This window comes from Trachypithecus francoisi, unplaced genomic scaffold, assembly GCF_009764315.1.
Source record: "Trachypithecus francoisi isolate TF-2019V2 unplaced genomic scaffold, Tfra_2.0 Lachesis_group12, whole genome shotgun sequence".
Taxonomy (NCBI): Eukaryota; Metazoa; Chordata; class Mammalia; order Primates; family Cercopithecidae; genus Trachypithecus; species Trachypithecus francoisi.
Window position 1 is genome coordinate 88,212,811 of NW_022681457.1, and position 60,948 is coordinate 88,273,758.

General features: G+C 47.8%; 3 protein-coding genes, 1 long non-coding RNA gene and 1 other non-coding gene across 8 annotated transcripts in view; 4 read left to right on the forward strand and 1 right to left on the reverse strand.

Moving 5' to 3' along the window:
• CSF3R (colony stimulating factor 3 receptor) overlaps nucleotides 1–8,024 on the forward strand; it is a 17,508-nt gene extending 9,484 nt beyond the window's left edge. Inside the window, exons 5-17 of the mRNA XM_033227093.1 lie at nucleotides 186–309; nucleotides 451–638; nucleotides 1,385–1,554; nucleotides 1,679–1,832; nucleotides 1,931–2,011; nucleotides 2,447–2,653; nucleotides 4,232–4,420; nucleotides 4,813–4,914; nucleotides 5,852–5,998; nucleotides 6,110–6,250; nucleotides 6,421–6,514; nucleotides 6,761–6,842; nucleotides 7,241–8,024. Of these exons, the coding sequence (XP_033082984.1) occupies nucleotides 186–309; nucleotides 451–638; nucleotides 1,385–1,554; nucleotides 1,679–1,832; nucleotides 1,931–2,011; nucleotides 2,447–2,653; nucleotides 4,232–4,420; nucleotides 4,813–4,914; nucleotides 5,852–5,998; nucleotides 6,110–6,250; nucleotides 6,421–6,514; nucleotides 6,761–6,842; nucleotides 7,241–7,711 (2,150 nt within the window). The 3' untranslated portion in view covers nucleotides 7,712–8,024. The remainder of the gene's footprint in view (nucleotides 1–185; nucleotides 310–450; nucleotides 639–1,384; nucleotides 1,555–1,678; nucleotides 1,833–1,930; nucleotides 2,012–2,446; nucleotides 2,654–4,231; nucleotides 4,421–4,812; nucleotides 4,915–5,851; nucleotides 5,999–6,109; nucleotides 6,251–6,420; nucleotides 6,515–6,760; nucleotides 6,843–7,240) is intronic.
• Nucleotides 8,025–9,780: 1,756 nt separating this feature from the next.
• MRPS15 (mitochondrial ribosomal protein S15) lies at nucleotides 9,781–19,098 on the forward strand. 2 transcript variants are annotated; one of them, XM_033227091.1, is made up of 8 exons: nucleotides 9,781–10,056; nucleotides 10,337–10,381; nucleotides 12,027–12,102; nucleotides 12,874–12,922; nucleotides 13,407–13,491; nucleotides 16,538–16,596; nucleotides 18,490–18,681; nucleotides 18,943–19,098. In XM_033227091.1, the coding sequence occupies exons 1-8, from the start codon at nucleotides 9,939–9,941 to the stop codon at nucleotides 19,078–19,080; spliced, it is 762 nt and encodes a 253-aa protein (XP_033082982.1). In that variant the 5' UTR covers nucleotides 9,781–9,938; the 3' UTR covers nucleotides 19,081–19,098. The 2 variants fall into 2 exon arrangements, with proteins under 2 accessions (XP_033082982.1, XP_033082983.1); XM_033227092.1 differs by lacking the exon at nucleotides 10,337–10,381 and having other exon boundaries at nucleotides 9,909–10,056.
• On the reverse strand, nucleotides 14,414–24,569 carry LOC117092869. The gene is made up of 3 exons (XR_004440943.1): nucleotides 24,175–24,569; nucleotides 19,276–19,391; nucleotides 14,414–14,811 (listed from the first exon to the last, which is right to left on the reverse strand). It is a non-coding gene; the product is annotated as an uncharacterized LOC117092869 (long non-coding RNA).
• Nucleotides 24,570–24,587: 18 nt separating this feature from the next.
• On the forward strand, nucleotides 24,588–57,134 carry OSCP1 (organic solute carrier partner 1). 3 transcript variants are annotated; one of them, XM_033227089.1, is made up of 11 exons: nucleotides 24,608–24,881; nucleotides 27,521–27,594; nucleotides 36,139–36,293; nucleotides 41,985–42,152; nucleotides 42,695–42,775; nucleotides 50,260–50,363; nucleotides 51,145–51,273; nucleotides 51,810–51,879; nucleotides 53,732–53,871; nucleotides 55,331–55,394; nucleotides 56,785–57,134. In XM_033227089.1, the coding sequence occupies exons 2-11, from the start codon at nucleotides 27,558–27,560 to the stop codon at nucleotides 56,899–56,901; spliced, it is 1,065 nt and encodes a 354-aa protein (XP_033082980.1). In that variant the 5' UTR covers nucleotides 24,608–24,881; nucleotides 27,521–27,557; the 3' UTR covers nucleotides 56,902–57,134. The 3 variants fall into 3 exon arrangements, with proteins under 3 accessions (XP_033082979.1, XP_033082981.1, XP_033082980.1); XM_033227088.1 differs by lacking the exon at nucleotides 27,521–27,594 and having other exon boundaries at nucleotides 24,588–24,881; XM_033227090.1 differs by lacking the exons at nucleotides 27,521–27,594; nucleotides 50,260–50,363; nucleotides 51,145–51,273; ... (2 more) ...; nucleotides 55,331–55,394; nucleotides 56,785–57,134 and adding an exon at nucleotides 46,452–46,606 and having other exon boundaries at nucleotides 24,588–24,881.
• LOC117094036 lies at nucleotides 56,118–56,246 on the forward strand. Its single transcript, XR_004441368.1, has one exon. It is a non-coding gene; the product is annotated as a small nucleolar RNA SNORA63 (small nucleolar RNA).
• Nucleotides 57,135–60,948: the final 3,814 nt, after the last annotated feature.

The window sequence follows — 60,948 nt, forward strand, 5'->3', positions numbered from 1 at the left end:
ACATGCCTGCGACTTAGCTTCCCCCAGGGCTGCCCTTCCAGAGCCACTCTGCCTGGAGACAGGGGACAGAAAAGGTGACAACAGAGGAACCAAGCCAGGGCAAGGCAACACGGCCAGCTAGTCCCAGAGGGTGCTTTCTGAGTGGTCCCACCCAAAGCCCTCACACTCTTCCCACCCACATGCAGACCCTCCAGCCATACCCCGCAACCTCTCCTGCCTCATGAACCTCACAACCAGCAGCCTCATCTGCCAGTGGGAGCCAGGACCTGAGACCCACCTACCCACCAGCTTCACTCTGAAGAGCTTCAAGTGAGGAGGGGCCCCCACCCTGGTCACCTCCCTTTGGATTCTGGGATGGGGCATGGGTAGGATGTTGGGCACACCTCTGGGAGGGAGAAGGGAGCCTCGCTTTCTTCCTCTGCTTGGCACCCAAGCCTGGACTATTGGCAGGAGCCGGGGCAACTGTCAGACCCAAGGGGACTCCATCCTGGACTGCGTGCCCGAGGACGGGCAGAGCCACTGCTCCATCCCACGCAGACACCTGCTGTTGTACCAGAATATGGGCATCTGGGTGCAGGCGGAGAATGCGCTGGGGACCAGCATGTCCCCACAACTGTGCCTTCAGCCCATGGACGTTGGTGGGTGATGCAGGGGAGGGAGGGGGTCCCCAAAATGGGCAGACACTGAGAGAAAGGGAGAGGGAAACACAGAACCAGCAACAGACAAGACGACACTGGAAGACCTAGAGACAGAGGCAGAGGAGAGGGACGGAGACAAAGAGAGGTGCAGCTGGAGACAGAGAAATGGTGACACAGACCCAGAGACAGGAAGACACAGAGGCAAGGAGGCACATTCAGTCATGCTTTCAGCGCGTTTCCTGAAGCACCCACTACGTGTTAGGCACTGCCCTAGGTACTGGGGATACAAAGCATCAAAAATCCTGCCCTCAGAATGTTAGAGTCCAGTGGGGGAAAAAATAAGATAGAATTTCAGATGGCAATAAGCAGAAAGGAGAAATTAAAGGAGGGGAAGGGCATCGAGAGAGAGGGGAAGGGGAGCACTGGCTATTTCAATAGGCTTGTCAATAAAGGCCTCACTAAGAGGGTGACAATTGAGCAGATTCTTGAAGGAAACGAGGGAGCAAGCTGCTGGATATCTGGAGGGAAAACATTTCAAGCAGAAGTAACAATCAGTGCAAAAGCCCTGGGGCAAGAGCAGAAACAGACACCTAGAGAGAAACAAACACACAGAAAGAGGAACCACAGAAACCGGCCATTAGCAACGTGGACAGATGGTGAACTGCAGACAGGGAGACAAGAGGGAGCTAAAACAGAGCCCTCTAGGGTGGGGCAGGGAGACTTTCTGACAGTCCCACTCCTTGCAGTGAAACTGGAGCCCCCCATGCTGCGGACCATGGACCCCAGCCCTGAAGCGGCCCCTCCCCAGGCAGGCTGCCTACAGTTGTGCTGGGAGCCATGGCAGCCAGCCCTGCACATAAATCAGAAGTGTGAGCTGCGCCATAAGCCGCAGAGTGGAGAAGCCAGCTGGACACTGGTGAGGCAGAGGGCAACCTGGAGAGCCTGAGGTGGGGGGGCAGGGGGTAGGGTAAGTTGGGCTTCAGCTGGCCCTAGAATGACCCAGCCATCCAAGGCTCATAGTCATGTCCGCCCCCAACCAGGTGGGCCCCCTGCCGTTGGAGGCCCTTCGGTATGAGCTCTGTGGGCTCCTCCCAGCCACGGCTTACACCCTGCAGATACGCTGCATCCGCTGGCCCCTGCCTGGCCACTGGAGCGACTGGAGTCCCAGCCTGGAGCTGAGAACTACTGAACGGGGTAAGGAGGTGATGAGAGGCTGGCAGCAGCCATCAGTATCCAGTCCAGGCTTCAGGGCCTTCCCCAACTGGCACCCCCTCTTCTTGTTCCATCCACAGCCCCCACTGTCAGACTGAACACATGGTGGCGGCAGAGGCAGCTGGACCCCAGGACAGTGCAGCTGTTCTGGAAGGTGACTCCCTCTGAAGGCCATCCCTCCACCTCGACACCTCCTCCAATCCAAACAGGCCCCTGCAAACCGAGGCTTAGGACTGCAACAGGTCTGGGAGGCGTGGATGCATTTATATGTGATTTGCATGCAATTTGCATGTGCCTAGGGAGCTGAGTTAGCTTTTGGAGAGACCACAACGCAGGTCACAGGGTACTTCAGTGAATAGTTAAGAGCCTGCTGTGTGCACCGACTTGTTTCTTCCTGTCCTCTGGTTTCTTCCTGCCCTCCTTCCTAGAACCTAGCACAAGGGAACAGAGGGAAAAGGGGAGGGGGATGAGAAGCCTGGCCCCAGCCTGGGGAGGCTCCGTTCGGATGATCCATCCACCCCACCTAGAGGCTCTCCTTGACTCAAGATGAGCTGCACATCCCCTTCTCTTTTTCCTCCTGTGCCCCGCAGCCAGTGCCCTGGAGGAAGACAGCGGACAGATCCAAGGTTATGTGGTTTCTTGGAGACCCTCAAGCCAGGCTGGGGCCATCCTGCCCCTCTGCAACACCACAGAGCTCAGCTGCACCTTCCCCCTGCCTTCAGAAGCCCAGGAGGTGGCCCTTGTGGCCTATAACTCAGCCGGGACCTCCCGTCCCACCCCGGTGGTCTTCTCAGAGAGCAGAGGTAAAGGGGGCTGGCGGCCAGAAGAACACAGAGGTCAAGCACACCAATTCGAAGGCTAGACTGCCTGGGTTCAAATCTAGTCCCCTTAGCCGGGGGCGGTGGCTCACACCTATAATCCCAGCACTTTGGAAGGCTGAGGTAGGCAGATCATCTGAGGTCAGGAGTTCAAGACCAGCCTGGCCAACATGGTGAAACCCCATCTCTACTAAAAATACAAAAATTAGCCAGGCATGGTGGCGGGCACCTGTCATCCCAGCTACTCGGGAGGCTGAGGCAGGAGAATTGCTTGAACCTGGGAGGCGGAAGTTACAACAAGCTGAGATTGCACCATTGCACTCTAGCCTGGGCAACAGAAGGAGACTCCATCTCAAAAAAAAAAAAAAAAAATCTAGTCCTATCACTGCTAACAGTGTGACCTGAGCAAGTTACATCCCGTCCCCAGCCTCTGTTTACACATCTAGCAGATGGCGATGATAACAGCACCTACTGAGGGGTGCCGTGGGTGTACATGAGTTAAGACAAGTACCTGGCACAAAGTAACTGCTCTGCATGTGTTTGCTGTTGTTATTCTCATTAGCCAGAACCAGGTTAAGCTCTCTCTCTCACACACACACACACAGCCCCTTCTGCCAAGAATGCCAAGAGAGAAAGCCCCAGGCTTTTCCACCTGGAACATGGTCTATGAGTTCATTGCTCATTCTCAGGAGATCAGCTGCCACCACCCACTGCTTTCCCTAAACATGGGTCCTCGCCAGGTGGGACGAATAATCACAATAACAATAATCATAGCTAATATTCCCACTTACTAGCTGTGCGATCTTAGATAAGTTTCTTAACTTCTCTGTGTCTCTCAGTTTTCTCATTAATAAAATGGGAACAAGAGTAGTACTTCCTGGGTATGACTATTAGAGGACTCAGTGAATTAAAATATATCAAGGAGTCCAGTACAGTGGCTCATGCCTGTAATCCCAGCACTTTGGGAGGCTGAGGTGGGCAGATCACCTGAGGTCAGGAGGTCAAGACCAGCCTGGCCAACATAGTGAAACCCCATCTCTACTAAAAATACAAAAATTAGCCAGGCATGGTGGCGGTTGCCTATAATCTCAGCTACTTGGGAGGCTGAGGCAGGAGAATCACTTGAACCAGGGAGGCAGACGTTGCAATGAGCCAAGATGGCGCCACTGCACTTTAGCTTGGGTGACAGAGCAAGTCTCCACATAAAGATAAAATAAGGTAAAGTAAAAAGTAAACTAAAATAAAATATATCAAGGACTACGCCTGACACATACCAAGAACCAGAGAGTGTTAGCTATTATCACTAACAAGAACTACTCTGTGCCAGGCACTGTGCCGGGCTTGTTTTGTGCATCAAGTCATTTAATCTGCACTGAGACCCTATGAGGTAGGAACTTTTATCATCATTTCCACTTTACAGATGAGGAAACTGAGGCTCAGATGTTGACCTACCAAAGGTCACCCGGCCTGTAAGTAGCAAAGCCAAGATTTGAACCCAGGCTTCTGGCTCCAGGGCCTGCATTCTTTTCACCTTCATTCCACCATTTCCCACCCTGTCTCCAGGCCCAGCCCTGACCAGACTCTATGCCATGGCCCGAGACCCTCACAGCCTCTGGGTGGGCTGGGAGCCCCCCAGTCCATGGCCTCGGGGCTATGTGATTGAGTGGGGCCTGAGCACCCCCAGCACGAGCAATAGCAACAAGACCTGGAGGATGGAACAGAATGGGAGCGCCACAGGGTTTCTGCTGCAGGGTAAGCCTGGCCTGGAAAGTCGTGCAGGGCCAGGACAAAGGGAGGCAGTGCTTGTCTGACAATAGGCATGGGGCAACCTGAACTGCCCAAGAGACATGGATTCTCCAGCCTTTCTTGATCCTTCACTGTTCTCATTTCATATCCTCATAATCAGGAAGTTCTTCCTTAGTCTAACCTGATCCTTTTTCTATAGCCCTGACCCTGCCACCCTTCTAGCTCTCTCTTCTACTTTTCTTCCCTAATTCTCATCAAATGATCTAAAGAAGATATTGCAGAGGTTAACCCTGAATCATGAGACCAGGTTAGCCCTGACTAGAGGTCTGAGGCTAGCTCCTGATCATTAGCACAAGTTAGCCCCTAACAGGAATGCCTACCTCATTTTCTCTCTACAGAGAACATCAGGCCCTTTCAGCTCTATGAGATCACTGTGACTCCCTTGTACCAGGACGCCATGGGACCCTCCCAGCATGTCTATGCCTACTCCCAAGAAATGGGTTCGTCAACCACCAGGCCCCTTTCCAGAATCCTCTCCTCTCTCTCCCAAGGCTCTGCCTGGTCCCCAGCAATCAGCAGTATAGGGAACATTGCCTTCTTACCATACTTTCGGCCCTGGAGAGGATCTCTCCCAATCCCCTGGCTTAACTAACACTGGATCCCTACAGCTGGACAGAAATCAGGTGCTGTGATAAAAATTGAGTAGAGAGTTGGCACAATTCAAGGAGCAAACCTGGCAAAAATCAATCCATTTCCCAGACAAAAATAAAGTGTTATATGTAACAGAAATTGGACAGAGGGGCCGGATGCAGTGGCTCACACCTGTAATCCTAACACTCTGAGAGGCCAGGGCAGGCAGATCCCCTGAGCTCAAGAGTTTGAGACCAGCCTAGGCAACCTTGTCTCTACAGAAAAATAAATAAATAAATCAACCAACCAGCCAATCAACCAAAAATTAGCTGGGTGCAGTGGTGTGTGCCTGTAACCCCAGCTACTTGAGAGGCTGAGGTGGGAGGATTGGATTGCCCAGGAGGTCGAGGCTGTAGTGAGCCAAGATGGCACCACTGTACTCCAGCCTGGGTGACAGAGCGAGCCCCTGTCTCAAAAACAAAAGCAAAAGAAATTGGACAGAGGACCTGGCATAAATTTGGAGAGTGAGTGGCAGAAATCAGAGAGTAAATCAGATGAAATCAGGCCTGGTAGAAATCAGAAAAGTGAGGCTCCAGAGTCAAGCAGAGCCAGGTTCAAATCCTGGCTCAGATACTTAATAGCAGTAGGTGGAATCTGGATTAAATCCCTGGAAAAATGAGGCTTGGCATGAGTTCCCTTGGACTCTTTTCTCACCCACCCCACAGTGCCTGGGAAGCTACAAGAAGTCCAATCGGGCTCTTGCTCTGCCCCACTCCCTTCAGCTCCCGCACCTCTCTCTTCCCACAGCCCCCTGCCATGCCCCAGAGCTGCATCTAAAGCACATTGGCAAGACCTGGGCACAGCTGGAGTGGGTGCCTGAGCCCCCTGAGCTGGGGAAGAGCCCCCTTACCCACTACACCATCTTCTGGACCAATACTCAAAACCAGTCGTTCTGTGAGTCTATCCTCAGTTCCCCACAGCCCCAGAAGGCCCGGGAGGGGGTGCTCAGCTGCCATGGAGGCAGCTTCAGCATCCAGGCCTATGCTGACCGTACACCCCTCCCAGCCACCATCCTGAATGCCTCTTCCCGTGGCTTTGTCCTCCATGGCCTGGAGCCCGCCAGTCTGTATCACATTCACCTCATGGCTGCCAGCCAGGCCGGGGCCACCAACGGTACAGTCCTCACCCTGATGACCTTGATCCCAGGTAAGGGGAGACGAGGGCTGGGCAGAGATGGCTATTGGAAGGGTACCCCACCCAAAGGATGCTGATTTTGAGAGTAGATGGGGACTGACTTTGAATCCCCTGGTCGGAGGGAGGAGACCCAGCCTTCCCCACATGCATTCTAACTTCTTCCGGCTCTGCCCTCACTGCAGAGGGATCCGAGCTACATATCCTCCTGGGCCTGTTCGGCCTCCTGCTCTTGCTCTCCTGCCTCTGTGGAACTGCCTGGCTCTGCTGCAGCCCCAGGTGAGTCCCTTTGAGAGACCTGAGATCCTGCATCCCCCACCCACAGGGAACCTCAGGTCGAGGTGGGCCCATCTAAGTCCCTTCCAACCTTCCCAAACTTTGGGGCCCATGTCTGAGAGTCCCAGCCCCCAGCTTCTTTTCTCTGCACTAAGGGCAGCTGCATCTCTTCAGATGGGATGGGTGGGACAAAGGATGAAAAGATTGGAGGGTATGTCTGACCCAGCCTCCACCTGCCCTCCTCTCCAGCAGGAAGAATCCCCTCTGGCCAAGTGTCCCAGACCCAGCTCACAGCAGCCTGGGCTCCTGGGTGCCCACTATCATGGAAGAGGTGAGAATCCAGGAGGGAGAGGGAAATGAGGTGGGGATGTCAGCCCAGGCTCAGTGAAGGGACACCTTCTGAAGCCAATACTCAGGTCTTCCTGTGACTTCCGGCAACATCCCCTCCCTTTGGAGTGAAGCAGACCCAAGTTTGAATCCCAGCTCTGTCCTCTCAAAGCCTCGGTCACCTCCCTGTGATATGGAAAAACTGACCATGCTGAGTCCGAACGGTGCATGGCATATGTCAGGCATGTGTGAGGAACATACCAGTGCTTTGCAAGTGGAACCCTTTGTGTTCCAGCAGTAACAGCAGGAATGTCCCCACAACTGCCTGGACCCAGACAGGGATGGTGGCTGGGGCAGACATCTGAAAGGAGCCATGCCCTCACCCCACATCCTTGTGTGCAGGAGGCCTTCCAGCTGCCCGGCCTCGGCATGCCACCCATCACCAAGCTCACAGTGCTGGAGGAGGACGAGAAGAAGCCACTGCCCTGGGAGTCCCATAACAGCTCAGAGACCTGTGGCCTCCCCACTCTGGTCCAGACCTATGTGCTCCAGGGGGACCCAAGAGCAGCTTCCGCCCAGCCCCAATCCCAGTCCGGCACCAGCGATCAGGTCCTCTACGGGCAGCTGCTGGGCAGCCCCACAAGCCCAGGGCCAGGGCACTATCTCCGCTGTGACTCCACTCAGCCCCTCTTGGCGGGCCTCACCCCCAGCCCCAAGTCCTATGAGAACCTCTGGTTCCAGGCCAGCCCCCTGGGGACCCTGGTAACCCCAGCCCCAAGCCAGGAGGACGACTGTGTCTTTGGGCCACTGCTCGACTTCCCCCTCCTGCAGGGGATCCGGGTCCATGGGGTGGAGGGGCTGGAGAGCTTCTAGGGCTTCCTGGGGTTCCCTTCTTGGGCCTGCCTCTTAAAGGCCTGAGCTAGCTGGAGGAGAGGGGAGGGTCCAGAAGCCCATGACTAAAAACTACCCCAGCCCAGGTTCTCCCCATCTCCAGCCACCAGCATCCCCTCTCCCACCAGTCTCCATAGGCTGGGCCTCCCAGGCAATCTTCATACTTTAAGGACCAGATCATGCTCCATCCGGCCCCACCCAATGGCCTTTTGTACTTGTTTCCTATAACTTCAGTATTGTAAACTAGCTTTTGGTTTGGAGTTTTTGTTATTGTTTATAGACACTCTTGGGTGTACCTGAGTCTCTGCTATTTATTTTTCAGGGCCCAGCAGTCAGGGGGAAACTTCTCAGAGTTGGTCCTTCCCCCCTCCCTCCCTTCCTTCCCCCCTCCCTCCCTTCCTTCCCTTCCTTCCTTCCTCCCTTCCTTCCCCCCTCCCTCCCTTCCTTCCCCCCTCCCTCCCCCCTCCCTCCCCCCTCCCTCTCTTCCTCCCCCCTCCCTTCCTTCCTCCCTTCCTTCCTTCCTTCCTCCCTTTCCCTTCTTTCCTCCCTTCCTTCCTCCTTCCTTTCCCTTCCTTCCTTCCTCCCTTCCTTCCCTCCTTCCTTCTGCTAGCTCTCAGCATCGAGGCCCTATGCAAATGACTCAGCTCAGTTCACCCTCAGAGAGCTCCATTCTAGTGGTGGGGACTTGAAAACTGATCCTTCGTGCACAGTGGCATGGGTTACATGGGGGGAGTGACAGAGTGCGGTGGGACACGGTGAAGAGACTTTGGAAAAAACTAACCCCTGTTGGGGAAATATAATTTAAGACAAAATCCCCTGCCAATCCAGAAAACCTCTTCACAAGGATAGAAAAGCAAGAAAACGGTATTATTGAATAAGCATTAAACCAGAATGTGATACACTGGTGATCCACTAAAGAGACTGCAAAGAGAAAAATCTTACCCTTTTATGTAGCCAAGTGAATACAATTTATTGTATCCATTTTCTCAAGATGAACAATAACTGGTCCTCAAGCAAGAGGACTTGGCGGCACCCACTCTAAATTTACCTGGTAAGTGAGAAGCCACCTGTGTCTGCTAATTGCCTTTAACCAAAGGAAAAATCGACTTCCCCTATCTTTATGACAATGGGTAGGTTGCAACTAAGAGGTAGGCACCAACAGAAGTTAGGCTCCTACCCTCCCACAGGAACTGAGACAGACAGCACTATCCTCCTTAATTATTACATTTCAAAGAGTTGGCTCCCAGGTCCTTAAGAAAAACATTCCGGGGTTGTAAAACTGGCAAGAGGTTTATTTACCTTTTAAGATCTACATTCTCGCAAAGCAGTAGAAAAAGTATTCACAATTACACGTTTTCTAAAGTAAATGCTTTCAGAAAAGTGAAGAGAAGGAGTCTTTTCCCTTTTTGCTCCAGGGAAAATTAAATTCTCTTTTTCTTCTAATTTGTATTCACCCTTACACCACTGTTTCACAAATAACATCACCGTTAAGATTTACTAAATGCTCACTATATACCAGGTGCTCTGCATACAACTGCCTCAGTTAATCCTCTCAACAACCTAAAAGAGAGATATTGTTATTACTACCCCTACAGGGCCCACAAAGGTTAAGTGACTTGCCCACAAGATCACACGTTGAGTAAATGGCTGAGTTAGGATTCCAGACCAGGGCTGTACGATTCCAAACTCAACGACTTTAGTCTCCAGGCTACCAGGCTGCCAGGGACACGGCTGAAATCCAGTATTAGTTCTTACAGGGTCCCATCCTTGACTAAGGGACTGAGGGGTGGGGTGGGGTGGAGAAGGGATTGGGTTGGGGGTAGAAGGCTACCGCAGGTCCCAAGGAACTCCCAAAATAACCCCGGCCCGAGGGCCAGGAATGTACTGAGAGATTAAGAACGGAATGCATGCCCTCCAAAAAGTGGTATTTTAGAATTTATCCAGCACCCCAGCACACTGCTAAACGTGGGCACACAACCACCACGGCCCTATCACGCGCAGCGGGAACCCAGTCTCTGAGCTCCACCCCGTGCGTCGCGTCATCAGAGTCCCGCCAGCCAATCCATTCTCTCGGTCTTCGTCTGCTCCGGTATTGCAACTGCCTCCATTGATCGAGCCTGGGCCAGCATGGCGGCGTCCATATAACCCGGCCCGCGCCGCAAAGGGAACGGCGGCGGCAGCGCGGGCCCCGCGGGGGTTAGAGGTCATCATGCTCAGGGTCGCGTGGAGGGCGCTGAGTTTGATTCGGACCCAGGCCCCAGTTCTCGGGCTGCCGGGCGGTGGGAGCGCCAGGTTTCCTTTCAACCAGCGGGGCCTGCAGCCTCGAAGTGAGGAGCTGAGAAATGGGACGGCGGGCGTAGGGAAACAGGGTTCGGCGGCACAGGAGTAGGGGAGATGTACAGCGGTCAGGGTGAGGGGGAAAGGGCGGTGGTTGCGCAAGAGGTGAAACAAGGTGTGAGAGACAAGGAAGGGGTAGGAAAGAAACGGGGCAGCGGTTAGGCTCAGAAGCGCATAAACCGTGGCGGACGGACAATGCGAGGGGCCCAGAAAGGAATTGAGGGTGGACTATTTAAGGAGATGGGCCTCAGCCTTCTCTTTTCTGCGTAGGTCTCCTCCTCCAGGCCGCGCGCGGATATGTCATCCAGAAACCGGGTAGGAGTTCCTGAGGTGGGACTTGGGGCGGAAGAGAGACCTCCTGGAAGGCTGGGGTGGGTAAGGGGACCGATGTGGCGAGTTAGAGCCACTAGATGGGGTGAGCCAGAAGTCCTGAGCAAAAGACTCCACGTCCACCTTATACAGAGCCCTAGGCCTGCTGCCTGTATGGAGAGAGAGAGGTGTTAAGGGCGGGAGCAGGAGCTTTACAGGTGAATGAGTGAAAATGAGCTTGCCAGAGGGAGTGCATGGCTGGCACCACCCAGGCCTACCTAGAGTATGGCACTTTGTGTCTGCGCTTCTGAGATGCAGGATGTAGTTTCCCATTGCAACTCAGTATGTGTAGTAGTTAAGATCCTTCTTATTAGGTAAATGATACGGGAAGAGGTACTTCCTCTTTCTGATTCTTATTTCTAAAATGAGTGTGAAAGTATCCATTTGCAAGGTTTGTTAGGATTCAGCGATAATACATGAAAAGCATCCTTAACACTGTGCTCAATTAAACATATTAGTAGTGTATATATTAGAATTTATTATCTGGGGCCGGACGCGGTGGCTTACGCCTGTAATCCCAACACTTTGGGAGGCCAGGGTGCGTGGATCACTTGAGTTCAGGAGTTCGAGACCAGCCTGGCCAACATGGTGAAACCTCCTCTCTACTAAAAATACAAAAAAAAAAAAAAAATTAGCTGGGTGTGGTAGCGCGCACCTGTAATCCCAGCTACTCAGGAGGCTGAGGCAGGAGAATCGCTTGAACCTGGGAGGTGGAGGTTGCAGTGAGCCGACCATGCCACTGCACTCCACCCTGGGTGACAGAGCGAGACTCCATCTCAAAAAAGAAAAAGAAATTATTGGCTGGACATGGCCCCAACATTTTGGGAGGCCAAGGCTGGAGGATCACTTGAGGCCAGAAGTTCACGACCAGCCTGGGCAACATAGCACGACCCAGTCTCTACAAAAAATAAAATAAGTAGAATTTATTCCTATTAATATATTTGTAATATAATTTTTTTCTGCCTCCCTATCAGAACCAACTTGAGCTATTAAAGACAGAAGAGGCCCATCAATGTTATTTGCATAGCAGGGTCTGACTGGAGAGGATAAGTCCATCCACACTATGCCTCTTTCTCATCTGTAAGGGATAGCAGGGGTGCACACACCCAGACTGAGGTTCTCCTGTGATCTCTACCTGGTGCTTACATTTCAGGCATCGTACAGCTAGCTGCCTTTCCTCAACCCCCTTAATTCATTCATGCAGTCAGCCAGCAAGTGTTTGCTGAGTGCCTAGTCTAGGCTGAGCCATGGGTCAGACTATCGTGGATTCCAAAGGAGTCAAACTCTGTCCTGTCCGCAGGAGGACCCATCCTAGTGGGGGATCTGAGAACTGTAGAGCCAGTTAGGTGTATGAAAGGTACAGGCACAGTGTAGGGTCTTGGGAAAAGCCACCTACTCCCAGCATGAAATATCAAAGCAGGTGCCCACAGAGTTTGCAGAGGAGAAACTGAGCCCAGAGATATGCAGTGCTTTGCTTGAGACCCTGGATGTCCCTTCTGGAGTTGGAGAGTGGGTGAGAAGAGCCAGGTCTGGGAGGGTGGGCAGCAAGAGTTGACTCTGGGTGTTTTCTATCCCCATATTTACTTGACAGCCCAGCCTGGGCAGGATGATGACCCACCTCCTTCTACACTGCTCAAAGACTACCAGAATGTCCCTGGAATTGAGAAGTAAGCAGGAAGAAACCTAGTAGGGGAGGCAGGGGGCCCTGGGAGGATTGTCGGGGAGTGGGAAAGACAGTGGCTTTGAGACTTGGCTTGCTGTAGCTGAAGCTTGATCTAGGAGGAGGCAGGGGCCCAGGTGTGGTGAGAGTGGGTGGTCAGCAAGGCAGATGGCACTCATGAAGCTCGGCTACTTGGGGGTTTTTTTGTACTCTAGATGAACACCCTGTACTACTAGATTCCAAAGAGCTAACATGCTTCACAGGTCTTTGTAGAAATCTCTCTTCTCTTGTTCCTCACAAAAGCTGTATGTCCCCATTTTATAAATTTTCAAGCTGCCCGGTGTCATACAGTTCTAAGGGGCAGAGCCAGAGTTTGAATCCAGGGCTGACTGACACCAAAGCCAGAGGCCCTCTGCTCAGCTCCTGTCCAGTGTGGTGGGAGCTCGTCAGTCCCTCCCACTGTGCAATTTAACTTGAAATGTCTCAAAACAGATTGAACCATGTTGTAGCTAAAATGGAAATCCTCTCCTTGGCCTCCCTATGATGAGACCGAAACAGTCAAGCTGATAGCCCCAATTTCTATAGTTTTCAGCCCAGCAAGCCAGATCCACACTGACTTTTAATTCCTGGGAAATGGCTCCCCACCTCCAGGGAGATTAATTTGCTACAGAAGGAATTTTTCAATCATCTTTGCTTTTCAAACTAAAATGAAACCAGCATTGCTTTCCTCTCCCCGTCTCCCCTCTATGTCTGTCTCATTGCTGTGGTTTTTCCACAGGGTTGATGATGTCGTGAAAAGACTCTTGTCTTTGGAAATGGCCAACAAGGTGAGCAGCCTCTGCCAAGCCTCAGCCTCCCGCAGTCTTCTCTGGGACTCCATCCTACCCTGGTTAGCACCCCCCATCTCATGCTTCTCCAGTCACAGCACTTAGCCCACTGTCATTCTGTGTCCACTTGTCAATATCCCTAGACAGAGCATCTTCAGGGCAGGGACACTTTTGTTCCCCCACCATACCCCTCTCACCTGACAAATAGGTGCTCAGTGAATGAATGAATGAATGAGCATAAATGAATGAGCAAGCTTTGGGGACATTCATGCAACAAGTCATTTCCCCTGTCAGTGGCTTTGGCTTTGGGCTCACCTGGATGTAGACAGCCATGTGGTTGGTCAAGGCCACAGTGAGCAGAGTGAAATCAGGCCCTGAGCCTTATGGCCCTAGTTGCTATAACTGTAGCCAGGGTCCTTGAGGGGAAGAGGGCTAGTTCTTAGAGGGTGGGAGATTCCACAAATTTTCTCTGTCTCTTCAACAGAAGGAGATGCTAAAAATGAAGCAAGAACAGTTGATGAAGAAGATTGATGCAAACCCGGAGGACACCAGATCCCTGGAGGCTCGAAGTTGGTCGGGGACCCTTGGGGAGTGGGGGGTGTAGGGACGCCTGCTAGCTGGGACCTCATCTAGGGCTCTTGTCCACAAGCACATGCACATGGGCTTGGGAAAGGGAGAGATATGAAGGACCTAGGGCAATGAAAACTGGACCCTGTATCCCAAGCTCTGATGCTGGAGTCAATGCGCAGTTGGACCTTGTACCTCTGTGTGAGCTTGCGTAAGTCACCAACCCTCTCTTGGAGCACCTGCTTCCTCATCTGGAAATGGGGGAATAAGGGAGAGCAGAGCAGAGGGAATGTTACCCACCTCATGGCAGCACTGTGAGAGGTAGCCAGGGGATGTAAACACCTTGGAAACTAAAGCTCACGATGTGTGATAGTAATAGTAAGACTAGACTGGGCGTGGTGGCTCACGCCTTTAATCCCAGCACTTTGGGAGGCCGAGGCAGGCGGATCATGAGGTCAGGAGATAAAGACCATCCTGGCTAACATGGTGAAACCCTGTCTCTACTAAAAATACAAAAAATTGGCCGGGCGTGATGGCTCACGCCTGTAATCCCAGCACTTTGGGAGGCCGAAGCGAGTGGATCACGAGGTCAGGAGATCAATACCATCCTGGCTAATATGGTGAAACCCCGTCTCTACTAAAAATACGAAAAATTATCCAGGCACTGTGGCGGGCGCCTGTAGTCCCAGCTACTCGGGAGGCTGAGGCAAGAGAATGGCCTGAACCCAGGAGGCGGAGCTTGCAGTGAGCCAAGATCACACCACTGCACTCCAGCCTGGGCGACAGAGCAAGACTCCATCTCAAATAAATAAACAAATATATAAATAAAATTAAAAAACAAAACAAAATACAAAAAATTAGCTAGGCGAGGTGGCGGGCGCCTGTAGTCCCAGCTACCCAGGAGGCTGAAGGAGGAGAATGGCATGAATCCAGGAGGTGGAGCTTGCAGTGAGCCGAGATCTCGCCACCGCACTCCAGCTTGGGCAACAGAGCGAGACTCGGTCTCAAAAATAAAAAATAAAAAAATAATAGTAAGACTAACATTTACTGAACTCTCATGTGCCAGACAGACACCATTTTGCATTCGCAAGGGAATAATGTTCCTACTTTGGTTCAGGCTGGAACTGGTAGTAGTCCTTATTAGATGTGAGTGAAAAGCGCCACCATTTCCCTCTCTCGTTGGGTGCAGTTTCTCTTCATTGCCCACTGAGGTAGACTAGTGGACCTGCAGAGGGTCTGCCCACTTTCTTTCCTTTGCTATTGGCCTATATTACAGCCGCCGCCTCCTCTTCCACCCTCCTGCCTTCATTCTTTTCTTCTTCCTGTGCCAGGGATTAAAGTCTGGTGAGTTCATCTTGGATACTAAAACCCCACTGAGAACTGGACTCCAGGGTCCTCCATAGCCCCTTTTGAGAAGATGAGTTTCAGCCTCCCTTGCCTTGCTGAAGCCGTGGGCTAGGGACCAGCTCAGCCACAAAAGACCTGCTTATCTTTCCTCACCTGTTTCTGCATTATCACTACTGAAATCCCCAGGTTGGCAGGAACAAATGGCCTGGACTGGCAAGGTAGTTACTGGGGTCCTCTTTAAGCACAAGTTTTGATTCTTCTTTTTTTTTTTTTTTTTTTTTTTGAGTCCGGTCTCACTCTGTCACTCAGGCTGGAATGCAGTGGCGGGTGTGATCATGGCTCTCTACAGCTCGAATTCTGGGGCTCCAGCAATTCTCCTACCTCAGGCTCCCAAGTAGCTGGGACCAAAGATGTGCACGACCATGTCAAGCTAATTTTTGTGTTTTTGGTAGAGACAGGATTTCCCCATATTGCCGAGGCTGATCTCAAACTCCTGAGCTCAAGCAATTCACCCACGTCAGCCTCCCAAAGTGCTGGGATTATAGGCATGACCACCACACCCAGCCCACAGGTGTCACTTCTGCCTTTCCATTAATAGTCAGTTTTCTGAATGCCAGTTGCTTCTAGCATAGTGTCTGCTCTAGAGAACCCCTCAGGAACCAAGGCCCATCTTTCTGTGTTATTCCACTCTACACCTAAGTTGCTGTGATGGAGCCATGTGGTCAGAGTCAGGATTCCCACTGCACTTTCTGCAGTGCTCCCAGAACTCAATATGTGTACTGGGAAGGGCCTGCTGTCGTGACAGCCTCTTTGGGGGCCAGCTTCTGCTTTTGCTCCCATCTTTGCAGTACAGAGGTTAAATTAAACAAGAGGATGCCTGAACGAAGGATATCCTGGGTTCTTGAGAGACAAGTGGGAGCTGATAATTCTGAAAATTCATTAGTCAAAGCATGGAGATAAAGGTGGCAGCAGGAAGGGGAGAGGCAAGGAGTAGACCCGTGATAGTTTTAGAATCTTATTTGTGCCAAAGTATTTTACTGCATTGGCTTGGACCTCTAGTACAATGTTGAATTGTTAACCATGATAGCATTGTATCCTAGTCTAATTCCTGAATTGAATGGCTAGTCTTACCATTAAGAATGCTATTTGCAGCCGGGCATGGTGGCTCACGCCTGTAATCCCATCACTTTGGGAGGCCGAGGCAGGTGGATCACTTGAAGTCAGGAGTTTGAGACCAGCCTGGCCAACATGGTGAAACCCCATTTCTACTAAAAATACAAAAGTTAGCCCTGCCTGGTGGCGGGCGCCTGTAATCCCAGCTGCTCTGGAGGCTGAGGCAAGAAAATCGCCTAAACCTGAGAGGCAGAGGTTGCAGTGAGTGGAGATCGCACCGCTGCACTCCAGCCTGGGCAATAGAGCGAGACTCCATCTCAAAAAAAAAAAAAATGCTATTTGCTATGATTTTTGGATGATATCTTTATAATATTAAGGGATGTTCCTTCCTTGGATTTTGCTTTTTAAAGGAAAGGTAATGTCTAAGATAAGCCTTTGAAGTCTTGAAATTCAAAGTGCTTTGGGATTTATAGAGAGCTGTACAGAGCACTGGTGATTGTTATTCCATGAGTTCTTAAAACGTAAACCAGGCCTGGGCCCTTCCTTCCTCTGTGCCCAACTCTCATCCTCTGTGGTTTGTGGTTTCAGTTGTTGCCTTGTCCGTCAAGATCCGCAGTTATGAAGAACACATGCAGAAACATCGAAAGGTAAACTCTGGGCATCATTCGCAGTTAAACAGCAGCAGCCTGGGGGAAAGGGGTCTGGAGGGGAAGGGCTCTAGGTCCAGAGAAGAAGGCTTAGAAGAGCCAGTGGGCTGTAGCACCAGAGTGCCCACCTCTCAGCTCCTGTGGGAAAAATGCTTCCCTCCTGCCTCCAGAGGACTTGGAGCCTTACAGGACCATGCTGAGTGTCACCAGGGGTTAAGAACACAAACTTTAGAGCATGTTCACTATGTCTGGCACATGCTGAGTGCTCAGTAAATATTTGTTGAATGCATGCATGGAGTCAGATTGCCCTGGGTTCAAATCCCAGCCCTGCCACTTGCGCTTAACTAGCTGTGTGATGTTAGGGAAGTACAGGTCTCAGCCTCAGTTCTCTTTTCAATAAGATGGAGATCATACGAATACCTGCTCACAGGATTGCAAGGATTATGTGAAATAATAGTAATAGCCAAGGTGATGCATATAAAGTCTTTAGGCCCTGTGCTAAATACTTCACATGCATGCATCTTCTTATTTGACTCTCATGACTATCTTCCTTTCCCGTCTAAATGAGGAAGAATCTAGTCATGGAGTGATTAAGTTATTCCTCAAGGCATACCCGCTGGGAAGTGATGTGCTGAGACCTTGAAACAAGGCAGTTTTGCTCCGAGGCTCATACACTTTTTTTTTTTTTTTTTGAGACGGAGCCTTGCTCTGTCACCCAGGCTGGAGTGCAGAGGTGCGATCTCAGCTCACTGCAACCTCCGCCTCCCAGGTTCAAGCAATTCTCCTGCCTCAGCCTCCTGAGTAGCTGGGACTACAGGCACGTGCTACCACGCCCGGCTAATTTTTTGTATTGTTAATAGAGATAGAGTTTCACCGTGTTAGCCAGAATTTCAGTCCCAATCTCCTGACCTCAAGATCCGCCCGCCTCAGCCTCCCAAAGTGCTGGGATTACAGGCGTGAGCCACCGTCCCCAGCCATATTCTTAACCATTATACCATATCTCAGCACAGTGTCTGGCACAAAGCTGCTGTAAGTAGGCAAATGTTGTTTTTTTTTTTTTTCTTTTTTTTTTGAGACCGAGTCTCGCTCTGTCGCCCAGGTTGGAGTGCAGTGTTGCCATCTCGGCTCACTGCAAGCTCCACCTCCCGGGTTCACACCATTCTTCTGCCTCAACCTCCTGAGTAGCTGGGACTACAGGCGCCCACCACCACGCCCGGCTAATTTTTTGTAGAGACAGGGTTTCAACCATGTTAGCCAGGACGGTCTCGATCTCCTGACCTCGTGATCCGCCTGCCTCACCTCCCAGAGTGCTGGGATTACAGGCGTGAGCCACCGCACCTGGCCAATGCTGTTATTTTTAATAAACACATGACTGAATACAGACTGGTCCAGCACCATGCCTGGCACTTCAGTGTTCCCTGGAGCCTGCTTCTTAGAGATCACAGTTTCGCTTATTTGGGGTGTGGAACAGCAGTCCCATTGCAGAGATCCCTCACAGGGCAGCAGCCAGCTGTGGGTAGGCATTTCCAGGAAGAGCACAAGGCCTTCCCTCCTCTCTATCCAGCTGACAGTTTGCTAAGCTGTGGAGAGTATGAGTTGGTGGTGCAGGAGAAAGAGCATGAGATTTGAAGTCAGACCAATAGATAGAGATTCAAGACCCTATCTCAGCACTCACAGTTCTAAGGACCTTTTGTGAATCAGATAATATCTTTAAACCTTTGTTTTCTCATCTGTAAAATGGGAATAACAATGACAATACCTCCCTCAGAATTGCATTAATATTTGCATAAGATTACTGAGAAATTTCAATGAAATGATAAAATGACCATTGTTTGTTACTGTAAACAACAGTAACACTTATATAATACTAAAAGTAATGCGAATCTCTTGCAGGACAAAGCCCACAAACGCTATCTGCTGATGAGCATTGACCAGAGGAAAAAGATGCTCAAAAACCTCCGTAACACCAACTATGATGTCTTTGAGAAGATATGCAGGGAGCTGGGGATTGAGTACACCTTCCCCCCTCTGTATTACCGAAGGGCCCACCGCCGATTCGTGACCAAGAAGGCTCTGTGCATTCGGGTATGAGTCAGAATTGCTGCTTTGCTTGGCCCCACTCAGGAACTGGGATGGAGGAAGCAGATGGGAGGGGTCATCTGTTTCTGTTAGAGGCATGGAACTGGTCCCAGGCCCTGGAATGGATCCAGGGAGGTCACAGGCCACCAACCCCATGGAGAAAGGCTGGGGTTACCATCTGGGGGAGATGGTTCCCACCCCACCTGTTCCAAGTCTGAGGTTTTGCACAGGATTACAAGGTCTTTTTCTGCCCCTTTTCACCCCCAGGTTTTCCAGGAGACTCAAAAGCTGAAGAAGCAAAAAAGAGCCTTAAAGGCTGCAGCAGCAGCCGAAAAACAAGCAAAGCAGAGGAACCCAGACAGCCCTGCGAAAGCTGGACCAGAGACACTCAAAGACAGCCAATAAATTCTGTTTAATCATTTCTATCTGTCTTGAAGAATGATAGGAGAGATGATGGGGCTCTTTTTGGCCTGAGAAGGAGGAGGAGGAATTTGTTCTTTCATTTAGCTCTGAGATCCCAGAGTTGTCTGAGGCAGAGTCCCTGCCTCACCCACCAGAGGACACACACTCATGACATGCCTCCCACATACAAACAAGTACCTGTCATCCAGGTGACGTGTGTCAGTGGAGGCAAGACAGAGCACATGACAGCAAAATGGAAGTGTGGCCGGCTGGGTGGGAAGAACTGCTGCAGGAGCTGCCTTCTGGACTGGGTCCTAAAGGATGAGTAGGAGTTCACTATATAGAGACAGAAAGGGAAGGCCTCCTGGGCAGAAGGAATTGCAAGTACAAAGGCAAGGAAGTCTAGAGAGACATGCTGTATTGAGAGAACGGGGAGAATGAGAAATAAACCTTGAAAGGTAAGCCGAAGCTGAGGTGTGAGAGGCTTTATATGGTAAGCTGAGAAGATTGTACACTGTCCACTAGGGAGTGAGGAGACAGTTCAAGTTTTAAAACTGAAGGAGTGATGGTAGTAACAGGGCTGTGTTTTAGATAATTAAGCAACAGCTGTGTGGAAGGTAGATAGGAGGAGAGATCACAACAGTGTACTGGGGCTGGGGGATATCGGTTTTCACATAGAGAATCTGATCAAAACTACAAGTCCTATCCCCAGGAAACTGTACATACGCAAAGCATTGCTTATAAATTCTAGGGAGTTATGGATACCCTCTTCCCCATAAAGCCCATCCATTTATACCAGTTAAGTGCCAAAGCCTTGAAGCCTGAGCATGCTTGGTATGTCTGAAGAACCTAAGGAAGACAGTGTGTCTAAAACAGAACAAAGAGAATAGAAGACATAAGATCGGGGAGGTGAGTAAATACCCGGTGATGTAGAGCTTTCTGGGTGTCTCAGCCTGCCATAACAAAATACTACAGGTGACTTCAGAGGATTTGTATTGAGTTCATTTTTTCACCGTTCTAGAGGCTGGGGATTCTAAGATCAGAGTACCAGCCAATTCAATTTCAGGTGAGGACTCTTCCTAGCTTGGAAAGGCCACCTTCTCAATGTCATCACATGGCCTTTCCCTTGGTCCATGCACTGGGGAGAGCTCACCCTCTTACAAGGCCACTGATCCCATCATGAGGGCCGTACTCATGACCTTATCTAACCCTAGTTAACTCTCAGAAGCCCCATCTCTAAATACTGTAACATTGGAGTTAGGGCTTCAACATATGAATTTGGTGGGGGACACATTCGGCCCATGTGCTGGACCTCACTCTGGGAAGGGAAGCCACTGAGGAAAGCCAAAAGGAGAAAGGTGTTAAAGTGCTATCCAAAGAGCAAGTGGAAGATTAGATCTAGGACTCAGTAGAGAGGTCTGGACTGGAGAGGTTTGCAAGTTGTTGGGTGGTTGAACCCATGGGTATAAGTGAAACTGTACAGGGACAGAGTGTATAAGAAAAAAGGGCCATGTCTGGATGAGAAGGATGATCCCTGAGAGCTTAGCCTAAGAAGGAGCAGCTGAGCTGGAGGAGAAGGTGAAGTAGGGGTAGAACAGAGCTTGGGTGTCTGCAGAAGCACAAATGAGAGGCTCAGAACTGAAGATCCACTATTCAGATATCACTTCCAGGAATTGTAGGGAAGGCCTTTAATGGGCAGGACTTCCAAGTGGCCACGGCTGCTTGGAGGGACTGTGTCAGAGGCCAGGTGCTAACAGTTAAGGGGGCTAGCCGAGGGAAAGGAAAGAAAAAGGAACACGTTTTAATGGATCAGGCCCTACTGCAAAGGCATTTGTGTGTTTCTGTTGGTTTGGCTGGTGGTTTTTTTAGAGACAGGCTCTTGCTCTGTTGCCCCGACTGCAGTACAGTAGCGATCATAGTTCACTAACTTCAAATTCTTGGGCTCAAGCAATCCTCTTGCCTCCGCCTCCTAAGTAGCCAGGACTATAGGTGTAAGCCCACTGTGCTCAGCTAATTTTTTTATTTTTTGTAGAGACAGGGTCTCACTATGTTGCCCAGGTTACCCAAACTCCTGGCCTCAAGCAATCCTTGGCCTCCCAAATGCCTTGGCTTCCCAGAGTGCTGGGATTACAAGCATGAGCCGCTGCATCTGGTCAAAAGGCATTGTTTTAACTGCTGCCTTAGGCACGTATCTAATATTCACAGCCACCTTTACTTTGCACGTTGGCTAATTATCCTCATTTTAGCCATGCGAGATGAGTCATGAGAGAACTGAGACTCAGAGAGGTTAGGTAACTTGTCCAAATTCATATAGCTGGGAAGAGAAAGGTCTAGGATTCAAAGCTGGCTCTGTCTTAACTCCAGAGCCTATATCCTGTTCACTATTTCACACTGCTTAGGGACCAAGAAAAAGGTCTGAGAAGCAAAGGGAAGAGTCTACACTATAGCAAACTCAAATGCTTTTAGCAGCAAGGCAGGTAACAAAAATGCATGAAGGCCTAACGTGAAGTAATGATGCTAAGGTGTTTATTACATTCCTATCCTAGTTGTATTCCCTTTTATTTATTTATTTTCATTTTTTTTGAGACAGAGTTTTTGCTCTATCCCCCAGCCTGGAGTGCAGTTGTGCAGTCTCGGCTCACTGCAACCTCCCCATCCCAGGTTCAAGCAGTTCTCCTGCCTCAGCCTCCACAGTAGCTAGGTTTACAGGTGTGTGCCACCACACCTGGCAAAGTAGAGACGGTGTTTCACCATGTTGGCCAGGCTGGTCTTGAACTCCTGTCTTGAACTCCTGACCTCAAGTGATCCGCCGGCCTTGGCCTCCCAAAGTGCAGGATTACAGGCATGAGCCACTGCACCTGGCCTGTATTCCCTTTTAAAACACAGCACACAGCAGGCAAAATAACCAAATTAATCAAAGCCCTGGGCCGCCAGCAATGGGATACTGTATGGTCCTGATGCTGAGATATCAGTTAAGGGAAGGACCAAAAAGTATTCATGGTGAAGCAGTTTCAGTGGGGTTCAGGGAGCATAATACCAGTTGCAATGAGGTGAGGAGTGAGGATTTTTTTTTTTTTTTGAGACGGAGTCTTGCTCTGTTGCCCGGGCTGGAGTGCAGTGGCCGGATCTCAGCTCACTGCAAGCTCCGCCTCCCGGGTTTACGCCATTCTCCTGCCTCAGCCTCCCGAGTGCTGGGACTACAGGCGCCCGCTACGTCGCCCGGCTAGTTTTTTGTATTTTTTAGTAGAGACGGGGTTTCACCATGTTAGCCAGGATGGTCTCGATCTCCTGACCTCGTGATCCGCCCGTCTCGGCCTCCCAAAGTGCTGGGATTACAGGCTTGAGCCACCGAGCCCGGCCGGAGTGAGGATGTTAAAGAAGTTCCAGTTGTGAGTGTTGTCAACTCGTTCAAAACACTTCACTGGGAAGGAAAGTAAGGAAAACAGACTAGCAGGGATATGAGATGGAAGGAGAATGTTTATAGGAAGGACTTGAGCTCAGTTATGGCAAGGCAAGACTTTCCAGTGGTGTGGTTATGAGGAAGAGGCAGCCTGCTGATAAGTTCAACCGGACTGGGGGAGAGGAGGTGGCCAGGTGCAAGAGATGGCTCTAAAAAGCTAGTTGGCCGGGTATGGTGGCTATAACCTGAAATCCCAACAACTAAGGAGTCTGAGGTGGGAGAATCACTTGAGGCCAGGAGTTTTAGGTTGCAGTGAGCCACCAGGGTGCCACTGCATTCCAACCTTGGGCAACAAAGTAAGACCCCCATCTCTTTAAAAAAAAAAAAAAAAAGTAGCTGGAGCCAGTGGAGAGCCTGGAATGCCATGCCAAGGCATCAAGACTGTGATCTGGCAGGAAACCACTGAAGGGATGTGTCATATTGAAAGAGATGTTGGCCGGGTGCGGTGGCTCATGCCTGTAATCCCAACACTTTGGGAAGCCGAGGCAGGCAGATCACCTGAGGTCAGGAGTTCGAGACTAGCCTGGCCAACACGGTTAAACCCCATCTCTACTAAAAATTAGCTGGGCGTGGTGGCCTAGCCCATGCCTGTAATCCCAGCTTAGGAGGCTGAGGTAGAAGAATTGCTTGAAACCAGGAAGCAGAGGTTGCAGCGAGCCAAGATCATGCCATTGCACACCAGCCTGGGCAACAAGAGTGAAACTGTCTCAAAAAAAAAAAAAAAAAGTGATGTCTTCTGACATTTAGCTTAGCAGCCAGTGCAGGGTAGAAAAGAGAAAAGAACAGTAATACAGAGGAACATAGCAATACAGACAGAAAAACAAATGAAGGGATGAATGTAAGAAAGGTATCAGAGGAAAAAGCATAATATGATGACTGGTAAGGACCCAGGGAAACAGATTTGAAAGCCAAGGCCCAAGTTTCAACTTTGAGTAGCTGGAGGGAAAGATAATTAGCAGGTTTTGGAAGTAGTGAAATTTACAGAAATGGTTGTTCATCAGAGTAAAAACGTACACTAGATGGCAAAGAGTAATCCTGGAGTTCAAGATGGAGGTGAAGAAGGGAGTCGCTGCCCTCAAAGAGAAATGGTTGGGGCCAGGCGTGATAACGCCGAGGCGGGCAGATCACCTGAGGTCAGGAGTTCCAGACCAGCCTGGCCAATAGTGAAACCCCGTGTCTACTAAAAATACAAAAATTAGCCGGGCATGGTGGCGGACGCCTGTAATCCCAGCTACTCGGGAGGCTGAGGCAGGAGAATCGCTTGAACCCTGAAGGGCGGAAGTTGGAATGAGCCGAGATTGCGCCACTGCACTCCAGCCTGGGCGACAAAAACAAAACTCTGTCTCAAAAATAAATAAATAAATAAATAAATAAAAAATAAAGAAAAGAAAAAGAAAAAAGGAAAGAAAAGAAAAAAAAAAATGGTTGGGAGGCCTTCGGAACAACGTCGAGGAGGGAACTTCACAGAGCTCCCAGGGCGCATCCTCTGGGAGCCGGAAACACGGGGACGGACGGGACTGGTTTGCTTTATGGAGTATGAAACCAGGACGGGCTTCACTTCAAGTAAACTTTTGGGAGGCGATGCAAACGACTCAGGACTTCTGATCCTTCCCCAATCTAAAAGAAAAGTCAGTTACCATTTTTACTGAGTGCTTTCGGGGCCTTTCCATGATCTCACTGATTCCTCTCAGCCGCCCTGTGATGTGAATGCCAGCTCCATGTTACGTAAGAGGAAGCCAAGGCTCAAACCCTGCCCGAAGTCACACAGCAAGACATCACGAGCCGTGATCCCAACCCAGGTCCGTCTGACTCGAGTCTGCTCTAATGCCGTTCTGCCTAGGCTTTTCTCTCCTGTAGGCACCTGAGGCCCCGCGCCAGCGGCCGGGGTCCCGAGCTCCGAGCTGGCTGTGTCGAGACCACCCCCCGACCGTGGCCCGGCCCGGCCCTCACCCTTCGGAGGGAAAGACCTAGGCTCGGGAGCACAGCTCTTCAGCCACGGCCAACGCTGCGCCGGCGTCTGGCTCGGACCAATCCCCCCGGGAGGGTCCGCCACCCAGACCAATTAGCGCCCGATCTCAGGGCACCTCCCACCAAACCGCCTTCTGATTGGCTCGCTTTTCCCGTCGCGGCGTTGCCCCAGCAACCAGACTATTGGGACGCTGCGGCCTGGTCTCCAGGCCACTGGCTACCTAACCCCGGGGCTCTTCACCAGCCCAGCTCGTTTCCAGCACCATGTCGGTGCGGACGCTACCGCTGCTCTTCTTGAACTTGGGCGGGGAGATGCTTTACATCCTGGACCAACGGCTGCGGGCCCAGAACATCCCGGGAGACAAGGCCCGCAAAGGTGAGAGGCCCCCGGCCCACTCCGCCAGACCCGCAGCCCGCAGCCCCGCCCTCTCATCATCGCCCTAACACCCACAGCCAGACCCACACTCCTACACACTTCACTCTTATAACCAGGGACCTTTCTTACATCCATTTGGAGCCCCTCAGGAGTCAAATCCCCCAAAAGCTCTTTTCACAGCAGAAGAGCTTAATACTCCCAGTGGACACTAGGGTGCCTGATCTACCTAATTTCCCCATTTCTTCAAATGGGAGAGGTGATTTCCCGGTCTCTCTTGTCAATCAGTCCCTTCCAAATGTAGGAGTCCCAGCTGCCCACCATCTGGTATCATACCCCTCGCTAAACCAAGCGTCCTCTTTACTCCCAAGGAACAGGTTCTGATTCTTTTTTTTTTTTTTTTTTTGAGACAGAGTCTCGCTCTGTCGCCCAGGCTGGAGTGTGTGGCACGATCTCGGCTACTGTAACCTCTGCCTCCTGGGTTCCAGCGATTCTCGTGCCTCAGCCTCCCAAGTAGCTGGGATTACAGGCATGCACCACCACGCCCAGCTAATTTTTGTGTTTTTAGTAGAGATGGGTTTCACCGTGTTTCCCAGGCTGGTCTCAAATTCCTGGACTCAAGTGATCCGCCTGCCTCGGCCTCCCGAAGTACTGAGATTACAGGCGTGAGGCACCGCGCCCGGCCTAGGTTCTGATTCTTCATTCCTTTATGGTAGTATCTTACCACATAAGCTGGAGATTGGTCTTACTCATCTCAGAAGTAATTCTAGAAATTTGGGATTCTAAAATAATATAGAAAAATGTGAAAAAATAAGAAAGTTATAACTCTCACAAGTGTTGGAGGGGAATACAATTGTGAAAATAATATGAGAGCTTTGAAAATGCAAAATCTGGGCCGGGCGCGGTGGCTCAAGCCTGTAATCCCAGCACTTTGGGAGGCCGAGACGGGCGGATCACGAGGTCAGGAGATCGAGACCATCCTGGCGAACACGGTGAAACCCGTCTCTACTAAAAATACAAAAACTAGCCGGGCGACGTGGCGGGCGCCTGTAGTCCCAGCGACTCGGGAGGCTGAGGCAGGAGAATGGCGGAAACCCGGGAGGCGGAGCTTGCAGTGAGCTGAGATCCGGCCACTGCACTCCAGCCTGGGCGACAGAGCGAGACTCCGCCTCAAAAAAAAAAAAAAAAAAAAAAAAAGAAAATGCAAAATCTGGCTCCTATGGACGCCACACTAATCCCCAGAAAAATGACGACTCAGAACACTCTGCCACTCTGTTCTTTTTCCTCTTTTCCTCCCTTTTCGGCAAACACTTGCTTATACCAAATTTCCTAGGATTAATTATGAAGGAAATATTATATTTCAAAGTAGAGGAAGAAAAGTTGAAAAGGCAATTGATATGGCCGCCAGTTAAAACATTCTCTCCATTAATCTTTGTATGCTCAATTGATGTTCAACATGCATAGTCAGATGCTAAGCATACATATTCAGATATTAACTATTGTGTGTATGTGACTGAGTCCAAATCCATGTATAAAAGCTAAAAATAACTCCCTATAACATACCCCCCCATTCATTCTGTACAATGACGCCAGTGAGTTTCCTAAAATGCGTATCTGTCCATACTTGCCCCTGCCTAAAACCCTTTGTCAACTTTCCACTGCCGTCTGGGTTAAGACCAAGTCCTTCCACAGGCCATTTCAGGGCCCTTCCTGATCTGATCTCTGTCTTCCTCTGCAGTCCCTTCTTCTACCCCTGCCTGCCTCCTGTTTCCCAATAATACCAAACGGCTCATAGATCTCCGCTTAAACCATGTTCGTGTTTCTGTGCTAGTAATTCCCATCCCTACATTCTTCCCCTTCGATCTTGCATTATTCGGCTTAAGAATCATCTCCTTCAGGAAGCCCCCCAATATGCAGAAAGGGCCTGCGCATGCTCTCATAGCACCCTGTGCTCCCACAGCACCCCATGCCTGCTCCTTGCTAGCTTATCACTGGCCATACTATACTGAAATGATCTGTGTGTATGTCTGTCTCCTGCTTGATTGTCTTATTCATCTTTGTACTCCAGCACCTACCGTAATTCCGAGACCAGAATAAATTAGTGATCAATAAATGTTTGTTGAACTGATTATCTAAATTGGCAGTTTTATATAGCATTGTCATTTTTTCTGTGAGAGGGTTCTGTTTTCCTTGGTGCCTGTGTGATCGGATTTCATTCAGGCTAGTGGCACCAATGAGGTGCTCAGACTGGTAGGTAGTCTGCATCTTGGAAGATAGTGTAAATTAGCAATTAGGAACATACTCTCTGGAGTCTTACAGACCTGGGTCCCAATTCCAGCTTTACCGTTTAATTGCACGACCTTCGGGTGTAACCTCTATAAACCTGTTTCTCCGTAAAATGGTAATAATATATATACCTTAAAGCAAAGTTGTAAGGATTGAATGAAATAATGTATTTATTATGTTTAACACAATGAGTAATAGGTATCTTTCAACAGGAGGTCTGGGCAAGGCCCTCTGAATACTAGGGGACAGCTTTACCTTTAGGAGTTATAGCCTTTATTCTGGTTTTGCTAAATATGATTTTAGGGAGTTTCGGCCATCTTTAGTAATTTACATTCGCACACTCACTCATTCCACAGATTTTGACTGAGTGTCAAACACTATGTGAGATACTGTATGGAGCCTGATGCAGCCCTTCTGGAATTCACTGGAGGTAGGGCTATTGATCAGTCCACTCCAGTAACTGATTCCAGTGACAACAATCAACAACAAAACAATGAAAAATGAAGCACTTACTTTGTACCAAGGGCTTCTCTTAAAAACCTTAATCCTCCCAACTATTGTAACACATACGTAATATTACTATCCCCATTTTACCGATGGAGAAACTAAGACTAATTTGCCCAGAGTTACATGGCTGGTAAGAGGAAAAGTAAAGGATTTGAGCCCAAGGCATCAGGCTCCAAAGCTCATACTGAGCCAATGTCCCCTTAACCACCACTATACTCTGCTGCCATACCTTGGGGACTATATCAGAATCTTTGTGGGGTTGGTAGGTCAGGAGGAGAGGGAGGAGTTTGAAAAATATATATCCAGTATACCCACTGATTTTATCAAAGAAATAAAGTAGTTGGCGGCTGGAGATCTGTAGAAGATAGAGTGAGAAAACAGGGTAGAGAGCATAGGATTCAAAGGGCTGAGAAACACTCATGTCTTCCACCTATTCCACCATTTAAAGTTGGTGTGGCTGCAGGAGCGGGAGCCCCTATAACAGATCCCTGTACACAGGAGCCTATAAAACACTAGACTTGGTAAACTAGTCCTCTTCGAAGCTTTGAATGGAAACCATATTTCTTCTAGATGTTTTCATTATCTTATATGACTAATTGGTCTCCTGGAGGCCTTCCCTGTTCCCACAAGGCCAAGGCAGATGTTGCAGCTTCCCCTACCATGCAGCCTCTAGTTTAGCATTCAACAGAAAGGAAGTGCTCTCTGAATGGGGCAACTATTGAGTGTTGCATATTGAATGTAGTCTCGTTTTTTTTTTTTTTTTTTTTTGAGACGGAGTCTCGCTCTGTCGCCCAGGCTAGAGTGCAGTGGCCAGATCTCAGCTCACTGCAAGCTCCACCTCCCGGGTTCACGCCATTCTCCTGCCTCAGCCTCCCGAGTAGCTGGGACTACAGGCACCCACCACCTCGCCCGGCTAGTTTTTTATATTTTTTTTTAGTAGAGACGGGGTTTCACCGTGTTAGCCAGGATGGTCTCGATCTCCTGACCTTGTGATCCGCCCGTCTCGGCCTCCCAAAGTGCTGGGATTACAGGCTTGAGCCACCGCGCCCGGCCTGTAGTCTCCTGTTTTAAGCAATGGCGAGAATAATAAAAGCTACCTTTGCCTCTTAAAAATATTGATAAATAAGACCTTATTATATTTTGCTTAAATTCCTCATTTTACAGGAGAGGAAACTGAGGCATGTGGCCACAAAGTGATTTTTCCAAGACAGGTCAATCACAGTGTAGCACGAGCAACCAAAGGGCAGTGAGACTCTGGTTTTATTTTTCTAGTTCCAGTTTAACGACTAGCTCTGAATAGCCATGGGCCTGCCCCCACTCAAAATAGAACTAAAGTGGAGTTGTCACAAATAAGTCATCTGGAGAAATACAAGAAAAAGAGGGTTTTTCTCTTCTCTGGATTCTCAGGAAGTAAGGAGTGGGGGAGCACACAGCACTACAGAGACCCCTGCTGGCACTCAGCCTGCTTGCCTTTGGGAGCATCTGCCAGTTCAATTTTATCAGCGAGAGTCACTGCCCTTCAGAGATGACCCCCTTGCAGCACCACTATTCCCAAACACACCTGCAAGGGGATTAAAACTCCACCTCCTTGAATTCCCACAAGTCTGTGCCACTAGACAACCAGTTAAATGAATGCTGCAGAGGCCAGGTGCAGTGGCTCACGCCTATATTCTCAGCATTTTTGGACCCCGAGGTGGGTGGATCACCTGAGGTCAGGAGTTCGAGACCAACCTGGCCAACACGGTGAAAACCCATCTCTACCAAAAATACGAAAACTACCCGGTCGTGGTGGCGGATGCCTGTAATTCCAGCTACTCAGGAGGCTGAGGCAGGAGAATCCCTTGAACCCGGGAGGCAGAGGTTGCAGTGAGCCGATATCACGCCACTGTACTCTAGCCTGGGCAACAAAACAAGTCTCCCTCTCAAAATAAACAGATAAAAAATAAATGCCACAGAAAGATAGATGTGGACATTGTGCCAAAGAAAACAGTATCTGCCAAACTCTTGGTGCTACTCTCCCAATATTTTCTTTTCAAAAGCCCATGACTCTTGGTGGGGGAAGAGGGTGAATTTTCCCAGAGGAGTGTGATCTTGCAATGAACACACTTTGCAGCCGGTTAGGACATGGCACTGGGCTTGCTTTCAGACTGCTCTCTTGGGAGCTGTTGGTATTATGTATTGAAGCCATGTATATGCTTTGATTATAACTTCAGAAATCACCCCTAGTACCACAATCTAGTGGCAAATGTTTCCAAAATAAACTATTAATTACAAAATGGTTTTGGGTTTTTTGTTTGTTCGTTTGTTTTTGTTTTTGTTTTTTGAGAGGGAGTGTTGCTCTGTCACCCAGGCTGGAGTGCAGTGGCGCAGTCTCCACTCACTGCAACCTTCACCTTCTGGGTTCAAGCAATCCTCCTGCTTCAGCCTCCCAAGTAGCTGGTACTATAGGCATGCACCACCACACCCGGCTAATTTTTGTATTTTTTGCAGAGATGGGGTTTCACCATGTTGGCCAAGCTGGTCTCGAACTCCTGACCTCAGGTGATCCACCCACCTTGGCCTCCCAAAGTTCTGGGATTACAGGCATGAGCCACTGTGCCTGGCCAAAATGTTTTTAAAATACAGATGTGTATAGAACGTTTGTATCTGGGGGTGGTTCTTCTAGATTGAAATCCCCACCAAAAATTAAGGAAAGAAAAAAAGTCATCTTCCATCCTTTATGGGTGTTGTCTAATGTCCCTCAGTAGAGGAAACAGAACTCGAAGGGAAGCCAGCTAAGCATTTGATGTGTGTTACGCATTTATCCCCACAATAGGCCTGTGAGGTAGGTACTATTATGATCCCTATTTTACAATTGAAACTGAGGTTAAACAAGTTGCTTGAAGTTTATGTAGCCAGTAAGTAGAACCAGGTTTCAACCAATAGAGTCTTGATTCTCACCGATTTCTCTAGCCAACTGCATTTTTCCTTATTTGGTCTCCTCTTGGGATCTCCCCAACTGCCTTTGTCCTCAGAAGCTTTCTTCATAGTGGTCCCATCATTATTCCCTTCTTTTTACATGGAAATCATGCATCTATATATATATAAAGTAAAACAGAAACAAATGCTGACATTTTCCTTTTAATTCACATTTCAAGTTTTCTAATTTGAGCAGTTCCATCTGTCCTCTAGAAAGGGAAATCTTACATTAATAAAAAAAAAAAAGAAGAAGAAGAAGAAGAAAAGAAACCTCAGATTGTACACAAAGAAACTCTTTTTCTGCCTGTTCTTGGAATTATTCTTCCTCATGGAGGCTAGCATCTTTAAAAGCCTGCTACTGAATGATATGTATTCTTGTAGCATTAGAGAGCGGGGCTTCTTAGGCCTTTCAAGATGAACCACAGGATAACTAATCCTCCTCAGTTTACTCTCTTCTTAGGCCACTCTCCGTAAGACATAGCCTTTCTTGAGCTTTTTTGAAATATGTTGTTATCCATCCTTTTAAAGGTTTCAAATTGAAGGCAGTGTGTTCACAGTAGACATTAAATGCCAACATGAAAAGTAAAGTTTCATAGATAAGATCATTGGAATTGGTATGTTTAAAGCCTCCTCGAAAATAATGTTCTTGCTTCATGAACTGGTGTTTTCTTTTTGTATGCTTCATGTAGATGAATGGACAGAGGTGGACAGAAAACGAGGTATGCTATCTCTGGGCTGCATGTGTTCAGTGTGCATCCACAGGTTCACTCAGGCCTTTATCAGCAGGGCTTAAAGTGGGACCGCTTGAAACATTTCAAAGTCAAAGTAAGAAAATAGGCATGAGTTTGTCTTTAGCTGAGATATTGGTTATACATTTGAGTCTTTTACTTAAGAGGAATAAATATAGCACGTAAGATGGAAACTAAGCAAACTCTGACCAAAAAGCCACACTGTACCTGAGAGATCTGTCTCCTTTTCTCAGTTGCAAACTTTGCAGGGATAGCTGGGGCAATAGCCATACTTTTGGGTACGTCATCCTATTTGGTAGTCCTTAAAACAACTTTGTTACAGTGTCATGTAACCAAATAATTGTGCTTCAACATGAGTGACCCTCCCTGAGCCATTCTCCTAAGCTCACAGAGCAACCGAGAAAAATTGAAGCATGTAACTGCATGGCTGCCAGGACTGTGGGCAGAAGGCATGACATCATGCATGCAGTGTGGCCTCATCATGCGAAAGCTTCAGTTTCCCCTTACCTACTATAAGCAGCAAACCTGAAAAAAGTTGTCAACTCCTCAGAATAAAGCCTTAGACTTTCTCAGCCTTTAAATATCTCAGGTACCTTCTGTCATTTGACATTTGGGTGTGGTGTATGCCTATCATCAGCCATCCTCCTCAATATTTTAAATGCTCTCACCACACCAAGTATGCTGAGAAGATAACATATATAATATTTAAGAGGCCAGGTGCAGTGACTCACACCTGTAATCCCAGCACTTTGGGAATCCGAGGCAGGAGGATCACTTGAGGTCAGGAGTTTGAGACCAACCTAGCCAACATGGTGAAACCCCGTCTCTACTAAAAATACAAAAATTAGATGGATGTGGTGGCGGGCGCTTATAATCCCAGCTACTTGGGAGGCTGAGGCAGGAGAATCGCTTGAACCTGGGAGGCAGAAGTTGCAGTAAGCTGAGATCATGCCACTGCACTCCAGCCTGGGCGACAAAGCGAGATTCCACTTCAAAAATAATAATAATAATAATATTTAAAAGCACAGGCATTAGATCAAACAGACCTCATTCTAATTTCAGCTCCATCACCAGCTGTGTGGCCTTGCACTTTAAACTCTCCGATTCAGTTTCCCTCCTTAATAGAATGAGGATAATATAAAACGATAAGTGGTCTGGCAGGAAAAAAAAAAAAGAATGAGGATAATAATTCAGAGTTGTCTTGGAGTTTAAATGAGATAATGCATATAAAGTTCTAAGCCCAGTGCCTGGGATATAGAAAGGATTCAAACATGGTAACTATTCAGGAGGGGTTTCCTAGCCTCTCTCTAAATTCTTGGCTCCAAATTTCATATTCCCATAAACAAGTCAATTTAGAGCAGAGGTAATTGGTAAAACCTTGATTGCTTTCATCAAGATAATTATTTCATCAGACCAGGCTCGAAAAAAAGCCCAATTGAAGTGCTTGATACACTTTTATTACATTTCACAACCATCCTTTGACACTTCTCCTTGAGCAATTTTTGACCCATCCCTCCCTTGATGCATAGCAGAATTTCAAGTATGAAGTGTGGATTTTGAGAGCTTTTCATATACATAATTGAATCATTGAAATTTATTTTAACATAAGTGTTCAAAAATAATGAACAGAAACTGGCTTCATAATCCGAACCCAAGACGAAGCTTGCTATGTTGAGAATCCAATTACCAACTTTCTGAAGCTCCTGTGAAAGATCCCTTCCCTCCCCTGCCTTAGCCTCTTCCTGATGAAATTTGGCTCCTAGTATATTCCAGCCTCGTGAAAAGTATGCAGAACTCATTTGCATGCCAAAAACCAACACTTAGACTAATGGGCGGGTCTGATTGAAACTATTTCTTTGGGGATGTTAGGATGAAGGGAAAAAAATAAAAAATACATTAATTTTTTTAAAAAAAACTATTTCTCAGGTTTCACTTAAAGATGATGTGCTGCTTCTCTAGGGCCAGGATAACATCTCCTTCCTCTTTGTGCCTGTGGTGTTTATTTCAATGTCTGGTACCTAATAGGTCTGCCTCAACCAAGGGCTGGGTGAAGCAAATTGTAGCAAATTGTAAGACAAAAACACGTTAATGTGTGCCTCCATCTTATTTCCAAAGAATGAAACGAGAAGAGGGAGCCCTAGGTGTCTGTCCTGGCCCAACCATTAAACTGCCATTTCCTCTTTGGGGGCATTTGTGCTCACTGTTCTGCCCACAAGGACAGACCCTGCCGATCTCTTCCCAGCAGTTGAACTGTCTGCATGCTCTTGCGCCAGGAGCCATGGTGCTCCAGAGCTCTTCACTTCCCAGGGGGAAAGACTTCAATTTGCTTTTCACTTTGCCCGAGTAGCTAACAATCACCTTGGTATTCTTCCAGAATTCTTCCAGAACTGATTTATCTGGGTCTAAGCTCTTTTCCGAGCTCCTAATAAGGGCTCAAAGACCCCAGAGAAATGACTCAGCACCTAGGTGAACAGTAGCTCTTTGTAAGCATTCACCTAGCCAGAGTTGATGTGGTGCTTTAACTTGAATTCTTCTTCGGCACTCCTCCTCCCTAGCTTACATAAGTCTGTGGAAAATTCTTCATATTCTCTGTTTTGAGGACTTATGTGTGGCTTTTCAGTTGTGCCTGCTTCCTTGCAAATGCTGCATTTTATGTAGGCTATGGTAAGAAAAAGGTTAGAAAACCCAGTTTATTGCAGGTTCTTTTTTGTTTCAGTCCAAGGGAAGTGGTCAGGCATGAGGCAAACCTGACAGAGTTCTATGTCTCTCCGAGCTGTCCACGGTGGGGAAATGTTAGGGCACATTAAGGGCAAGCTGGGATGGATTGAAATTGTCAGATATCAGGGACACCCTGTGTTGGTAACCGATTTGGTTCTCCCTCACTGAGTAATAGGATCAAGTATAGAGTAAAATCTAAAGGTCAAGTGTGAGTTTAGCATTTCTGTATGGAGCCACAGTCAGTTCATTTGTGTCACTGGGGGTGTGTGTGTTGGGAATGTATCCCCTCTCCCCTCTCTCTGTAGCTCTTCCATTTAAGTACAACCAGCCCTCAGCTCCCCCTTCCCCCATATAATGTGTTGAAATGCTTTAAAATGCTGGCCTGAGCCCTCAGCGTACTTCTGTCAATTACTTACAGGTAGAGAGTACCTAAAATAATAATTTCACTGCTCTCCCTTGCCTCTGCTCTAAAGAGATATGGCCACAGGCAATCATCTGGAGTGTCCTTTGTGTTCAACAAAAGAAGGAGAATTTCCATATTTCAATAATAACCGCTCATGTTTAATAAGTGATTTTGTATAATTATTTTAAGTAACCCAGTTTTCTTTCAAATTTGAATTTCTATAAGTGTATGTTCTCGGTATCCACATATGCTCACATTTAGGCCAGGATAACCGGTTTAATTAAGGATAATCTATGTTCAACCATATCTGTTCCTATTTCTCATACCTGAGGGTTTTCCTGGCCCTTAACTAGTGATATTTCTTTTTTTTTTTTTTTTTTTTTTGAGACGGAGTCTCGCTCTGCTGCCCAGGCTGGAGTGCTGTGGCCGGATCTCAGCTCACTGCAAGCTCCGCCTCCCGGGTTCACGCCATTCTCCTGCCTCAGCCTCCCGAGTAGCTGGGACTACAGGCGACTGCCACCTCGCCCGGCTAATTTTTTGTATTTTTTAGTAGAGACGGGATTTCACCGTGTTAGCCAGGATGGTCTCGATCTCCTGACCTCCTGACCCGTCTCGGCCTCCCAAAGTGCTGGGATTACAAGCTTGAGCCACAGCGCCCAGCCAACTAGTGATATTTCATTCAGTAGTGCAAAATATCTAGATGAATGGAGACCTAAAACTATAGACACTTTGGTTTGTACACTTCTTTCTCACCAGAGGGAAATTTTCCATTTGAACAGCAGTGTGAGATATAGCACTACACTGTAGTATCAAGATTATGGATCAAATGTGGAAATTAAGGCATTCAAAAATGGTGCTATTCAAAGTACATGTCTTATAGCAACACTGCAAATGTTTTCATCTCTAACCAGTGGGCAGACTTGTCTGTTTGCATCAGATGTTATTCAGAGTCAGTTACCATGGTTGGCCCCATTTTTATAATATTTAATTTTAAGTAAAAATGTTTAGATTTGCTTTTAAAAATTAGATGAATTTTTATTTTTATTTTTTAGACAGGCTCTCCTTATGTGGCCTAGGTTGGAGTACAGTGGCACAATCAGAGCTCACTGCAGCATTGAATTCCTGGGCTCAAGCGATCCTCCTGCCTCAGCTTCCAGGCCCGCCACCACACCCAGCTAATTGCTTTCAATTTTTTGTAGAGCCAGGGCCTAACTGTGTTGCCCAGGCTGGTCTCAAACTCCTGGCCTCAAGTGATCCTCCACCCTTGGCCTCCCAAAGCTCTGGGATTATAGGCGTGAGGCACCACACCCAGCCAGTAATCTTTTTTAAAGAAAGAAATATTCCCCTTATCATCAAGTGAGATAATATTTACATAAGGAGTTTATAATCTCTGAAGCACAACACATTGGTGCCTTGTCGTCATTTATGTCTGCCCTGAAATGGTGTCATAAAGCACTCTCAGAGCCCTGCTTTCTACCGGGACACCTGTGTGGTCCCCTCAGGGAGCTGATCTCACCAAGCACACAGCATCCCCAATCTGTACTGTACGTGCTCAGCTCCTGTACTCTTACACAAAGAGCATTTTGGGATAGGCTTGCTTCAGTACTTTGCTCAGCTGTGTTCTCTCTTGTCTCTGCAGTTCTGAATGACATCATCTCCACCATGTTCAATAGAAAGTTTATGGAGGAATTATTCAAGCCTCAAGAGCTCTACTCCAAGAAGGCCCTGAGGACTGTCTATGAGCGCCTGGCTCATGCCTCCATTATGAAACTGAACCAGGCCAGCATGGATAAGGTGAGCAGACAGCTGCCTTTGTCATCTTGATTGCATTTTTTGTACCTTTTGTGGATGATCATGGACTGGGGTCACATGAGATGATGTATGCAGTGGTTCCTTGCAAGAAACAGGCATGTGTAAATACTAGTAGTTGTTGAGTTTCAGAATGGGAAAGACCTCAGAAATCATCCACAACAACCCCTCTGTTGTTTATGTCATTCCACCTGCCCAAAGAGAGTTCTGGGTTTTATTTGTTTGATTTGTTTTGTTTTGTTTTGTTTTTGAGACAGGGTCTCACTCTGTTGTCCAGGCTGGAGTGCAGTGGCACAATCATAGCTCACTGTGGCCTTGATTTCCAGGCTCAGGCAATTCTCCTGCCACAGACTCCCAAGTAGCTGGGACTACAGGCACATGCCGTCACACTGGCGAATTTTTTTTTTTTTTTTTTTTGAGATGGAGTTTCACTTTTGTTGCCCAGACTGGAGTACAATGGCGCGATCTCGGCTCACCACAACCTCCGCCTCCCGGCCCAGCCACACTGGCTAATTTTTAAATTTTTGTAGCGACGGGGTCTCACTTTGTTGCCAAGGCTGGTCTCGAACTCTCAGGCTCAAGCGATCCTCCTGCCTCAGTCTCCCAAAGTGCTAGGATTACAGGTGTGAGCCACTGCACCCAGACAAGAGTGCTGGCTTTCATGCCCATATTTATGAACCCCAGGAATACATGCCTTAACACAGTAAAAGCACTCAACCCTGACTGGGCGTGGTGGCTCACACCTGTAATCCTAGCACTTTGAGAGGCTGAGACAGGAGGATCACTTGATGTCAGGAGTTCGAGACCAGTCTGGCCAACATGGTGAAAACCCATCTCTACTAAAAATACAAAAATTAGCTGGATGTGGTGGCACGCGCCTGTAATCCCAGCTACTCAGGAGGCTGAGGCAGGAGAATCACTTGAACTCAGGAGGCGGAGGTTGCAGTGAGCCAAGATCACACCACTACACTCTAGCCTGGGTGACAGAGTAGGACTTCATCTCAAAAATAAATAAATACAATAAATAAAAAAATTTTAGAAAGCACTCAACCCTAAAACTTTAATTCAGCCTCATTGTTCACAAATCTCAGCTCTGCACTGTAGAAACCAGATATTTTTTAGAACAAGTTCAAAAGCAGTCTTTACTCATAATGTGAACATATCTATTTCTTTGGGAAACAAAGTATTGGAATGCTGTGATTTTTTAAATAATAATTCCTTCAAGAATATATCTACCTCTGAATAATAATAATAATAATAATTCCACATGAATAAATGGCAGAAGACAGACAAGTCTGTTTAGAAGAATTCCAAATGATTTACGTAGATACTCTGCCCTCAGGGAGGGAGAGTGTAACTCCCACTCCTTAGGTGGGGGCTGCACTTCAAAGAGTACAGTATGGAAAGGAGGGATGAAATAATTAGCTTTACAGTAGAGAAACCTGATAAACTACCCCAACCAGATGGTCAAGGTAATGTCAACAGTGATGAGTCACGTTGCCAGTATGTACCCTGCCATGATGTGATGAAAACGGCACTTCACCTCTGTGGTCTTCCTCTCCGAAACTCCAAACCCCAGGCTAACCATAAGAAAAACATCACATGAATACTGTTTGTTGGTCATGCTTAGAAAATACATGACCAGTACTCAAAACTGTCAAGGTCACCAAAATCAAGGAGAGTCAGAGAAACTTTCACAGCTGAGAGGAGCCCAAGGACACAGGACAGTGGAATGGAATGTGGTGTCCTGGATGGGATTTCAGAACAGAAATAGGATGTTAGGGAGAAACTAATGAAATCTTTAAAGTTTGGTCTTTAGTTAATGTAAAATATAATTATAATTCCTTTACAACTTCCTCCATCATGTGAAAGAACTACCAGGCACAGTGTCTTGTGGCTCTAGTATCAGTGCTTCGGGATTGAGGCCAGGAGTTTAATACCGGCTTGGACAACATAGCAAGACCAGATCTCTACAAAAAAATTTTTAAAGGCCAGTGCAATGGCGTATGCCTGTAATCCCAGCACTTTGGGAGGCCAAGGCAGGAGGATCACTTCAGCCCAGGAGTTCAAGACCAGCCTTGACAACATAGCAAGACCCTGTCTCTAAAAAAATAGAGAGAGAGAAAGAAAAATTTTTAAAATCATGATGACTGATGGTGGAAGTTAGATTTGCAGAGTCAGCACTCACTTATTACTGGTACTTAGAAGACTCAGGGAGACAGATTGCCTTTAACTGTGCCCTCTTACATCTTGCCACTTACCTTTGGAAAGTTACTTTAACTTGGCCAGGCATAGTGGCTCACGCCTGTAATCCCAGCACTTTGGGAGGCCGAGGCGGGCAGATCACGAGGTCAAGAAATCGAGACCATCCTGGCCAACATGGTGAGACCCCGTTTCTACTAAAAATACAAAAAATTAGCCGGGCCAGGCGGCAGGCGCCTGTAATCCCAGCTACTTGGGAGACTGAGGCAGGAGAATTGCTTGAACCCAGGAGGCAGATGTTGCAGTGAGCCGAGATCGCGCCATTGCACTCCAGCCTGGGCAAAAAGAGTGAAACTCTGTCTAAAAAAAAAAAAAAAAAAAAAAGTTACTTTAACTCTGAGCCTCCATTTTCTCATCTGTAAAATGGAGAAAATAAATGCTACTTCATCAGTTATTGGGAGGATTAAGTGAGAACATACCTAGGCCTGGCATATAGCTGTTCAATAAATATTAATTATCTTTTCAGTTCTGCTTGCTCTTCTCTCTCTGCCTTTAAAAAAGTTTAGAGACTAAGCACAGTAGCTCACACCTGTAATCCCAGCACTTTGAGAGGCACAGGTGGAAGAATCACTTGAGCCTAGGAGTTCAAGACCAGCCTGGGCAACATACATTTTTTACATAATATGTAAAAAAACCATCTCTAATATTTTTTAACATATTAGAAAAAATCATAGTGAGACCTCTTCTCTACTAAAAGTTAGAAGAACTAGCTGGGCACAGTGGCACACAGCTGTAGTCCCAGCTACTCAGGAGGCTGAGACAGGAGGATAGCTTGAGCAGGGGAGGTTGAGGCTTCAGTGAACTGTGTTCATGCCACTGTACTCCAGCCTGGGTAACAGAGTGAGACCCCCATGTCAAAAATAAAAAAAAGAAAAGAAGAGGAAGTTTAAATTTCCATAGAGGAAGGACACAGAACTTAGAATCAAAAACCTGAGTTTAAGCCTTAGCTCTACCAGTTACTAGCTGTGAGACCCAATTTACTGAATTACTCTGAACTGTCATTCCTTCATCTTGTACCTGTTTTTATCCTTTATTTCTAGCATGGTTTCCTATATATGAGCACTTAATGTTTGATAATGATGGCAGAGTCTCAAATATGTATCTCCAGTATTATACTTTCCCAACCCCCATGCACACACACCAGGCTATTCCTGTTTTCTGGGGGTTGTTTTATTTATTTTTATTTATTTATTTTGAGACAGAATCTCGCTCTGTCACCCAGGCTAGAGTGCAGTGGCACTAACTCGGCTCGCTGCAACCTTTGCCTCCCAGGTTCAAGCAATTCTCTTGCCTCAGCCTTCCTAGTAGCTGGGATTATAGGCACGCACTACCATGCCTGGCTAATTTTTGTATTTTTAGTAGAGATGGGGTTTCACCATGTTGGCCAGGCTGGACTCAAACTCCTGACCTCAGGTGATCCACCTGCCTCGGCCTCCCAAAGTGCTGGAATGACAGGCATGAGCCACTACTCCTGGCCAGCTATTCTGGTTGTAAGCCACCTTCTAAGTGGAAATGTTTGACTGCATGTAGGAGAAATGGGATTGTGTAGCAGGGTCCTGGCAAGTGCCTTAGAATCTGATAGGCTTGAGGTCAAATATCATTCTGCACTTACCAGCAATGTGAAATTAGGCAAGTTTCTTTATTTTTAAACTGGGCTAATACCTACCTCATAGAGTTCTTGTGAAGAATAAATGGGATCAAATGAGGTACTATATGTACACATGCTTGGCACGACACTCAGATGGTAGTTGTTTATAGCTTCAATCCTGCTCAGACATGTCCTTAAGTTAACTGTCCATCTTCTCTCCTGGCTCCTCCACTCCCACATCCCCCAGATGTCCTTTCCTCCATCAATAGCATCATCCCTCCCCACCCACACTAGGCTGAAAAGGCTGCAGTCCTTCTGGACCACCCTGATCATCAACTCTCAAATCTAGGCAGTCACCACCTACTGACAGCTTTTCCTTCTAAACAGCACATGGTCTTCCTTTCCCTGACTTCTCTGTTCCCACTACCTTTTTTCCAGGCCTTAAGTCTGGATTACTCCAACAACATTTCTTTCATTCATGCAATCAGTAGATATTTATTGTAATCCTTTTAGGAACCAGATGCTAGCTACTCCCCCTAACTAGTCTCTCCCGTCTCTCACAACTCATCATTGCCAGATCTCATTCAGTCACCACTTTGATCATGTCAGCTCAGCAAACTTTTTTTTTTTTTTTTGAGACGGAGTCTCGCTCTGTCGCCCAGGCTGGAGTGCAGTGGCCGGATCGCAGCTCACTGCAAGCTCTGCCCCCCGGGTTCACGCCATTCTCCTGCCTCAGCCTCCCGTTTATTCTGTTTTAAATAATTCAGCTTTTATGTTATATTCAGGAGGTACATGCACAGGTTTGTTACATGGGCATATTGCATGATCCTGAGGTCTGGGGTCCAACTGAGCCCATCAGTCAGGTAGTCAGCATAGTACCCAATAGTTAGTTTTTCAACCCTCGACCCCTTCCTCCCTCCCTCCCCATTCTTGCAGTCCCCAGTTTCTATGGTTGCCATCTTTATTTGCCATACTTACCCAACTTTATTACCTGCCATCCCCAACACAAACTATCCTCCGGCCATTCTCCTCTTTCTCCCAGAAAAATAACATACTCATTGCTGCCTCTAGACCCTCACATGTACTATTTCCCTCAACTGGAATGCCTTTCCTCTGCCCTCAGCTAGTTGAAATCCTGCAGCTGACTCAAGGGCTATATAAGGCCACTTGTGCCACGAAGCCTGTCTTCACCACTTTGGTACTCACTGTTCCTCCCTTCTGATCTTTCGTGTATGCTCATACCACACCTATGTGGAGATGGCTTGTTGATATCCACATAGTTCATCATTGTAAATGATTCTTAGAAAGCTGGAGAACTCTATACTTGCCACTTGCACACATATTGCCTCATTTATTGCTCTCAGAACCTCTGCAACATTGGAAAATTAGAGAGCATTTTTTTACAGATGAGAAAACTCAGGCCCAAAGAAGTTAAGAAACTTGGCCAAGGTTATACAATAAGTTAGGAGGAAAGAAGTACTTAAATTTGCATTTTCTTTCTCCAGGTCCAGTGCTCACTTTGGGACTCCACTGCTGCCAGTATTATTTCATATGTATCCCATTAACAATACACATCCAGTGACCAGAAATCCTGGTTTGCCCAGGAATGTGCTGGCTTACTCATGTTGTCCTGGCTTAATTATTAAAAGCACCCGCTTTGACTTTCAGAAGTGTCTTGGTTTGAGTGATAAGTGATACGGTCACCCGAGCTGTATGGCAAGCCCAGAGTTGGTTTTCAGTAAATGCTTGACTGAATCACTGTTTGGAGATTCTCACACCTGATTTTGATATGATCCCATTTCTTTTGCTTGTGTGTGGGTTGGCAGCTCTATGACCTGATGACCATGGCTTTCAAATATCAAGTATTGCTGTGTCCCCGACCCAAGGATGTGCTGCTGGTCACCTTCAATCATTTAGATACCATCAAGGGATTCATCCAAGACTCCCCAACCATCCTGCAGCAAGTGGACGAGACTTTCCGGCAGCTAACAGAAGTAAGAGCGCCATCAGTGTCTCGCCTCTCAGCCCTAGTACTTTTCTCATCCCTCTGTTAAGAAGAGGTAGATTATACGACAGAGAGAACAGGATGAGGAATGGCAAAGCCTGACACTCTCCCAGAACATTCTGAAAAGCTATCTGTGTCCATTTTGTTAATATAATAGGGATCATCATCTTATGTCCTCTTACTGATGCCTTCACAATTGGAAAAGCAATCATACAGAGCATAGCCATTTTCTCCTTACTTTTCTGAAAGGGAGTTCATGGTGGATGTTCTGCTAAATCTTGGGGAACAGCTTCTCCAGCCTCTCCAGGAGAATGGGAGAGAGGAAGCGTACCCCTGCTCAGGTGTGGGGTAACAGGCTTTGTCACCGTGGAGACGGAGCACTGCTGGTCTCCCCACTGCCCCTCCTGCCCAGCAGCCCAGTCCTCTCCTTACCTATCTGGCTCCCATCCCTGAGCACCCACCTGCCCTGCCTGTGCATACTACTCATCCCTCTTTGAAAGTGAAGAGCTGCTTTCTGCTTGCCTTTGGCAGATATATGGTGGTCTCTCTGCAGGGGAGTTCCAGCTGATCCGGCAGACGCTCCTCATCTTCTTCCAAGACCTGCACATCCGAGTAAGTCAATGGACAGCCCCGGGAAAACTCAGGAGCTGCTGTACCAGGGAAACAACGCTGGTGGTCATCAGGGCAGACAAGGGTGGAGATTTTGCCCAGTTAGTGATGTCCTCAGGGTTTGCCTCTCTAATGATAAAGATGTTGATAATACATCTCAGCAGTTTTTAAATGGACCAAGGAAGGCAGTGAGGCTGCCGTTTTCTAATTATCTTGTGAGTTTCTTTGAAATATTGTTCCTTCTGTTAATTCTCCAGAGGAAATATGCTCTCAAGTCACCAGCCTGATCTCAACTGCAAAACCTTATCTTGAGCTTTATCCTCCTTGACCTCTCCAGGATCTGACACTGTCAGGAGGCTGCCCCTACTCCATGGAACTCTCACCCTTCCAGGTCTTTCATGGCTCTGTACCATCCTGGGCTTCCCTTCCCTTCCCTCTCCCATCTCAATGCCTTTTACTCCTTCCTCTCCCTCCACCTGTCTCCAAACCTTCCTCCTGTCTCTAGCCACCTCCTACTAATTAGGCATCTCCTTCCTCACCCTTTGTCTACCAGCTCCTCTGCCTGTGACTCCTGAGTCTAACCTCTGCTCTACCCTGGCCCCACCCCTGCCCTCCAGACTCACATCTCCAGCACCTTGCTGGAACTTCCCACCAGGATGCCCACCAGTGTCTACAACTTGATGTCTGTAGCTAAACTAATCTCCACAGTTCAGGGGCTGCCCTGACTTTCTCATTTCTTTTGAGGGCACCACCACCATTCTCCCACTCACTTGACTCAGAACCAGAATGTCACCTTTGATTCCCCTTCCCTGATCCTCCTCCAATTGCTTCTAAGACCCATAGAGTCGGCTGGGCGCAGTGGCTCATGCCTATAATCCCAGCATATTGGGAGGATGGGGCAGATCACCTGAGGTCAGGAGTTCGAGACCAGCCTGGCCAACATGGTAAAACCCCATCTCTACTAAAAATACAAAAATGAGCCAGGCATGGTGGCAAGCACCTGTAGTCCCAGCTACTCAGGAGGCTGAGGCAGGAGAATTACTTGAACCCAGGAGGCAGAGGTTGCAGTGAGCCAGGATCACACTACTGCACTCCAGCTTGGGCAACAGAGGGAGAATCCATCTCAAAAAAAAAAAAAAAAAAAAAGACCCATAGAGTCGGCCTTGTCAATATCTACACCCTCTTTTCCTTTTTTTTGAGACAGTGTCTTACTATATTTCCCAGGCTGGTCTCTAACTTTTGGGCTCAAGTGATCCTCCTCCCTCAGTCTCTCAAAGTGTTAGGATTATAGGTGTGAGCCACCGTGCCCTGGCACACCTTCCTCTCCATCCCTATTACCACCATCCTGACTCAGGTCATCATACTCTTGTGGGCTATGCTTCCCAACTAGGCCACTCTCCTCCTGCCATGCCGACATAGCCAGGCAGTTCTACATCCTAACTTTTAAAAACACATTTTCTAGCCAGGCACAGTGGCTCACGCCTGTAATCCTAGCACTTTGGGAGGCCAAGGTGGATGGATCACTTGAGCCCAGGAGTTTGAAACCAGCCTGGGCAACCTGACAAACCCCATCTCTACCAAAAATACAAAATAAACTGGGCATGGTAGTGCGTGTCTGTATTCCCAGATATTTGGGAGGCTGAGGTGGGAGGATCCCTTGAGTCCAGGAGGTCAAGGCTGCACTGAGCCAAGATCATGCTACTAGGCTGAGCGCAGTGGCTCATGCCTGTAATCCCAACACTTTGGGAGGCCGAGGTGGGTGGATCATGTGGTCAGGAGTTTGAGACCAGCCTGGCCAACATGGTGAAACCCCATCTCTACTAAAAATACAAAAATTAGCCAGGCGTCTGTAATCCCAGCTACTCGGAAGCCTAAGGCAGGAGAATCGCTTGAACCTGGGAGGCAGAGGTTGCAGTGAGCCGAGATCGCGCCACTGCACTCTAGCCTGGGTGACAGAGCAAGACTCCATCTCAAAAAAAAAAAAAAAAAAAAAAAATCATGGTACTGTGCTCCAGCCTGGGCTGAGACCCTGTCTAAAAAAAAAAAAAAAAAAAGAAATAAAATAAAAACACATTTCTGAAGCCTGGGCAACATGGTAAAACCCCGTCTACAAAAACAAAAATTAGCCAGGCATCATGGTGCACGTCTATAGTCCCAGTTACTCAGGAGGCTGAAATGGGAGGACGGCTGCAGTGAGCCACAGTGGATCCATGATTCAGACCAGGTGTCAGAGTGAGACCATGTTTCCAAAAAAAAAAAAAATCTGAGCTTCTGAATTTTCAATCTGTCTCTCTTGGCCAGGGCTTTGTTTCTTGCCACAATTTAACCAACTGATATGGGAAAGATGGTATGATATGGTAAAACAAGCCCAGGCTCTGGAGCCAGACGTGTTTCTCTTTTTTTTTTTTGAGACAGGTTATCATTTTGTCACCCAGACTGGAATACGGTGGCACAATCATGGCTCACTGCAGCCTCAACCTCCTGGGCTCAAGTGACCTTCCACCTCAGCCTCTTAGTCCTCTCAGTCCACCCAATTACTCAACTGGGACTACAGGAGCATGCCACCACGCCTGGTTAATTTTTTGGTTTTTTTTGTGGAGACAGAATCTTGCTGTGTTGCCCAGGATGGTCTTGAACTCCTGGGCTGTAGTAATCTGCCTGCCTTGGCCTCTCAAATTGCTGGGATTACAAGTGTGAGCCGCTGCACCCAGCTTCACCTTTCTCTTTGAATCTCAACTCCAGAGCTGGGCACAGTGGTGAGTGCCTATAGTCCGAACTACTTGGGATATTGAGGCAGGAAGATCACTTGAGCCCAGGAGTTTAAGACCATCCTGGGCAATATAGTTAGACTCTGTCCTTAAAATAAAATGTTTTGTTTTTGATACAGAGTCTCACTCTGTCTGGAATGCAGTGGCACGATCTTGGCTCACTGCAACCTCCACCTCCCGGGTTCAAGCTATTCTCCTGCCTCAGCCTCCCAGGCAGCTGAGATTACAGGCGCCTGCCACCATGCCCAGTCAATTTTTGTATTTTTAGTAGAGATGGGATTTCACCATGTTAGCCAGGCTAGTCTCAAACTCCTGACCTCAGGTGATCCGCCCGCCTCAGCCTCCCAAAGTGCTGAGATTACAGGTGTGAGCCACCATGCCCAGCCAAAATTAAAAAAAAAAAAAAAATGTTTAATTAAGAAAATGAATCCCGGCCGGGCGCGGTGGCTCAAGCCTGTAATCCCAGCACTTTGGGAGGCCGAGACGGGTGGATCGCGAGGTCAGGAGATCGAGACCAACCTAGCTAACACGGGGAAACCCTGTCTCTACTAAAAAATACAAAAAACTGGCCGGGCGAGTTGGCGGGCGCCTGTAGTCCCAGCTACTTGGGAGGCTGAGGCAGGAGAATGGCGTAAACCCGGGAGGCGGAGCTTGCAGTGAGCTGAGATCCGGCCACTGCACTCCAGCCTGGGCGACAGAGCGAGACTCCGTCTCAAAAAAAAAAAAAAAAAAAAAAAAAAAAAAGAAAATGAATCCCAACTACAGGACTAGCTCCATGACCTTGGGCAAATAACTTCTCTTAAATCTTAGTTTCTTCATCTGAAAAATGAAAATTATAATACCTAATTTTGTTGGGAGGATTAACTGAAACAGCATATGTAACATATATGTATTTGTTTGTACATATATAGAGAGAGTGCTTCTGGAAGCATATGCAAGAAACTGGTCACAGTGTTGCCTTCCAGGAGTGGGGAACTATATGGAGGACAAGAGAAGGAGAGAGACTGACTTTCCATTATATATACCCTTTTGAGAATTTTGAGTTTTGTACCTGAGCAAAATAAAATTTTTTTTTTTTTTTTTGGAGGCGAAGTCTCGCTCTGTTGCCCGGACTGGAGTGCAGTGGCCAGATCTCAGCTCACTGCAAGCTCCGCCTCCCAGGTTCATGCCATTCTCCTGCCTCAGCCTCCCGAGTAGCTGGGACTACAGGCGCCCGCCACCTCGCCCGACTAGTTTTTGTATTTTTTTTAGTAGAGACGGGGTTTCACCGTGTTAGCCAGGATGGTCTCGATCTCCTGACCTCGTGATCCGCCCGTCTCGGCCTCCCAAAGTGCTGGGATTACAGGCTTGAGCCACCGCGCCCGGCCAATAAAATTTTTTAAAAGGGGAAGAAATTCAATATATTTAGTGCCTTATTGTATTTCCCTTCCATGGACAAAGGAAGATAAATAGATTTCAATTCTGATGCCAAATTTTTCTTTTTGTTGTTGTTGTTGTTTTTTGTTTTTTGTTTTTTGAGATGGAGTCTCGCTCTGTCACCCAGGCTGGAGTGCAGTGGCACCATTTTGGCTCACTGCAACGTTCACCTCCCTGGTTCAAGCAATTCCCCTGCCTCCGCCTCCTGAGTAGCTGGGATTACAGGTGCACACCACCACATCCGGCTAATTTTTTTGTATTTTTAGTAGAGACAGGGTTTCACCATGTTGGCCAGACGGGTCTGGAACTCCTGACCTCAGGCAATCCACCCGCCTTAGCCTCCCAAAGTGCTGGGATTACAGGCGTGAGCCACAGCGCCCGGCCTTATTTTTAACTCTCATGAAGAATTGTATTTGCTATGGATGAAGCAATAATAACATCAATATAAATTAAGATCTCTGTCACTGATTAGAATAAAAAATATGAAAGTACAGATAAGATTAAGTTTTTCATTAAATTTAAAATAACAATTTTGAAATATTAAAAATTCTGTGTCATATTGTTATCAGGGCTGCATATTTGGGTATTATTTTATGGATTGGTAGTAACATAAACAGCCATATTGATTTCCCAGTTCCCACAAGATAAAATTCATTATAATGAAAAGGCTTTCAGCCGGGCGCAGTGGCTCACGCCTGTAATCCCAGCACTTTGGGAGGCTGAGGCGGGCGGATCACAAGGTCAAGAGATCAAGACCATCCTGGCCAACATGGTGAAACCCCGTCTCTACTAAAAATACAAAAATTAGCTGGGCGTGGTGGTGTACGCCTGTAGTCCCAACTACTTGGGAGGCTGAGGCAGGGGAACCTCTTGAACCCAGGTGGCAGAGGTTGCAGTGAGCCGAGATCGCTCCACTGCACTCCAGCCTGGGCAAAAGAGTGAGACGCCGTCTCAAAAAAAAAAAAAAAAAAAAGAAAAGCCTTTCCTGGCCAGGTGCAGTGGCTCACACCTGCAATCCTAGCACTTTAGGCAGCCCAGGCAGGCCAACTACTTGAGCCCAGGAGTTTGAGACCATCCTGGGTAACATGGTAAAACCCCGTCTCTACAAAAAATTTGCCAAGCATGGTGGCACACACCTGTAGTCTCAGCTACTCAGGAGGCTGAGGTGGGAGGATCACCTGAACCTGGGACATCGAGGTTGCAATGAGCTGTGATTGCACCACTGCATTCCATCCTCAGGAACACAGCAAGACTCCATCTAAAAAAAAAAAAAAAAAAAAAAAAAAGCTTTTCTAATAATAAGTCTGTATTAGAATTATTAAAATTTATGTATTTGTTTATTGAGATGGAGTCTTGCTCTGTTGCCCAGGCTGGAGTGCAGTGGCATGATCTCGGCTCACTGCAACCTCCACCTCCTGGGTTCAAGCAATTCTCCTGCCTCAGCCTCCTGAGTAGCGGGGATTACAGGCACACACCACAATGCCCGGCTAATTTTTTGTATTTTTAGTAGAGACGGTTTCACCATGTTGGCCAGGCTGGTCTTGAACTCCTGACCTCAAGTGATCCACCTGCCTTGGCCTCCCAAAGTGCTGGGATTATAGGCGTGAGCCACCACACCTAGCCTAAGATGCTTATTCTTGATTATATCACTAATATAAACTCTAGAATATTAGAGTTGAAGAGATCTTCAAGCTCATCTCTTATTTTACAGATAGGGAAGCCAAGACCCAGTAAAACTGAGTAACTGCTACAATCTTTGTGAGATTTAATCTGTGAGTGACCGAAACCTCTATACAGAGTACACAAACACAGGAGAAGGAATAAGTGTAATGTGTTTTCAGTCACATAAAAGACCCTCAAACTTAAATGCCAGCTGGATCCCCCTGCCCCAGCCCCATCCTTCTTTCTAGTCCAGCATGTGGATAAGGCTCAGGCTCCAAAGTCAGCATCACAGGAGTTTGAATCCTCAGCTCTGCCCCTTACCAGCTGGCTGACCTTGAGGAGGCATCTTAACCTCTGAGCTGCCTCATTTAGAAAGTGGCCATATGAGGTTCTTACAGCTCAAGGCCTGCAGCTGCATGGAAAGTAAGCAGAGAACCAAGGAATAGGGGTGGAATTTGGAGGCACCCTTGGTTTTGAATCCTAGCCCTGCCTCTTACTGCTCTCTTTGGGCAAGTCACTTCACTCTCTACTTTAGCTTTCTCGTCTATAAAATGGGAGTAATATGACTCACCTGGAAGGTTTGCTGCACTGCTCAAAAGTAGTTCTGTTTGTAGCTGAGCATGGTGGCTCATGCCTGTAATCCCAGCACTTTGGGAGGCTGAGGCAGGCAGATCACTTGAGCTCAGGAGTTTGAGCCTGGCCAACATGGCAAAACCCCATCTCTACAAAAAAATATAAAAATTAGCCAGGCAGGCCAGGCGCAGTGGCTCACTCCTGTAATCCTAGCACTTTGGGAGGCCAAGGCGGGTGGATCACGAGGTCAGAGCGAGACCATCCTGGCTAACATCATGAAACCCCGTCTCCATTAAAAATACAAAAAAATTAGCCAGGCATGGTGGTGGGCACCTGTAGCCCCAGCTACGCTGGAGGCTGAGGCAGGAGAATGGCATGAACCTGGGAAGCAGAGCTTGCAGTGAGCTGAGATCACACCACTGCACTGCAGCCTGGGTGAGACTCCATCTCAAAAAAAAAAAAAGAAAAAAAATTCGCTGGACACTGTGGCTCACACCTATGGTCCCAGCTACTTGGGGGGCTAAGACAGGAGGATCACTTGAGCTGGGGGGCTGAGGTGGCAGGGAGGCATCATCATGCCACTGCAGTCCAGCCTGGGTGACAAAGTGAGTCCCTGTCTCAAAAAAAAAAATAGTTCTGTCTGTTAAAATACAGTTAACTCTGCAAGTGTAATTTTTTTCTCCCCCCCCCACCTTTTTTTTTTTGAGATAGAGTCTCACTCTGTTGCCCAGGCTGGAGTGCAATGGCACAATCTTGGCTCACTGCAACCTCCACTTTCCAGATTCAAGTGGTTCCCCTGCCTCAGCCTCCGGAGTAGCTGGGACTACAGGCACCTGCCACCATGCCCAGCTAATTTTTTGTATTTTTAGTGGAGACGGGGTTTCACCGTGTTAGCCAGGATGGTCTCAATCTCCCAACCTCATGATCCGCCTGCCTCGGCCTCTCCCTTCTTATTGTTATAAACTCATAGGTAATGTCCCCAAACCATTACACACTTTTCACCCTCAGAATATTGATGTCTATGAAAATATACCAAGAAAAATGACAATAAATGTATTTTTTTTCCAGGTATCCATGTTTCTAAAGGACAAAGTCCAGAATAATAATGGTCACTTCGTGTTGCCAGTGTCCGGGCCTGTTCCCTGGGGAACTGAAGTTCCCGGACTCATCAGGTGAATTCCCAGCAATGGTCAGAGCTATGTTTGGGGTGCTAGGAAATCAGCACGTGGGCCGCACACAGAACGCCGCACTGCCGTGCCATTCGCGGTCTGCCCAGCCCTTCTCTCTCTTTTTTTGTTTGAGACAGAGTTTTGCTGTTGTTGCCCAGGCTAGAGTGCAATGGCGCCATCTCAGCTCACCGCAACCTCCGCCTCCTGGGTTCAAGCAATACTCCTGCCTCAGCCTCCCGAGTAGCTGCTGGGATTACAGACATGTGCCAGCACGCCTGGCTAATGTTGTATTTTTAGTAGAGATGGGGTTTCTGCACGTTGGTCAGTCTGGTCTCGAACTCCCGACCTCGGTTGATCCACCCGCCTCGGCCTCCCAAAATGCTGGGATTACAGGTGTGAGCCACCACGCCTGGCCTCCAGCCCTTCTCTTTCTTTAGTAAAATAGCTATTGAAAAAGTCAGGTTCTAATCCCCGCCTTATCACTTAGCAGAGGGACTTGAGGCAAGTTACCCAGTTCCCCAAGACTGATTTCCTCATCTGTTAAATGGTTACTGTGTTGATGAATAAGATAATAGTGATCTAACATGCTTACAAAGCAATTGGCGTATACATATGCTCAATAAATATTATTATTGTATTATTATCATTATCATTATTACAACCAGCACCTTTATCTTGAAGGAGAGTATGTATTCCTTTTTGTTCTGTAGTACAAAGAATAAAGAAGCCTCCAGGACTACCTAAGCTTGGAGAACATTCCATCATGTCATACTTTGTATTGTAGAATGTTCAACAACAAAGGTGAAGAAGTGAAGAGGATAGAATTCAAGCATGGTGGAAACTATGTCCCTGCACCCAAAGAAGGTTCTTTTGAACTTTATGGAGACCGAGTCCTGAAACTGGGAACTAACATGTAAGCAAATTCTTCTCTGAGTGAATTCAAGTCCAAGGGAGGTCACTTCATTAAAAAAAGCAGCCTGACTTCTGTTATGAAAATCCCTGCTGACAATAGGAGTAATTTCCCCTTAGGTACACTGCATACAGAGGCCTGACATTTCAAAGGGCACCCAAGAACGCCAAACATAAGGCAACTCAGCAGAATGAAAAGATACATGATGTTCCATAGCCATGGAAGAGAACTAGCCAAAATCTGTGTTGCAGTGGAAATCCAGAAAGACTTATCCTTTCTGTAAAGCTGCATGTCTTTTCAGTGATGCATGTTACTCTTCACAAGAGGAGGCATTTCCACCCAGTCTCCCCAGGTGTTTTTCTTTGGGAAGAAGTGAAATGTGAGGGGTTAACACTTACTCAGTTGCATTCTGTACCCACAGCACCTTTCTGGATGCTATTTAATGTCTCAGAATAAATGCTACAAACTATGCTTACGAGTTAGAGGGAAGTCCGTGGAAAGGGGCTGGATAATGTCACCATTTTCTGTTGACACACCAGGTACAGCGTGAATCGGCCTGTGGAAACCCGTATGTCTGGATCATCAAAGAACTTAGCCTCACGGACCCAGGTGAGCTTCTGCCTTCCTTGCCTACCCTCACAGCTTCTCTCTAGATACAGAAGTCTACATAAAGAGAGGTGGGATCGCTTTAGATTTCGGATCTAGCCAACATTTCCCTTGTTTTCAGTCTTCTCCCTCCCACCTTATGAGTACACAGGTTTTAATTGTAGCTTTTCATGGAGACTTCCAGTGATCTCACTAATTAGGTAATTTTAGGCTTGGCTCAGCCACCATAATTAAGAGGAACCGGCCGGGCGCGGTGGCTCAAGCCTGTAATCCCAGCACTTTGGGAGGCCGAGACGGGCGGATCACGAGGTCAGGAGATCGAGACCATCCTGGCTAACACGGTGAGACCCCCGTCTCTACTAAAAATACAAAAAAAAAAAACTAGCCGGGCGAGGTGGCGGGCGCCTGTAGTCCCAGCTACTCCGGAGGCTGAGGCAGGAGAATGGCGTGAACCCGGGAGGCGGAGCTTGCAGTGAGCTGAGATCCGGCCACTGCACTCCAGCCCGGGCGACAGAGCAAGACTCCGTCTCAAAAAAAAAAAAAAAAAAAAAAAAGAGGAACCACTCACCAGGACGTATGCAATAGCAGAGTACCAGTGCCATTAGGTCCATGATTGCTGACGTCAGCACTCGTGTGTATTCTGATCATTAAAACATTTCTTTTTAATGTTTCCCCCTACAGCACCATGGTAGCTAAGTCAGAGTCGGGAATTTTAGTTTCTCTGAATTCCATCCTTACAAGTTTTCACTGAACTAGCTCCCGCCTAGCTGTAGGAGAGATCACAGAATATTAAATTATTCAGCAAACATTTATTAAACTGCTTCTATGGGCTGGGGACCCAGGGACACGAAGCTGACGTAGATGTGGTCCCATCCTGAAGGGGCCTCAGGTACCCTGGGAAAGACAACGAAACAAATAACTAAAATGAGGTGGAAGAAGGGCTGGCTGGGGCTCCTGAACAAAGTGCTATAACAGAGGAACTCACGTCTGTCCAGTGGACAGGGATCACAGGGATCAAGAAGGCATTTCAGAGGCAGGGATATTGAAGTGGGGCTCTAGAGTAGGTAAACTATGGAACAGCAGAGAGGGAGAAATGAGCACACAGACCAAGGTGACAGAGGAGCAAGAGTGTTCCCGGGAGGAAGATGGCAGCGTCTCCCATGAGGCTTATGTAATGGATCACAGCATCATGGAGGCTTGCTGTCAGAGACTCACCTGGACAGGGACACCAAGGCCTGACCAGGAAGGGGCGTAAACTATTTGGGCTTTGTTCTTTCGAAAGGAAGCAGAGGGGTTTGTTTCAAGCCAGGGAGAAATGAGATGAAAACTGCATTTAGGTAACTAGTGGCGGAGTGAGGGGAGAGGCAGAACAGGGGAGGCCAGGCTAGAAGGAAGAGGGGTGCAGGATGAGGCAGGGTGAGAACTGAGAGAGGAGGGAATGGACTCGCGGGTGTGTTCCCGGCCGTCACCACCTGAGGGCAGTGTGGCAGCGCCTCTGGAAGGAGACTGGACTGAGGCGACTTGTAAATACTGAGGAAACCCGATTGACAGAAAAGGAAGCCATACACTTCTTCAAGGAGGAAGGTAGTGAGAGGAGAAATGTGGATCCCTGGGGCTTCCACTTATGCAGACAGTATGAAAATCTCTGGTTTGCAAAGTTGCTACATTCCCTCTGCTTCTGACGTGATTGTTTTTCTTTTGGTTAAGCCTGCTTTCTACACTTTATTTGGACCTAGAAATAAATTAAATAGCAATTGTTTCACCTTATTTTATAATACCTACCTGTGTCTCTGAGGTTTTAGCAGGAAATGTGATTGCCTTCATGTGGCTAAAAATCATGCAATTGTTTCTGCAGGAAAGCATTGCTCCAAACCCTCTTGCTAAAGAAGAGCTGAATTTCTTGGCCAGGCTGATGGGAGGGATGGAGATTAAGAAATCCAGTGGCCCTGAGCCTGGATTCCGGTTGAATCTCTTTACCACCGATGAAGAAGAGGAGTATGTTTTAAACCTGTTTCGTTAAAGACATATAAATATCCCAAATGTAACAAGAACCCAAAATGACCATTACAAACCAGTGGCACTTATAAATATTTGTGTAAATATCACAAACAAAATACCAACAAATTTAATAATCTAGTTAAATAGCCCACCAGGATGAAATGGCCTGAACCTTCCGGAGTCATTCAAAAAAAGAGATGCAGCTGGGCACAGTGGTTCACACCTGTAATCCCAGCACTTTGGGAGGCCAAGGCAGGCAGATCACGAGGTCAGGAGGTTGAGACCATCCTGGCTAACATGGTGAAACCCTGTCTCTACTAAAAAAAAAATACAAAAAATTAGCTGGGTATGGTGGCATGTGCCTGTAATCCCAGCTACTTAGGAGGCTGAGGCAGGAGAATCACTTGAACCTGGCAGGCAGAGGTTACAGTGAGCCAAGACCATGCCATTATACTCCAGTCTGGGAGACACAGCAAGACTCCATCTCAAAAAAAAAAAAAAAACCCCAGAGATGGTGTGATGTTGCGCACCTGTAGTCCCAGCTACCCAGGAGGTTGAGGCGGAAGGATCGTTGAGCCCAGGAGTTTAAGGTTAAGCAAGCTGTGATCGTGCCACTGCATTCCAGTCTAGGAGAGAGAGCAACACCCTGTCTCTAAAAAATAATAATAAAGATAATAATAAAGAAAATAAAAAAAGAGTTACAATGTTTTACTTATCAGAGCACAGCTGAATAAGCAGTGTTAGAAGCCAGGATGACCAGATTAAGACAGTGTGTTAAGAAACCAGAGTGAAGTTGGAGCTTGATTTCCCTGTGTTAGACAGTATCACCCAAAACCAGTAACAATAGTAAATCACCCACGGTGATTTATAGTGCTTTACAGTTTACAGAGCACTTTTTCAAGCTTTATCTCATGTGATCCTCCTCAAAACCAAGTATTTGGCATGAGTGTCACCTTCTATTTCCCATTCATTGAACTACTAATAACTTATTTTGTTTACTTCTGTGTGACAAGTACTATGTAAAGTCCTGGGGATGCAAAGATGTAGTGTAAGACCTAGAGCCTGTCCTCAGGAAGCTCTCAGCTTAGTGGGAGAGCAAACATGTACATATATATTTCAGTGCCGTGTCATGAATGCTCTAATTGAGGACAGTGACTGACTTTGCACTGGCAGATTGAAGGAGCTGGCATTTGATCTAGGTCTTGGAGTTTGCCAAGCAGAGGAAGGGAGGAAACATCCTTGGCAGGGTTTATAATGAGCAAAGTCACAGAGATATAAAAGAACTTGACTTTCTAGATCGTAGGGTACATTGGTGGGAGATGGGGTAGACAGTTCAAGAGAAATGGCAGAAGATGAGGCAGAAAAAATAGGCTGCCAACTTATCAAGAGCCAGTTTGCCATGCTGGCAGGGAGAGAACCCTAACCTTGCACCCCTTTTCTTTACTATCTCATTCAGACAAGCAGCGCTAACCAGGCCAGAAGAGTTATCCTATGAAGTTATCAACATACAAGCCACCCAGGTACGTACAGGGGATTACACAGGGTCCAATCTTACTCCCTTCCTTTTTTTTTTTCTTTTTTTTTTTGAGACAGGGTCTCGCTCTGTCACCCAGGTGAAGTGCAGTGACTCAATCTCAGCTCACCGCAACCTCCACCTCCCAGGTTTAAGCAATTCTCACACCTCAACCTGCCAAGTAGTTGGGATTATAGGTGCTGCCACTATGCCCAGCTAAATTTTGTTTTGTTTTGTTTTGTATTTTTAGTAGAGATGGGGTTTCACCAAGTTGGCCAGGCTGGTCTTGAACTCCTGACCTCAAGTGATCCACCCACCTCGGCCTCCCAAAGTGCTGGGATTACAGAGGTGAGCCACCGCATCTGGTCTCCCTTCTTCCCTTTCTCATCTTATATAATGTTGAACTTCAGATACCCTCTTTTTCTTTTTTTTTGAGACGGAGTCTCGCTCTGTCGCCCGGCCGGACTGCAGTGGCCGGATCTCAGCTCACTGCAAGCTCCGCCTCCCGGGTTTACGCCATTCTTCTGCCTCAGCCTCCCGAGTAGCTGGGACTACAGGCGCCCGCCACCTCGCCCGGCTAGCTTTTTGTATTTTTTAGTAGAGACGGGGTTTCACCGTGTTAGCCAGGATAGTCTCGAACTCCTGACCTCGTGATCCGCCCGTCTCGGCCTCCCAAAGTGCTGGGATTACAGGCTTGAGCCACTGCGCCCGGCCAGATACCCTCTTTTTCAAACAAGACTCAGACTACAATATAGCTGTTAAGTGCTGTGTTGTCACTCCCCCTGCTCAAATTAAAGTTGTTTCTTCACTATACCCATCTGCCATTCTGGAGCAGCCAGGGATGCTTGGTTACATACATGTTTTTTTTTTTTTTTTTTTTTTTTTTTTTTTTTTTTTTTTTTTGAGGCTGAGTCTTGCTCTGTCGCCCAGGCTGGAGTGCAGTGGCCAGATCTCAGCTCACGGCAAGCTCCGCCTCCCGGGTTCCCGCCATTCTCCTGCCTCAGCCTCCCGAGTAGCTGGGACTACAGGCGCCCGCCACCTCGCCCGGCTAGTTTTTTTTTTTTTTGTATTTTTAGTAGAGACGGGGTTTCACTGTGTTCGCCAGGATGGTCTCGATCTCCTGACCTTGTGATCCGCCCGTCTCGGCCTCCCAAAGTGCTGGGATTACAGGCTTGAGCCACCGCGCCCGGCCAACATACATGTTAATTAAGAAAAAAAAAAAATAGACCCCCTTCTTCTCTCTGATCAGCCTGTAACTACAGTCCCTTTTCTGACAAACAGGTGCACAACAGAAACATATCAGTGGTGGGACAACAAACTAAGAGCCTACTGCACAAAGAGGCAGCCTCTGCCAGCACAGCCTCTTCATGCCCTTTTACCTCTCATTTCCCTCATAGGACCAGCAACGGAGCAAGGAGCTGGCTCAAATCATGGGGGAGTTTGAGATCATGGAGCAGCCAAGGCTGAGCACCAGCAAGGGGGACGATTTGCTCGCCATGATGGATGAGTTATAGTTGTTCTGACCAGGCGTCCTCTGCCCCCAGGTAGAGGCTGCTGGATGGTGACCCCTGGGGAATGCCCCATGGCCCAAAATGATGCTGCTAGTTTTCTACTGAGTGAAGCCATTACATCTAGTTCTTATTTATGTTGTAAGGAACTATGTGAGCCTCCCTCGGGGAGCACTCACTCTTGAAGGCACACACATACACATATTTTCAGTGAAATACATTCTGACTTTTAAACGTGACCTTTCTCATTTTATTCTTAATTCTGTGGCAACCACCAAAAGCCTCCTGAGCCATAGGTTTGGGCCCCAAAGTGTGTAAGGGGTCACCCCTGCTGTCATGTCCACCCGCCTCGGCCTCCCAAAGTGCTAGGATTACAGATGTGAGCAACTGCACCCAGCCCTTCTAAGAATTTTTAATTCTTCCCTCAGCTATCCCAATAGGAGAGAAATAGACTTCAGCATGATAGCCAGATGCCCAGATCTAAACTGGATCAGATTCCCTCATCCACATTCATCTAGTCTATAACTGCCTGGTTTGTCACTCTGGATTACATTCAGTATAGAGCCACACTGTCCATTTTGGAACCATCTCAAGCCACAGGAAACCATAGAAAGACAAATGCAAATTTTAGAAAATATATATTTAGCATAATACCTAATCTTAAAGACCCAAATTAAAATCAGAAAACTAATACCACCTTTACCTACCTCTTATTCTCTCCAAATTGTGCCCTGGATACTCCTTTTCAGCCGCTAAATTCTTGGACAGCTGACAGTAGAGGGAATTACAGGACAGGCTTGGGATAAGGAAACCTCCACATTGAATCTTCCCTGCATACCTTCCTGATTTGGTGTGAAGTAAATTCTCAGATCATAACTTACCCCTTTGCAAGTGAGAATGTCAACAGTCATTCCAAGGGCCAATGGAAATTATTTTTGATTATTTGATTACCTTAACACTTCCACCACCACCACCTCCATACACGTGTACATTCTAGATTCTTTTTGTTTCTAGCCAGTGGTGCCTCTGCTGACAAAAATAACATTACCTTTTCTCTTAGTTCCTAAGACAGCATGAAAACTCAACTGCATGGCCAGGCATGGTGGCTCACACCTGTAATCCCAGCACTTTGGGAGGCCAAGGCAGGTGGATCACCTGAGGTCAGGAATTCGAGACCAGCCTGGCCAACATGGTGAAACCCTGTCTCTACTAAAAATACAAAAATCAGCCAGGTATGATGGCACATGCCTATAATCCTAGCTACTTGGGGGGCGGAGGCTTAGGCAGAAGAATCACTTGAACCTGGGAGGCAGAGTTTGCAGCGAGCCGAGATGGTGCCACTGCACTCCAGCCTGGGGGACACAGCGACACTGTCTCAAAAAAAAAACAAAAACAACTCAGCTGCATTAGGCCCGATGGAGCCACACACCACCAGCAGTGCCAGCAGTGCAAGGGGCAGGCCCCAGGGCCTAGATGTGCACAATCACCTCAGATCACTGTGTCCTTCATTCTCTTTATAGAGTTCCCTCACTTCCTTTTGAAACACTCAGGCCAGTAGGTTTCCCAGTGGGGGGGCCCCGTGTCAGCAAAGGACATTTGACCCGTTTTCTGGATATCCTCAAGACTTCTCAGCTTAGGTTACAACTGACAAGAAGCTAATTTTTTTTTTTTTTTTTTTTTTTTTTGAGACGGAGTCTCGCTCTGTCGCCCAAGCTGGAGTGCAGTGGCGGGATCTCAGCTCACTGCAAGCTCTGCCTCCCGGGTTCACGCCATTCTCGTGCCTCAGCCTCCCGAGTAGCTGGGACTACAGGCGCCCACCACCTCACCCGGCTAGTTTTTTGTACTTTTTAGTAGAGACAGGGTTTCACTGTGTTAGCCAGGATGGTCTCGATCTCCTGACCTTGTGATCCGCCCGCCTCGGCCTCCCAAAGTGCTGGGATTATAGGCTTGAGCCACCATGCCCGGCCTAATATTTGTTTTATATTGATTAATATTTAATGTGTCCCTCATCTCTCCCCCCACCTCAGATATATTCTGCTTCAGGTGTTTATCTGAGTGGCTGCTAAGGCTCTCCTCCTCCTGTACAAATATGCCCAGCTGAGGCAGGATAATAGGGTCTGGAGGCAGGAACCTAAGGCCAATTTGCGCTGACTTCCTAGAACTGAATCAAAACGAAAACCCCACCTCTCCACACCCAAGGAAGGAAAGGATCAGAAGCTACTCCCTTTGCAACCCCCGCTTTCCACTGCCTCACAGATGAAAAATGGAAAGTACCTCTGACTGGTCCCTCCCACAACCAATCTGACTGGTTGTGGGGCAGGTTTTCATTTGCATAGGGTGTAACCAAGTAACCAACGGGAAACCTCTAGAGTATTTAAACCCCAGAAAATTCTGTAACCAGGGCTCTTTAGCTGCTTGCTCAAGCCCACTCCCACTCTGTGGAGTGTACTTTTGTTTCAATACATCTGTGCTTCTGTTTTGCTTCTTCTCTCATTGCTTTCTTTGTGCATTTTGTCCAATTCTTTGTTCAAAATGCCAAGAACCTGGACGACTCATAGTCAAGACTGTCAACCAGTAACACAGCTACTCCTTTGGCCCCTGCTTCTCCAGGGGCTGCTTCTCTCCATCTTCATTGTTCTAGCCATTCTCCTCTGTTCCTCACCATGTAGTCATCAGCTTCTCAGCTATGGGGCCAGCACTGCACTGCACAGATCCCAGCTCTCAGGTCTCCAGGTGCCAACATTGCTATTAATAGATCCAATAGCCTTTTCTCATCCCCATGCTCCTTGGCTTTTTGGTTTTCTGTTTTGTTTTTGAAACAGGGTCTCACTCTGTTGCCCAGGCTGGAGTGCAAGGGCACAATCATAGCTCACTGAGCCTCCAGACTCCTGGGCTCAAGTGATCCTCCCGCCTAGGCCTCCCAAAGTGCTGGGGTTACAGGCATAAGTCACCACAACTGGCTCCCTGGCTTTTTGAAAGCTCTTGGCCCTGCTCAACACCCTTTTCTTCCTAAAACTCTCTCAACCGTTCACCTCTGTAGCTCTAATCACAAATTTCTGACCATACATCCTCTCTCTCCCTCAGTGCCTTCTGATTGAGGACTGCTCTGTATGATACAGAGTTCAACACAGCCATTTTATAAAGTCTGTCAAAATAGCCAAGTCAATGGCACAGGATCATTATTTCATCCCTGGCTGTCTTTCCCACTCCTTCTCCTCACCTCTCACTCTGACTCCTTCTCATCCTCAGCCTATTCCTTATTCTCATCCCATTGCTGATTCCAGTGTCCGATGTGCCCGGCAGGGTTTAGTTTCCACCCTTTCTGAAAGTTGCTCTGCATTACTTATTTTTCAAAAATGTCACTACCTTCAACCCTTACCTCTGTGTTGTCACCCCCAGGCCCACCTGTGCTGCAGGCTCTTTCCCTGGATGGTCCACATGACCTCACACTCCAGTGTCTGAAAATGCAGTCATTTTCATTGATTTAGTACATTTACTTCACTTTCAAAAGGCATGAAGAGGTCAGGCATGGTGGCTCATGCCTGTAATCCCAGCACTTTGGGAGGCTGAGGCAGGCGGATCACTTGAGGTCAGCAGTTCAAGACCAGCCTGGCCAACATGATGAAACCCCGTCTCTACTAAAAACACAAAATTAGCCAGGTGTGGTGGCACACACTTGTAATCCCAGCTACTGGGGAGGCTGAGGCAGGAGGATCGCTTGAACCCAGGAGGTGGAGGTTGCAGTGAGCCAAGATTGCACCACTGTACTATAGCCTGGGTGATAGAATGAGACTCTATGTCCAAAAAAAAAAAAAAAAAAAAGGCACGAGGAAAATTTTTTTTTTTTTTTTTTTGAGACGGAATCTTGCTCTGTCGCCCGGGCTGGAGTGCAGTGGCCGGATCTCAGCTCACTGCAAGCTCCGCCTCCCGGGTTTACGCCATTCTCCTGCCTCAGCCTCCCAAGTAGCTGGGACTACAGGCGCCAGCCACCTCGCTCGGCTAGCTTTTTGTATTTTTCAGTAGAGATGGGGTTTCACCGTGTTAGCCAGGATG

Excerpts from the sequence above, each read along its gene's own strand:
- OSCP1 (XM_033227088.1), top strand. The coding sequence starts at position 24,770 with ATGTCGGTGCGGACGCTACCGCTGCTCTTCTTGAACTTGGGCGGGGAG. Across the intron at positions 51,274-51,809 it reads CTGAAACTGGGAACTAACAT|GTACAGCGTGAATCGGCCTG; the intron begins GTAAGCAAATTC and ends TTGACACACCAG. Across the intron at positions 51,880-53,731 it reads ACTTAGCCTCACGGACCCAG|GAAAGCATTGCTCCAAACCC; the intron begins GTGAGCTTCTGC and ends TTGTTTCTGCAG.
- MRPS15 (XM_033227091.1), top strand. The coding sequence starts at position 9,939 with ATGCTCAGGGTCGCGTGGAGGGCGCTGAGTTTGATTCGGACCCAGGCC. Across the intron at positions 10,382-12,026 it reads ATATGTCATCCAGAAACCGG|CCCAGCCTGGGCAGGATGAT; the intron begins GTAGGAGTTCCT and ends TTTACTTGACAG. Across the intron at positions 12,103-12,873 it reads AATGTCCCTGGAATTGAGAA|GGTTGATGATGTCGTGAAAA; the intron begins GTAAGCAGGAAG and ends GTTTTTCCACAG.